This window comes from Rattus norvegicus, chromosome 4 (genome assembly GCF_021556685.1).
Source record: "Rattus norvegicus strain SHRSP/BbbUtx chromosome 4, alternate assembly SHRSP_T2T, whole genome shotgun sequence".
In the NCBI taxonomy this organism is placed as follows: Eukaryota; Metazoa; Chordata; class Mammalia; order Rodentia; family Muridae; genus Rattus; species Rattus norvegicus.
This window is the reverse complement of record NC_141537.1, coordinates 161,821,108-161,893,196: the sequence shown is the minus strand read 5'-3', so window position 1 is coordinate 161,893,196 and position 72,089 is coordinate 161,821,108. Positions and strand designations below refer to the sequence as shown.

The window sequence follows — 72,089 nt, the reverse complement described above, 5'->3', positions numbered from 1 at the left end:
AGCTTGTGTGATGGCAAGTTCGTCGGTCGAAGAGACTGTGGGCTGCAGCAGCAGTCTGGGAAGGGTATGAAGGGTATTAATGATCAGATTGCTTACTCTGTCTACATCGAAAATAGGAATCAAAGAGGTGTCATGAGGCAGTGGAACAATACAATGTTTTGCCCGCATGTCTGTGCACTGTCCCTGGAGCCAGGAGAGAGAAACTGGTAGACATTAGGGAACCATTACAGATGGTTGTGGCCATCTTGTGGCCTCTGTAAAAGCATCAAGTGCTCTTGGCCAACGAGTCAGCTCTCCAGCTTAGCCCCCATGAGTTTCTAGAATGCACGCCGTTGGTGAGAGAATTACAAACAACCGTTTCAAGGAGTGCAGGCAACCAGTTAGGAAGTAACACTCCACCCCTGTGCATAGTAGCAGGACAGACAGGATCAGCAGCAGCACCTCTCACTGATGTTTTTTTTTTCTGCTCTTGTCCCATTCCTTAATTTGCCTGTGGACTGAGTTTGACTTGTGCAAAGCGTAAGTCACTTTAGGTCAAAGAGAAACTTCTTAAGAGAATTTCTTTGCAGGAAAAAAAAAATCGAAAGTATGAACCATGCATTGAACCAGTTCAGCAAAATCCTGGGGCCAGCTAGAGAACCCAGCTTCTCACCACCGAAATCAGTCATAGGAAATCCTGTGCTGCTGTGGGGCAGGCGAACACCAGGCCTGCCCCATCCAGGGGCTCTGTAGCTTCTCTTTCTTACCCGGAGCATGAAAGGTAGGAAGGGATAGTCGATGAAACTCCTTGTCAGGATTTGAGTAGCTTCATGAGCTTCAACAAAGAGACAAGATCTAGAAGCCCAGAGTCTTGCAGTCTCTCTAGATTTCATTGACTCAAGGCATGTATGCATAAAGACCTAGAAAGGAAGGCAGGAAGGGAGGAAGGGAGGCTGGGGGTTGACTTTCTCGAGGCTTAAAATATTTCCTCCTATCTGTCCAGCAGTACCCAGCCCCAGCTGTCCCGTTCATATGGTTACATCAGGAACGAATGCGCATGAAATTCCAAGTGACCCCACTTCTGATAAGCCTTATAAAAGCATTGATGATAACTGGCAAAGATGTCTTAAAAGAGAAGATGGCTTTCTCCTTCCCAGATGACTTGAACCTCATTATCCAAGAAGTTAATATGGATCAATTTTTCTCCCCTTTAGACCCGATCCAAGACTCGTTTCTTCCAAGTTTCCATCCAAAGCTTGAGGATGTCCACATGCTGAACTCCTACCATCTGTTAACTCTTATCTAGCTCTGGCCTTTCCCCCCTCTCTTATCACATGTCCGCCCTGACACTTTCAAGCCAAAGGAGGAAGCCAGAATGATGTGTGTCTTTTGCATTGCCAAACCCCACCCATCCGCAGCTCAGAATCCCTGAGTCCAGATCTGTCTATAGAGGGGTGCATCCACGAATAGAGAGGTATGTTGAAGACAGAGGTATTTGCAACAGATGAGGGGATTGTCTTGCAGGTCAGGGCTCCCAAGGGTAGCTGAGGGTGTCAGGTCATTTTGTGACATATGCTGAAAATATTTGTGCACTGATATGGCTCTCTCTGGTGTCAGATTTAGGAACATTCCAACGCTTCAGGAATCTGCGGGCTCTAGACAGACCGCATTTATAGTCTCTCAGGGAACCACAGTTTAAAATACTCTCAAAGGACAAGAGGCAAGAAGGCATTGTGGAGCAAGGAGCCACTTCAGCTTGGCTGCCTGAATCCCGGGATTATCACACCTCCCCTACTGGAGTGAGGAAGAGGGGCTAGAGGTCACAGCGCCCAATTCTTCTGCATCCAGGTGGCATTGTGTGTGCAAACTTCGGCTGAGTGAGAAGGAAGTAAGGGTATCGGGTGAGAAGTTGGGCGAGTTTCCTGGACATAGTTGGAGAGGGATCACCACGGCGAGTCCAAAGCCTCTGCTCTGGACTTCCTTCATGCCCTAATTTGCACACTGCTCTTCCTTGCCAGGGAGGTTGCCATTATTAGGATCCTTGTCATCTGAGGTTAAAATAAGACCTGGTTCAAAGCGAGGAAACGTTATGGGCAGGCAGCCTGGTGCTGGCCCGTTCTTGGAGCCATACACAGTTTGAAGCCCTTTAGGCAGAATGGCTCTCTACAGAACGTTCAGTCCCTCTGCCTCCACAGATCTCCCCAATGGCCCCCGTCCTGGTCTATTACTTTCTTCCAAGGAGGGGATCCCCTTCTCTCCCAGTCATCCCTAACAACACATCATAATGTCCCCAGAGCCCCAACGGGCATGGAAGCCAGGGTGCAGGTTACCTTTCTTTTTCCTAGTTTACAATTATATTTTATACCCTACCTTCCTCCTAGCACAGAAAAGATAGCTGCTCATCGTGACTCAGACAACTGGATGGATAGATGATCAGGAAAAAGGTAGAATGGGATACATCCCAATCCTTCTGACAAGTGATGCTCTGACAGGCAGATTCCTGCAGTGCCGACGTTGGGAGAAAGAAACTCGGTATTCTAAAATGCCGCTGCTCTGAGAATCTACGCAAAGATGCATGGATCTGCACGGACACACGCACACTCCTGTCTCGGCTTTTTCTTATGCACAGGGCCACACGATTCGAGAGCCGTCCATATTGTCTCTCCTCTGGTGAGGTCGAAGCACAGGATCCACTGCCATCCTGAGATGTGAACCGCAAACCCTCAGCCATGTGGGTTATATACCGTGCGCTCCAGTGGCCGAGGGAGCCAACCCATCTCTTCAGGCACAAGACAAGACAGACTCAGAAGTCACGGGATAGGAGTGGAAGTGTAAAATTCCAACAGAAAAGAGGCAGAGGTCACCCCGTGAGCCTTCATCCATGGGTCCTTATATCCTGGGGAGGAAGTGAGTGACAGTCATGATTGGGGACACCTTGCTGCCCCGCTTTACCCGTCCATATTTGCTCAGTGCAATGTAGGTCCCTCTGTACAGGTCGGACTCGTAGGCGTTGTAGTTGTTTGGAAGGAGGGTTTCTCTGAACTTGCATTCGTCCTGGAAGCTGGGCTGTGAAGATGGACAGACAGCAGAGACTTAAGAAGTGTCCACCCGTGGGATGGGGGAAGTGGGGAGAGCCCTCTCGGAGGCAAAGGGGAGGTGGGATGGGAGAGGGAGAAAGGGGGGAAGGGTCAATAATTGGAATGTAAATAAATAAAATAATTTAAAAATAAAAGAAGTGCCAAAACACCAGCTGAGCCACTCAGAGGAGGTCTTTTGTCAGGCACCCTCCCTTCCCTCCGTGGAAACACTGCCACGGGGTATATGCTGCAAGGACAGGAAAGTGAGAGATTAGAACAGGAGGCCCATCAGAGAGCCCTCACAATTCCTCCTCACCAGGAGGAATCCAAGGCCAGCGACACAGAGGGAAGATGCTTGGGTCCTGTGGGGAGAGCAGAGTGGACCTCCTGACTTCCAGGTGGGGATGCCTTCTACCCTGTCCTCAAGTGAGAACGTGTTCTATTCAGAGAAGGGGTCAGGGTGGGTGGCACCGAGCTATTGCCAGCCTATAGTGAGAGGTTGCCTGGCAGAACGGGATGGAGGTCCCTTGGCTCCACTCAGTGACTTTTCTGTGTTCTCATACTGTGACTTGGATGGTCCCCTCCTCTCAGAGCCTCAGTTCTCCTTCACACAAACTGTGTGGGTGACAGGGAGCTTGTGGGGTAGTGAGTGCAGGGGCAGAGGAACAAATGAGCTCTGAGAAGTCCTTTCAGTATTGTCCCTTTCTGCCTGTAGTTTCTCAGTTCAAAGCCTGCAGCCCCTTAAAAAGAAAAGACTCCTTCTTGGTTTTGACTTTGAGCCCAGAACATTCACTGGGGCACTGTGGGATCTGAGATAGGAGCCATTTTTATAGAAAAGAACCTGGTTCCCAATGAAATTAGGCAGACAGCTAGAGAGGAGGTTGCTTTGTTCCTCTCTGGCTTCCACGAGGACAGACATGTGCACCTGGGCAGGTGCGTGCTTGCACACACACACACACACACACACACACACACACACACACACACACACACACGAAGTCGGTGCTCCTAGGCTCACCAGCAGTGGGGAAGCACAGGTCTCTGTACATTGCTATTATGGATGGTAGAGAGCCTAGCACCCGTACTCTCCAGCCCTTGGAGCAGATGCCTTGAAGAACATGTAAACAGGATCTGAACTCTATGTTTCTTTCCCAGTAGACTCCAAGAAGCCTCCTCTGGGACAAGGACTCCAGGGATCAATGGTCAGACTGGGGAAAGTATCTGATACTATAACTGGGGAGGGTCCAAAGACAAGGGATTCTCAGTGTTCCTTAGTGCATGGTGTTACTCCTTCTACAGAGGTCAATTCTCGGTGCTAACCGATGATCAGCCATTCTCTTAGGAACAGATTTTGACTTTATATTCCCACGCACGTACAATGCTTTTTAAAGACCAAGAATCCCAAACAGTTGGTCTCTATCTAAAGGGGAGTAGTTGTCTCAGTTGTGACCAAGCTACCCTATGGGGTACTGAAAATCATGAAAATAAAATCGTTGGCACATTGACACTGGACTGTCCCAGAGACATATTACCAAGTGGAGACGCTCAGTTTGAACCTGTGTCCTGCAGAGGAGATCAGGGTTTGACTTCCAACACCCACGTGGTAGCTCACAACTGTCCAGGTCCAGCGGATCTAACACCCTCACCTGGCCTCCGAGGGCGTCAGGCACACAGGTAGTGCACAGACACATATACAGACAAAACACTCACTCACTCACCCACTCACTCACTCAGTCACATAAAATTTAGAAACACCTTGAACATCTGAAGTGTGACTTTTCAAAGCTACCTGAACATACACTCATGCATGTGTAAGTTACTCCCAGAATGGTCCACAAGGAACTGGTCACACAGGTGGCCTCCCAGGAGGAACTCACAGGCATCAAGATGATAATAGGAGGAGATTTAAGTCCTGGGGGAATCTTTTGCACTCCCCCCTTTCTTAAACCTTTTTCATGTGTTATCCACCCACATAAGCAATTTATTTAAAAATGGTAAAAGAGCTCAGAATCCAAAATGGGACAGGAAGTGGAGGGAGGAGTCTTATTAGACCAGCAGTCTCTACCCGTGAGGCTGTTCCTCTCCACCTACCTGCTTTCCCTCTGTTCTAACTTTGTATGCCCTGTCCCTGGAGAGGAACTTGCCTCGCCAGTTTCCAGGAGAATTTATTTCGGATGTGGATGGCGGTTAAGGGAGAGGCTTTAGTGTGTTGTTTGCACACTGGTGAGAGTTAAGCACATGGTAAGGTGGAGAGCAGAGTGAGGCAGAGGAGGAGGAGGGGGGAAGGAGTGAGCCCTTGAGTTGAGAACTATGGGCATTGCTCACATCCCATTGTCTCCAAGGAGTACGGCTAAGAAGCAGCGTTTTCAAAAACATCTGCATCTTTGTGGGGTCAAGTACAGATTGCCACGTGTTCCTGAGAGTTCTGTACCCCTAGAGCCAACCAACCATGGACCAAAAGTATTTGAAAAAAGATTGCGTCTGCCTTGAACATGCACAGATACTTTTTGATTCCTTAATTGTTCCCTATAAATGTGGTACACAATGTATTTATGTAGCCTTTGCATTACATATTAAAAATAATCTAATGGTGAGTGCAGATGTCTAAGAGGATGTACACAGGTCATATGAAGATGTTAGATCATCTTTTTATGAGGCACTTCGGCACCTAAAGATTTGGGGTTCCAGTAGTCCATGGGTTACCAGAACCAAGTCCCTGAGGATATCGAGAGGGGACAATTCACTTTGTTCTCTGCCCAGCAGACAGACATTTTTTGTCAGAGGCAGTGCTAGGAATGGAACCCAGAGCTCTGTGCTCTAGACCAGCCCCCCCCCCATACCCTAGTCCTGCTCACCAGATTTGATTATTCAAATCTGTCCCAACATCCCCCCCCCTTCTTTTTTTTAGGTTGACTGCTTTCATTTCTTTTCTGTCCTTTCTCTCCAGCCTATCTCCTATCCCTGGCCTTCACAGAACTTTCTACAAATAGGAAATGGAAACAGAGGCTTCCTATTCTTTAGGTGCCTCCTGCCTGCCCCGCCTCCTGTCTGCCCCGCCCCCTGTCTGCCTCACCTCGCATCAGTCCCGACCCTGCCTGACGTTCAGGTGGTTGGGGGTGGGCGTCCAGTGGGAGCAGTTCTGACAAGACAACATCACAACACAGTCCCCTGAACGCCCTGACTCGTCATCTCCAGGCTTGTAACTGACAGCATTTTTCACAGGACTGCGGCAGTGCTTGGGGGTCCAATTCTGTTGCCTCCATCGCTACCCTCCCACCCCCGGGCTTTGCGTTCTCATGGCTCAGGAACGCTGGAGCATTGGCTTGGTGAGAAAGGCCCCCAGCCAAGCGAACACCGTGTTAATAAAAGCGGCTACCGTATATTATTACTTGAACAAATGAAAATAATTCCACCAGATCACATTTCCCGGGCCTGCCACTCTCCAGCGCCAGGGTGACAACGTCTTGAATTCTACCAAACCCATTTGAGAAGAAACGGCCTTTCAACTCCCTCAAAGCAAAAGCACTGTGGAAAATAGGGCATCCCTGGGTGTTTAGGGGAAAACGCTTTTGCTAGAAATGGTCTCAAAAGTTGGGGGGGGGCAGCTGCCACACCCATCCCCTTGTTCATATGCGGAGCTAAGCCATCTCCGTCTTGAACAAATCTTCATTCTGTATGTGCTCGGAGGAAAGAGGGTAGGAGTGAGGTAGGGGGTTGGAAGTCAGCCTTGAGGCTTGCATGTCTCTGTGTTCCTGTCGATTAGAAGTATGTAAACATGGCGTAAACCCTCTAAAGCGCAGCATGCATTCTTCTCGGTCAATGAATGGCTACACAACCACCGTCAGGAGGGGCTCCGTGATGGCTTTCTGGATTTTAAGGGGGAGCGAGAATGTTGGATTCCCTCATTCTGCTCCAGTCTCTCGGCCAAGATGGCAAAGATTCAGGCTGAGAGAAACACCAGTGACTTGGCCTAAAGCAAGTCTATCGGCTAGAGAGCAGGACTGGGTGGCAATGGGAGATCTGGCCCCAGTCTGTGCAGTCTGTCCAGCAGCCTCCGAGGGCTTTCTGGGCATCATCTGCAGAACCTGGAGATCGCATAGGTGCAGCTGGGCAAAGGGACAGAGCCTGAGACTGTAGACCCCCTGCACCTCGGCCGGCAAAGGGAGGCTGAAGACCAAATGCTTCTTCAGCTCTGCATGGCGGTGCTTCTAACTTACAACCACTCTGCAGGATCCCAGACGGGCTCTGCCAGCTCAGGCTCAGTACAGGAGGGCTGCCCTTGTCGTCTGTAGAGAGAGCCTAAAACCGCCCTTAGGTTCCACACCCCCGAGTCTGAAAGAAGGAAGACCTCTTCTAGGTGCCTTTTCTTTGCCCCGATTCTCTCATCACGGGAGGGCTGCCTTTTCCTCCTCATCTGTCCCCTCCCCCTCCCCCCACTCGAGAAATGCCATTTAGAGGTTACAGCAGCTGATCTACCGAGGGAGGAGGCAGCTCAGGGGGGCTTAAAGGGAAATGGTGTGAATGAAATCACCACCCAGCAGGAGTCTTCCTGGCTCCCGGGATCAGTTGGCAATTGTTTTTTTAGACCGTGGTAACTGCTGCTGGGGGGTGGAGGGTGGGGAGAGCATATTCGGAAGCATCTGGTTCCCGAGCCTCACACAGAGCATCAGGTGCAGTAGCTGGGGTCCAATCAGCCCCTCTCTGGCCCTGGGGTCTAGGGAGGAGAATTTCTCACCAGGAGCACAAGGTCCTGGGCTACTGGATATGGAAACCAGAGGGTCTTCTCTCAGAGCAGTCCCTCTTCGTCACAGCAACTGCTGTCTAGTAGTTACTCCAGGTCCCTTCAGAACCATTTGCCTGGTGCCCCACACTTCTAGGAGGCTTGCTACAGTGAGGGGGGTCTACCCACTGGGAGCATTTTCTCTTGATAGCCAAAATGTTCCCACAGCCTCTCTGAGAACCAGAGATTCCAAGTGGGAAGTGGATGTATTTATCCAATCTGTGTTTGCGATCCCTTGCCACGAATGAGTTCTTTTCTAATTGAGAAAAAATATGTTAATTGCAGGGGCAGAAGTGTTTACATAATTTGGGTTTCTGGCAGATTTGCCTGCTAAAATGCCCATGCAGAATCCTAGAGCCAGCTGTCACAGATCTCCCTGCTGGGCAGGTACCATTCTGGGTACTATGGGGGCTGGTGATAATCTCCTTGGAGGACCTACCTCACAGAAGAAGTGAGCAGCCAATTCCACCAAAGCCTTGGGTGGTCCCATGCTGTTTCCTGTTCTGCCGCCTTCTCAGAGACTGGTACAACTGGCATCTGAGATTTCCCTGTGTAGGCCCTGTCTCCTACTGTTCTGGAGGCTGCATTAACACTAGGTAGAACTGACAAGATTCCTTGTTCCCTGTAGGCCATAGAGCACCTGCCCCTACCTGAGCCTCAAAAAAAAAAAAAAAAAAAACCCCAGAATCTAAAAACAAAACAAAACAAACAAACAAAAAACAACAACAACAACAAAAAAAACCAAAAAAGCCTGAACTGTGAGCTGGACAGATTGAGGGTCTTCATCCCCACCCCCTGAGCCTCTGAAGCAGGTCCTGGAGACCCAAGCATCTAACGGATTACAGAGTGATGGCTGCACCTGAGCATCCACAGATCGATGCTGGAGATGCACTGGTTTTAGCCCACACCATAAGCCAACTTTGAGACACTAGTTCAAGAGGTTGGGAAGCAGACACCCTCTGACCCGTTCACTTTAGTTTTTTCAGACTTCCTTTGCTGGGAGATTTCCCTGGGGAATCTAGCACTTGTCCCAGGTCTGGTGGTCCCTTTCTATCCCCCATCTTCTTCCCCCAAGGGATGGGAGGAACAGACTCTACAGTGTCTTCTGGCGCATCTGAGGCTCCTTCCTCTATAGCCACTGCCCTCTCATTTGTTTGGTGCTAGGGGCTGAACTCTGCTGAGTTCATACATATAGGAGGTACGCACTCTACGGCTTACTAGATCCAGCTTCCTTACTTCTGTCTAAAGGCCTCTTGGCCTTATCAATTTCATCGAATGTTTTTCTAACACATTTTGAAATAGGCTAACTTGCAGGCTGACAGCCCTGGAAGTGGGCAGGTCAGACGAAAGCAGAGGCCTTGGTGAACACAGTTAATGCTTGCCCATGCGCCAGAGTGAGAATTTGCCTCTTGGCATTCGTTCTCCCATAGTGATCTATGATACAGAGTGAGGTGGGGTCCAGTGCCTGCTGGAAAGATATGACAGAGGAAGATACTACCATAGATTGTGGGATCAAAGGCCAGAGGTTGTAAAACTTCAGCCGAAGCATCTCGTCACTAAGGAAGAGGAGAGAGCCTCCTTCTACAGGTCTTCTGTACCACTCAGGAGGAGTGTCTCCTGGAGGGGTGTCATGGGGGCAGTTCGCCCAGGCTGACCCACAGGCCTGCCTTCCCGGGCCTCCCCAGTTCAGCGACTCAGACCTGACCATGAGCCTGAATGACAGCTTTGTGTCAGAATGCAGGCTTCCCTACCCAAGAGCTCTCTGAACCATGGCTTCCTTAAGGGCAAAGGTCTCAGTAGTGGGGTTGGAAAGAACGGCAGGCTTGTGCAGAGGTTTCATGGTGAAACAGAGGCAGCGTGGACTTCAGGCACCTTATCAGCAAAAGCTCCTTTCACAGTTTTTAATCCCCCACAAAACCCCCCTAAAAACCCCCAATTCTCAGTGGGGTGTGTGTGTGTGTGTGTGTGTGTGTGTGTGTGTGTGTGTGTGTGTGTGTGCGCGCGCGTGCGCGCGCGCTGTTTTCAATGGTGTGAACAGGAAGAACCTGGGCGCTTTCCCTCTTCTGAGGAACTCACCGTTGTGTACAGTCTTCCTTTACTGTTCATGGCAATGAAGAGAGCACTTTTCACACCAAAGAGGCTCACCACACCCCGTTCTACCGTGGAGATTTCCAGCAGGCCTGACAAAGAAACAGAGGACACCCACTCATGCTCATGTCTACAGACGCCAGGCCTTCAGAGGCACCCGGCTGTCCAGCTCCTTAGAGGCTCCACCTGTGCATGGCATCTGTCCCTGAGCCACATAGTCCCCCAACATCCCTCCACCACACTAGCTGCATCCAGGCGCATCCTGGTAGCACATTCAGTTCTTACTGGAAAAGCTTTACACCGGAGTTGGGGATGGCAACGGACACTCAAACATCTATTTAAGATTAGCTTTGAGTCCGGGCTTTCGGTGAATCTGTCACCTGAGGTCCTTGGCTTGAAGGACAGGGGTTGGAGATGTAGCTCAGTATTATAGTACTTGCATGGCGTGCCCTGGGTCCCTGGGTTTAACTCTCAGCAAAATGCACACACACACACACACACACACACACACACACACACAAACACACACACAAACACCACACACACATACAAACACACACACACCACACTATCAATTGATCAATTTTGATATTTAAAGTCTGCCCTACATCCTTCAACTCAGTTCACAAACACTGCTGCTACACTGAGCCCAGTGGCTGGTCTGGGAACCTCCAGCCCTTTCTGCCTTGGCCGGAAGATGGTCTATGCAGGCACCTGAAGCTCGGCACCAAGGAGATGCTCTAGATGGGCATTTTTCAGACTACTTGCCCTTCCCTTTCATAAAGGACAGCTGAATAGAAACTCATGGCTTTAACCAGGGTGGAATATCATAACTTAATCTCCCCTACCAGAGTAGTTATAGGTTTTCAGGAAGACCAGAGCTGGGCCACTAAGACTGGAGCAATTAGGACCACCGGTGGAATTACCTGGGATGAGGCTAAGGATACGGAGATGCATAGGTTACTGAGCTCGCGTCTCAGGGCAGGGCAGGGTGAGATCAAGCCATCTAAACATTACACAGCATGTGTTCCCTTTAGAGTACAGCCCCACCCACCAGCACAAGCCCCCTTCATCTTTTGACTCTGCTTGTGCCCAAGCCACCAAGCACCCCAGCTATCTACTAGTGACACTCACTGTAGGGGTTCTCCTCGTGCGTCCCACTGATCCGGCCGTCGGGAGGCACCTGGAGGTGGAAGCCAATGCCCACGTTGCAGTAGAGTCTCCGCTGTCGCTTAATGCCCACCAAATAGCCACTTTCCCAATTCACACCCGAAATCTCTCCAGCTAGCCCAGCTCGAGACCTGGACAAGAGGGTGCCCCAGCCTCTGGAGTCCAGTAGCGTGCCGTTGGCGCGGGCGCCGGCAGGTGAGGGCACCACCATGCCCACTAGGACGCCTAAGAAGACGAGAGCCTGCAGCGTGCCCTGAACACGTCCTGCTCCCCGGGACATAGTGATGAACAGCCTCTGTCCCAGGGCCATCCACCTTGCCTCTCAGGCACGTGGTCAGAATTAATGGCCCTAAAAATACCGCCCTTCTTGTTTTTCTCCCCTCGGCATGGCGGCAGGGGCTTATTTTTGGAAGGCAAATGAAGGCTGCTGACATGAAACCAAAGCCTGCTTCAGGCACTCGGATTGAGAGCAGGACCCAGGCTGAGCTGTGGCCGGTATGGACCATGGCTCGGGGTCGTTCTCTAGCCGGCATAGAGGGCTCCGTCCCAAGGTGATCCGCCTTGATTTGACCTATCATATAGTTCAGTAACCCGGCCCTCCCCTCCACCCATCATCACCCTGACGTCAACCGGCCCAGCTCACTTACCCAGGGCTGTAACATTAACCTGCTCCTGGGCCTGGCTGCCTCCCCAGACCCTCACCACCCTCTCCACTCCCCAGGGATTCTGAGAGCCACTGTCATTCCAACTATGAGGCAGGAATGAAGTTAGCAGAGAGCATCTCTGCGGGAGGGTGGAGCTGGCTGGGGGCCCAGGGAAGAGGGAGGCAGAGGCCACCCAGGACCCAAATTGGGCAGCAGCTCTTGGCCCCACTGCACTGGCTTCCTTAGAGGGCAAAGCGTAAAGAAAGATGGGGAGGGCATGATGGCAGGTGATGGATGGTGGCCTACAAGTGGCTCTCAAGACCTATTCATGGAAAGAGCTCATGGCTGAGGAGGGCCCGTCTTCTAGAACAGTGTATATTCCATACTGGGCATATAGGAGAGAGGTTCTTCGCACGAAGGCTATAGAGACAGGGAGGGATGGGGTCACCTTCTGCTCACCCTTTCAGGCCATTGCTTTCATCCAGAGGTAACAGTGATATCTGGCTATTCTCCTGCTTCAGCTCACCATTGGCCTCTAATTGACACTGTTGCCACTTGATAGTTTGCAGAAGTTGTGTCGCAGAGAAGTTACGTGGCTTGTTTGAATTACCACGGGCGGGCAGTAAAGTGGCAGGACCAGAGCTTGAAGATTCTGCACAGGCCCAAAGGCTGTTCGAGACATTCCTTATAGAGATTCTCAGTGACCACCACTCATTTTACTTATTATGTAACCACTGAGCGTCCATTTCAGCAAGACAGATTCAGTATGTGGTCAAGGGTGACCTTGATCTTCTGAATACCCAATCCCCATCTCCCCTGACCTTGTATTGCAGGACGAGCCTGCTGTGGTGCTGGGGACTGAACTTGGGACTTCGAGAATGTAAGCAAGCAGGCTGTTAACTGAGGCTGTGTCCCCAGTGGTAATATGACTTCTCTGTCTAAGAAGTACTTATTGAATGTCTCAGTGAGTTTCTGTATTTTCAGCCAACTTAAGCTGATTTTAAAATTTTAACTTACATGTACGCGTGTTTGTGTCTGTAGGTAAGCATGTACATAGATGTGTGGATGTCCATGGAGTCTAGAAAAGAGTATCGGATCCCCCAGAGCTTAAATTACAGGTGATTTTGAGTTATGCAGCATGGGTGTTGGGAACCAGACTTCAGTCCTCTGTGAGAGCAGTGCGTGCTTCTAAAGGCTGAGCCATGTCTCCAGCCCTTGCAGTTAACTTTCATTAGTTAACACACACACGCACACTCACACACACACAGACACACAGACACACACACACGCACACTCACACACACACAGACACACAAACACAGACACACTATCTATAAGCAGTGAGATAGAATACTTGCGAATGGTTATAGATGTACGAGAAAGACTCACATATCTGAGAGTGAAATTAGTTAACCTGGGTCACCCAAGGAGACGACTTGAGTTTAACATCTACTCTTCCTGTTCTACAGTTCAGCTTTTAATCTGTTGATGGATCGCCGGTGAAGGGTTTGCAAGGTGTATGTCCTGGGGAGGGAACAGGGTGGAGTAGTGTTAAGGGTGGTTTTGAACTTGGTAGGTAGCAGCTGATCCCAGATCCTGTTCTGTGCAGGTAAGACCACCTCCCTTGCATGCTACCTCACAGGCTACCCCATCTGTACGAGACACTCTCGCTGAAGGCTGCTGGACAAGCTTCCCTCTGCTTGGTCCCGAGTCTTCCACTCAGGTCTCAGGCTAAGTCTCCAGACTGTGGCTTCTATATGTTTTCTATCTTGTTTAGTTGATCGATGCTTTGATTAGCATGTTTTTTTGACTTCTTCCCTTGACACTTGTTCTTAGAGCCCTTGAAGCCTTGTGGGCATAGATGGAGTCTACTACATATTCCCTCACAGAAAAAAAATTAAAGTATGGATTCTGGAAGGATCCTTCTGCAAAATAGGGGGCTTTGAATAACCCAGAGATGGAAATTCACTTTGGACTCCCAGCTTGATCTCATAGATCAAGCTTTGATGTGTGCAAGAACAGAGGCACGTTCTTTCTGACATTCAGCTTGGAGTCCCGAGTTAACCACACTCCTACCACCTCGGGAACCAGCATCCTGGTTGTTTGCCGGATGGCTCAGAGAATGTTATGGTTTGCACACAGAATGGCCTCTAACTCGTGTGGTGCCCCTGGAAGATGGAGAGCTCTTTAAGAGGTCGGGTCTGAGAGGAGGAAGTTAGTTTATTGGAGTTGTGCTCTTGAAGGGGACATTGGGATGAGTCTCTTCCTGCCTCCCCTCCACGAATCCTGCACACCATGAGGTGAATGTCTCCACTGTGTGTTTCCACCATGTGAAGCCACAGAGACCGTGAGATGAAACCAAGTCTTCCTTCTTTGAAGCTGATCGGCCCAGGTATTTTGTCTCAGTAACAGAAAGTTGAGAAATACAGAGAAGTTGCTTTGAAATTAACTTTCTGTAATTAGTGAGGTACTCATCAGTGAGGGCAAATCAGAATCCCCAGGGAAACTAAAGTATGGCAGTGACACGAGAGCCCCTTCTTGGATTTACCCCACTACCCATTCCTGTCTCTTCAGGGGTCTCAGTGGTAACGTCATTTTATAAAGCAGTAGACTTTCCTAGAGGGATCTCTGAATTTAAATTCTAGTGGTACCTGTTGTTGACTGTGTGATCTTGGGTAGGTTTTGGCCATCTCTGAGCCTCATTTCTTCTCATCTAAAAAGTGAGATAATTGCCTCATGTTGTTCTTGTTGTTATTATTATTATTATCATCATCATCATCGTTATTATTATTATTATTATTATTATTATTAGTGTAAGTAGTGCGGCATGTGCAAAGGAGCACTGCTGAGTAGTATGGCTCTCCGCTGACCATTCTCCAAAACACATCGAAAATCTCTCACCCAATTAAGGAAGGACAAACTCGAAGTGAGAAGGGCCATCTTTCATCTCAGGGGCTGGGAGTGACACATGGGTATCCAGTGCTTAACCGCTGCCCCCCACGGCCCGTGCGGTGATGACTGTTAACATATGCAGCGGCTGGCAGTCCAGATTCCTAAAATATTCTGAAAACCAGTAATAGCCTTGGTGTTGTCCCCTGTTAAATATAAAACTTAAGTAACTCATTCTATTAAAAAGCCTCAGTCTTATTTTTATCGGGTGATGTGATGGGGCCCCGCTCTAAATGCACCTCCTGTGCCTGTCTCTATAGCAACCCCACTCTGCTCAGATAGCCACATAATTTTCCTTAAGGCTAATTAACCTGACAACTGCTAGGGCGGCTTGGTTTACCAGATTTGCACTTGACCCTTCACTCAGGGCTTAGGGACCCCTCTGGATATGAAGTGATAAAGAAAAGAGGAACAGGTGGAAGAGGCCTCTCCCGGACCCCTCTTTCACATAGTTGCTCAGCAGCCTTTGGGGGCTGTCAATCACTCTTGCTTGATGAGCCAAGACTTAGTGGCAGTGAGCGGGAAAACGCCCGTGCGTATCTTCTTCTGGGAGCGGGAGCAGGGTAAACTGTGGGTGGCTCAGATTAGCCTATACCAACCTGTCGTACCAGCTGCTTGTGGAGCTACCACTGCTCGGGATGCTGGCTGCCCCTGAGAGTCTACTTTATTACATAATATGGTTCAGGAGCCCCTGCCCCGTGCCAGGAGCGTCCCAAACAAAGCGCAAACAGGTCTTGAGAGCCATGTATGTTGACGGCCGAGGACTCGGCTTCTCTTGCTTCTCATAGTTGGCTCCAGGAAAGGTGGCATTGCTTTTTTCCAATGGAGGATTCAGAAAAATAGCAGGTAGAAAAGAAAACAGCAGGTCATGCTCACTGCATCCATCCCTTCTTTCCCGGACTCTGGGTTTGCTGTTTTGGCCTTGAGCCTCACGCTCCACCCTTCTGCTCCCCATTTCTGCTCATATGCGCACGCACGGACCACCTGCCGTAGCTCGCTCACAGTTCTGGGCGTGTGGAGAGGTGAGGGTTGGGGAAGGATCCCTGTTTTAGGCCTAAGTAGAGGTGGGCACTTGGTGGGGGGCTCATGAAACGTGTGACAAGAGACTTCACGGGAAGGATCTGTTCAATTCCCACTGCGGTTTTTCAGTTTCTTAGCGGAGCTCAACCAGCCTCAGGCCTCCAGTTCCCAGTCTTCACCCAAACTTTCCAACTGCTGTTAGCAACTCATGTGTGACGTCACCCACTGCAGATCACTCCCAGGGGATTTCTGGAGATGCCAAGCATGTCTCACGTGTATACCTGAGCACGTGACCAGTCTCGCTGGAGCTGCCATGGGGCATCTGCCTGGACCACATGCCCAGGATCTGACTTCCGCTCCATCCTTGAAACCCTCGAGGCATTGTGGTCACTTTGTGTCTCCTTTCCAGGAGAGAGGGCACAGATGGGCTGTTCTTCCTGTTGCTCCTAGAAAAGGATGTGTACAGTTGAGTTCGATTTTCTGACCTCCTGCCCATCAAAGGGCCATGTCTCTTGATGGGCCCAACTCATCCGGGTGAGCCCTCTTTCCCTTTAGGATGACTTTTTTCCTCAATCGATTCCCCTCAGTCCCTAAACACAGGGTCTCTGCTGAGCACAATCTATTCTTGTCCTGACTCATGAGGGTATTGATAGACAGTCAACTGGAAACTCTGCTCTACCCTCATTCCCTGAACTTGGGGAATGTGGCAAGAAAGACCTGAGTGTTCCACTTTGTGCTGTAGCTGACCGCATTGTTTCCTCTGCTCCACCTCGGAAACCATCCGCTCGGGTTAGCATGCTGCGGAGTCTCCATCTGGTTGTGTCTCTCAGGGTGATTGACATCCACCTCCCCGGCTCTCGGATCTGATCTCTGCTGCCTTGTGTTTCTCTTGCTCTCTTGGTGCCCCTCTCCTCACCGTGCCCCACTGTAGTTGTGCCAACGTGAAGGAGGGTCATCTGGTGCTGCCCGCGGCAGTGCGTGGGACTGACCGCCATGATTGCACTCCTCAGCTGAATCTGGAAACGGGCAGCAGAGTCAGATAACTTTCTGGAGCTTCGCGACATAAAGGACCTTGGCTCTGCTCAGAGTTTGCGATTTCTCAGGCTGGCCTTTCGTGGTCATCGGCTAATAATACTCCATCCGTGCTGAGGCGGGCATGCCCCCTGCCAGCCGCCTCGAAGAGTTATGTAAAACCCTCATCCCTTAGTGGCAGGCTCCCCAGTGTGGCACAGATGGCTCTCATGCCCTGACCTCCCCTGGCCTCTCTGGCTCTCTCCCCTTCCCCCCTCCCCCTTCCCCCTCCTCCCCTTCCCCCTCCCCCTTTTCCCTTTCCTCTTATCCCCTTTCCTCTTCCCCCCTCTCCCCTTCCTTCCCCCTTCTCCCCTTTTCCCCTTTCCCCTTCTCCCTTCTCCCCTTCCCCCTTCTCCCTTCTCCCCTTCCCCTCCCCCCTCTCCCCTTCCCCTTCTCCCTTCTCCCCTTCCCCCTTCTCCCTTCTCCCCTTCCCCTCCCCCCTCTCCCCTTCCCCTCCCCCTTCTCCCCTTCCCCTCCCCCTTCTCCCCTTCCCCTCCCCCTTCTCCCCTTCCCCTCCCCCTTCTCTCCTTCTCCTCTTCCCTCTTCCCCTTCCCTCTTCTCCTGTTTCCTCTTCCCTCTTCCCCCTTCTCCCTTCTCCCCTTCTCCCCTTCCCCCTTCTCTCCTTCCCTCTCCCCTTCCTTCTCCCCTTCTCCCCTTCCTTCTCCCCTTCGCCCCTTCTCCCCTCTCTTCTCCCCTTCCCTTCTCCCCTTCTCCCCTTCCCTGAGAACCTTTCCTTCACCCACCTCGAATGGCCTTCTCCTCTCAGGCACACTTTGCACTCTTCCTGCCTCATGGCTCTGCTCAAACTCCCCTCTTTTTGCTGGTGGATGGGGTCCCATCCTGAAGGACATCACAAGCACCTTGAGAGGCAGTTCTTGTCTTTCTAACACTTGTCTCTGGCTGTCCTGTGTCCTGCTCCCATTTCCCCTATTCCTATGGTTTGTGTACATCTCTGCCACTGTCCTTACCTGATCGACAGTAGTCAGGTGACATGTTCACTTCGATCATGAACTCTATCAGGGAGACAAGGTACCTGTGCCATCCTGCTGCAAAGTATGGCTCCTGAGCCCTCTGCATAACTAGTAGATAGAAGGCTTAAAGCCACAGATTTCTGGAGGTCAGTGATGTCAAATGTGGGAGAAGTCCTCTATATGAGGGAGATTGGAATTTTAGTGCTGGTGGGACACATTAATTTGAAAAGCACACTTTTAATGATAGAGTTGTTTGCATTCTGTCATTAAATATGATGCTGGGGATGAGAAGGGTTGAGAGAACAAGGGTAGATGATTTCATCTTTTTTTTTCACCAAACGGTGATTAATAACAGAGACCCACAGCTGGTCAACATGTACAGAATAAGGTGGTAGAGTGATCTGCTTTAAATGAGGCATCCGTATCACAGCCTGCCTCCCTCAAGGCTCACTGATCCTTACAGACAAGGATGCTAGAAGGTTATAAGGGCTTGGGGTGTGGACATGTGAAGGGAGGCAGTGTTTTTGGATATGACAGGGCCACTGCCCACACCATTTCATAGCAGCAGTGACTGTAGGTTCAAGACGTGTACTAGAGCACGCCAATCACAATTCTGGTGTGCGTGGGGGATGGGCTCACAAAGTCCCACCCTAGCCGAGGAGCTATTGACAATGAATTACTGGCTTCTAGAGGTGGGAGAATCCATTATCTCCAGAGACGCAGCCCCTGAGGGGCTTCTTCGTGTTTTAGTAGGTAGCCATACACCCATACACTCAGTCAGCAGTAAGTGGGTTCCATGGATTTGTGGGGTATCCAGAGAGTGAGAGCATGAAATCAAGAGAAAAAAGTAGCAGGGTGAATATGGGGAGAATTGGGGGGGAAATAAGGAGTAGATATTATCAAAATACATATCCACATGTGTGAAAATTCCAATAAAATTCTCTCTGGAGAGGTGATTGGAATGGTGGTGTTGGTGGGACACATCGGTTTTAAAAAACTCACTTTCAATAATAGTATCATTTGTAATTAGTCGTTAATAATAGTTATATTAGAATTGAGAAGAGTCAGGAAAATGAAGGACAAGGCATTCTTGAGACAGGAAATGAGGAAGAACATTGGAAACCGTAGGGTGAGCAACAGGACGGCTAGTTGGCAGAGAAACAGAAGGGAGAGCCAGTGAAGGGAAGGGGCATGGAGCTCTAGTCATTTGACTGTGCTGCAGAAGACTTATCCCCAGAATAAGCCAGGTAGCCTGTGTGAAAAAGTCCTATCTACCAGTTAAACCACCAGCTCGTGAAAGTCCAAAACCACTACTAAGTCCTCTGGTGGGAGGGGTGAGCAATGGGGGTAGTTCCCCAGCTCAGGGCTATGGCTAGCAGCAAGATGAAAGAAAGCCTATTGTTTAAAAGTGATTTCATGTCAGAGCCCGAGCAAAGGAAAAGAAAATCCTAAGCCAGGGATCCGGAAGTCAACCCACCACAGCGCCAGGGTGACAGACAGCCACGGGAAGCAGTTAGAGTGAGAAGGATGGGCAAGCCAAAATGTGCAGGTGTCAGGAGACCCAGCCCAGGCAGTGAACTTGACAGAAGAAGGTAGATCTGCCCTCAGAGGCTAAGTCCTGACCTCATTCACTTGAGAATAAACTTGGAATCGGATAGCCTTGAATGTCCGTGGTCAGCAGGCAAACCAACTTCCGGAACCACTTATCTGCCACAAGGCACTCTGAGAACTCAAAACCCTCAGCGGACTTCTTGATACGCATAATGTCAATCCTCCCCGAGGGCACTTTAATGCCCAGTGGGTTGTAAGAATACAAAGACAGTCCCCCTGTGCATGTCTCAGCACTCTGGTTGCTTCCTTGGCTCTCAACATGTTTGAGAGACAATCCCTCGGTCCAGATAGAACATTAGTCACCCTAAGGTGCATATCCTGGGAAATCTCACGAGGGTGGAAAAACCTGCCCAGCCAACAGACTACAAAGCGTGCCAACAGAGGCCTCTGGTACATAGAGCAGGGTTGATACTCAAGTGCAGACAGCTCTGGAGGATGTTTGACATTTGTCCACCTCAGAAAATGCAGGAAGGTCAGAAGCCGGCAGGTTTAACTGACACTTCTCTGCCCTGCCCCCCCAATCCACCTACTAGGCTTCAATTTCAGAGGACTGAGAAACAAAGCCATTCCAACACCCCATCTTTCTCTTTTTAACTACTTATATCTCTCTCTTTTCTTTTTTCTGGTTGGTTGGTTGGTTGGTTGGTTGGTTGGTTGGTTGGTTGGTTTTTTGTTTACTCTTAATAATAGTAACCATTTTTTCTCCTAGGTTCGGGAAGATGGCCTAATGGAAAAGTGCTTGCTGTCCAAGCACTGGGATCTGGTTGAAAAACAAAAGGAAATGAAATAAGCAAACAAACAAAAATCCTAAGTCAACAAACCCAGCAGGCATGGCAGTGTATGGCTGTAACCCCAGTTCCGGGAAGATGGGCAGGCACTGGCAGATCCTAGGGGTTTGCTAGCCAGAAAGTCTAACCAAATAGGTCAGCAAGAGATGCTGTCTCAAAGCATGAGGTGGAGAGTGAGAAAGAAAATGCCTGCAACCTGTGGCTTCTACATGAGCACATGTAGAAGGCATGTATACCTACATACTCATGTACCCACATACACCACACATGTATACATATTTACAGTTTCATATTTTTGCTTCTTATATTCAGCTATTTTTGTTAGATCTATAGTTTTCATTACTGGGTGTGGTGGTTTAAATAAGAATGGCTTTGAAGTTTCAGAAACCTAAGCCAGGCCCAGTCGTTCTCTCTTACTGCTGCCTGTGGATCTACATGCAGAACTCTCAGCCTCCATGTCTGCCTGTGTGCCACCATGCTTCCTGCCATGAGGAAAATTAACTAAACCTAGGAAACCATAAGCAAGCCCCAACTGAATGCTTTCCTTTATAAGAGTTGCTGTGGTCCTGGTGTCTCTTCATAGCCATAGATTTCTGCTAAGACACTGGGAATACGTTTTCTCCTTTTTGGATTTTTTTTTTGCCCTCCCCTCTTATTCTTCGTAGCATTTTCTACTACTATTTTTCTTTCTTCAGCTGGTTCTTTGATAGTTTCACACATGTGTGTAATGCACTGTAATCACTGTCTTCCAACTTTCCTTCATCTCCCTCCCATCCTCATCAACAACTTTTCCTCCTTACCTGTTCCTTTCTCAGAGTCATGACTTCCTTTCTGTCGGGTGACCCATCTGGGTTAACCAGAGCTGTCTCTGTGACCCCTGGATTGGGACTATTGATCAAAGCGTGGTGAGTCATCAATGGGTACACAACTGAAGGCAATGGTTGCCTCTTATCCTGTATCTTTCTATAGGAACTGGTTTATCATTGACAGAGGGGGATTCCTGTGCTCCTTCTCCAACCTAACTTGGCTGCGATGGGCCCATTCATGTACAGACCCCACACAGGGATCCACAACAGCCGTGAGTTCATGATCGAAATGCTGCCCGGAGGATGGCATTTCAGTGTTCCTCCTTGGTTGGTTCCTGCCATGGCTTCCCTTGATGATAGATTGTGATCTGGAAGTGTAAGCTTTAAATTTTCTTCCCCAAGTGGCTTATGGCCAGAGTGTTGTTTCAAAGTAGAATAAAAACCACAACACAATGCTGGCTGGGAAAGCTCAACCTCAAAACCAAGTGTGGGGTAACTCCTTATGCGTTGTTGGCTATGAAGGCCCTGGAGATTCTACAATCCCTTCACAGTGGCCTCCATGAGGGATGCCCCTGCCACACACTAGGCCTCAGGGACTTTCCTTAATTGCAGAGGGAGATTCCATAACCCCTTTCTTCTGTCCTTGACTCTAAAGCCAGAGCAACGTGGCTGGAACTGCCAAGTTCTGCTGTTTGCTGGGGCTGGAACATGACCCCCCCCTTATCCATTTACATCTTCACCAGCTTTCTGTTTTTGATGGTTTCCACCACCACCTAAGTCTGGCTGTTCTGGAACTTTCTCTGTAGACTGACATTGAATCCAGAGATCCGCATGCCTCTGTCTGCTGAGTGCTGGGAATAAAGGTGTGCACCACCACGCCTGGAACTAAGCTTTTCTCTAATTGCTTTTCATAGCATGGAAGCTTAGCTGGTTCTTACCTCGAGGTCATCACTCCCTTAATTCCATTTAATATCTTTAATCAGTTTATCCACTTGAATACAGAATTTAGCTCCATACCACTTCCTGGTGCCCTTCTAATCTTTGAACCATACATTTTGTATTTTTCCTTGCTCAGCTTGCTCTGTTTCATCAAAATGTTCTTCATAAGAGTGAACCACAGACTCTATGTTGACTAGAGTGTTTTGAAATTTCCTTTGGCAATACAATTAATCTATATCTCTTCACCGTAGCCTCCAGCAGACTCTTAGGACAAGGGCAGAAAGCAGCCACATTCTCACAAGATATCACGAGAATGCTCTCTAGGCAATGTTCTAAAATTCTTCTCCCCTGAAACATTTAGAGCCAACTCTCCACAGTTCAAATCACCGTCTGCGCCACTGCCTTCCATGTTCCTGGTAGGAGGGCCCATTAAACCCCACTTAGAGCATTCTACTTCTTTTCTAATCCAAAGTCCACGAAACCGCGTTCCTCCCAACAAAAGAGTGGTCAAGTCTATCAAAGCAATACCCACGTCCCTAGTACCGATTACTATCTTAGTTAGGGCCTTACTCCTGCCTGGAGATACTATAACTATGGCAACTTTTAGAAAACATTTAGTTGGGGCCGAGACTCAAGCTTCAGAGGTTCAGTCCATTATCATCATGGCAGGAAGCATGACAGCTTACAGTCAGACATGGTGCTGGAGAAGGAGTCATGACTTCTACATCTTGATTAGCAGGCAGCTAGGGCACAGCTTGAGTATATGATACCTCAAAGCCTGCCTCTGCAGTGACACATTCTCTCCAAGGCCACACCTCCTAACAGTGCCATTCCCTGTGGCCAAGCATTCAAACACATATGGGTGCTATATCTATTCAAACTACTACAACACCCTAGCCAATTACTTTCCTTGGGGTCCTCCCCACCTCTCAGTGGCCTCTGTCTAGGTTCTTGGCTTCTCTAGGGACTCTAATTTGAACACACAGAATTAGAGAGTCAGAGCTAGGATCCACATATGAAAGACAACATATGACATTTAATTTTTATGCCTGGGTGACTTCAGTATATTTTTTTCCAGTTTCATCCATTTACCTGTACATTTCATAGTTTCCATTTTTCTTTACAGTTGAATGAAATTTCATTGTGTATCTTTTTTTTAAAGATTTATTTATTTATTTTATGTATATGAGCACACTGTAGCTGTCTTCAGACACACCAGAAGAGGGCATCGGATCCCATTACAGATGGTTGTGAGCCACCATGTATGTGGTTGCTGGGAATTGAACTCAGGACCTCTGGAAGAGCAGTCAATGCTCTTAACCATTGAGCCATCTCTCCAGAGTGTATCTTTTTTTTTAAATTAACTTTCATCATTCGATGGGCTTTAAGTTCATTTCCTATCTATTGGGAATAGAGTAGCAATAAACATGAATAAGCAAGAATCTCAGATGTGGGGGTGAAAGATCCTCGCATGCCCAGGAGTGGTACAACTGGACTGTTAGAAAACACTCAGCACTTTCAGGGAAAGCTAGAGGGGCTTTTGCGATTTGATATGACTCCAGCCAGAATGGCTAAGATAAAATTTTAAAAGAATTAAATAATAAAGCAAGTGCTGGTGCCAGTGCTGCAAAAGAGGGACTCTTGGGCCTTGTTTGTGGTGGTGAAAAGTGACGAAGATACTACAGACAGACTTATGAGACTTTCCTTAAAAATCCCCAAGTTAAACGACCTATAGCCCACATGTTCCATTATTGACTTCATAGATGAGCTTGGAAGTGTTCCCTCTGTTTCTACTTTGTAAAATAGTTTGAGGATCATTGGTTGTAGATTTTCTTTAAAGAAGCTCTGTTATGAGTCCATCTGAATTTCTCTCTCTCTCTCTCTCTCTCTCTCTCTCTCTCTCTCTCTCTCTCTCTCTCTGTGTGTGTTATAATTTTTTCTTGTTATTTCTTTAATGTCCTTGCCTGTTATGGATTTATTTAAACGACTTATGCTATCTTGGCTTAACTTTGGTTGCTCAGATGTATCTAGAAACTCAACCATTCAGTTTATTCTTTCAAAGTTAGCACAACATAGGTTTTTAAAAATATGCTCTTATAATTTTCTATATTTCTCTGATATGTGTTGTAATGCCTCCACTTATATCTAACTTAAGAGGCTCTCTCTGTGTCTCTCTGTCTCTCTGTGTGTCTCTCTATGTCTCTGTCTCTGTCTCTCAGATTCTTTGGCTAAAGATCCATAGCTTTTATTTATTTTTTCAAAAAATCTAACTCTTTGGTTCATTGATGCTTCGTATTTTTAAGTGTTTCCATTTTATTTATTTCTGCCCTGGTTTTATTATTTCTTCCTGTCAACTGCTTATTTACTTATTTATTTAATTGGATATATTTCTTTATTTACATTTCAAATGTTATTCCCTTTCCCGGTCTGTCAACTACTTTTGATTTTAGTTTGTTTTTGGTTTCCATACTCTTTTCAGTTTCCAAAGGACATCATTAAATTATTTATTTGAGCTCTTTCTGACTTTTTACTTTTATTTTATGTGTATGAGTATTTTGCCTGAGTAAGTGCACCGTGTGTGTGAAATTCCCAGGGAGGTCTGCAGAGCGTCATTGGATGCCTTAGAACTGGAGTCACAGATGTTTGTGAGCAACCATGGAGGTGTTGGGAGCTGAACCCAGGTTCTCTGAAGAACGGTCAATGCTCTTCACCCCTAAGCCATCTCTCTGGTCCTCTTTCTGTTTTGTTTTATTTTTATTTTATTTTTAATTAATTATTTTACATCCTCATCTCAGTTTCCCCTCCTTCCTCTCCTCCCTGCCCTTCCCCACCCCCTCCACTTTTCCTCTCTCTTCAGAAAACAGTAGGCCTCCTGTGGATAGTAACCAGCCTTGACATATCAAGTTGTAGTAAGACTAGGCACATCTTTTCTTAAGGCAGCCCAGTTGGAGCAAAGTTCCCCAAAGGCAGGCAACAGAACCATAGAAAGTCCCTGTTCCTGCTGTTAGGACTTCCATATGCAGATCAAACTATACAACTGTTACATATGCGCAGAGAGCCTAGCTCAGTCACATGCATGTTCTCTTGTTGGCAGTTTAGTCTCCGTGAGCCCTTATGAACCCAGGTTAGTTGGTTTGGTAGGCTTTCTTGTGGTGTCCTTGACCTACAATCCTTCCTCTCTCTCATCTGCAGGATTCCCAAGCTCAACCTAATGCTTAGCTGTGGGTCTCTTCATCAGTCTCCATCAGTTGGCTGGGTGAAGTCTCTGACTATGGTTATGCTAGGCTCCTGTCTGCAAGTATAGCAGATTATCACTAACAGGGCTGGGTTCCCTTTCACGGCATGGGTCTCAAGCTGGACCAGTTACTACCTGATCATTCCCTCAATTTCTGCTCCAACTTTACCCCTATATATCTTATAAACAGGACAGATTGTAAGTCAAAGTTTTTGTGCCTAGGTTGGTGTTCTGAGGAGATGACCAGTTCAGGCTCCACATCCCCATTGCGAGGAGTCTTAACTAGGGTCACTCTCATAGATTTCTGGGAGTTTCCATTGCCCTAGGTTTCCAAATCATTCCAGAGATGCCCCCTCCCTATTACAGTTGTCTCTTCCAGGACTTCCAGCCTCCATACTCCCCAACTTCATCCCTCCTGCTCCTATCTCTACCCCTTCCCCCTCTAGTCCTCCCTTTTCCCTGTCCACCCACGATGTCTAGTCTACTTCTGCTTCTAAGTGGAAATTGAACCATACCACTTAATTCCTCCCTTAGGTACTCCTTGTTACTTAGCTTTGGGTCTGTGGACAGTAGCATAGTTACTCTTTACCTTATGGTTAATATCCACTTATAGTGAGTACATAGCATATTTGTCTTTCTGGGTCTGGGTCATCTCACTCAGGGTGATCTTTTCTAGTTCCATTTATTTACCTGCAAATTTTATGACGTCATTTATTTATCCATTTTTTTGATTGGGGGTCATCTAGGTTGTTTTCAGTTTCTTGCTATTACAAATAAAGCTGTTATTAACATAGTTGAGCAAGCGTCCTTGTGGTATGATGGCGTATCCTTTAAGTATAGGCCCAGGAGTGGTATAGTTGGGTCTTGAGGTAGAACTGTTCCCAATCTTCTGAGAAACCACCAAACTGATTTCAAAAGTGACTGTACAAGTTTGCATCCACACCAGCAATGGAGAAGTGTTACCCTTGCTTCATATCAAGCTGTTGCTTGAGTTCTTGATCTTACCCATTCTGATGGGTATAAGATTGAATCTCAGACTCGTTTTGATTTGCATTTCTCTGATGGCTAAGGATGTTGAACATTCCTATTATTATTATTATTATTATTATTATTATTATTATTATTAAATTATTTTATTTAGTTACATTCCAAAAGCTGCCCCCATTCTTAGTCCCCCCTTCCTGAGTTCTTCACCCCTCCCCCCACCTCCAGCTCACCCCCAGGGCATCAAGTTCCACAGGATTAAGTGCATCCTCTCCCACTGAGGCCATACAAGTCAGTCCCCTTGCTAGACATGTGCCCGGGGTCATGGCCCAGCCCATGTGTGCCCTTGGTTTTTGGCTTAGTCCCTGGGACCTCTGAGGTATCCTGGTTGACACTGTTGTTCTTCCTATGGGGTTGCAATCCCCTCGGCTCCTTTAGTCCTTCCCTGAATTCTTTCATATTGGTCTTTGACCTCAATCCAATGGTTGGCCATAAGTATCTGCATTTATCTTAGGAAGTTGCTGCTAGAGTCTCTCAGAGGACAGCCATGCTAGGCTCCCGTCTGCACGCACAATGTTGCCTTAGTTAGGGTTTGGTATACGTGCATGGGATGGATCCCAAGTTTGGCCAGTCACTGCATGGCCATCCTTCCATTCTCCGCTCCATTTTTTGTTCCTGCATTTCCTTTAGACAGGAACAATTCTGGGCTTAAAAATTTTGAAGATGGGTGTTCCCTGGCCTCAACTGGGGGCCATGTCTATCTACTGGAGGTGGTCTCTTCAGGATCCATCTCCCCACTGTTGGGCATTTTGGCTAATGTCATCCCCATTGAGTCCTGGTAGCCTCTCATATCCCAGGTCTCTGGGACTTTCTATACATTCCCCTTGCACCCTAACCGCCACTGCTGCACATTTTGATTCATTCTCCTGGCCCTCTGGGTATCGCTCCTCTTTTTCCCCATACCTGATCCTACCCCCTCCTTTTTCCCTTCTCACTCCCACCCAGTTTCTTCCCTTCCTGTGCCTTCCATTTTATTCCCCTTCTTTAAGTGCTTCTTAGCTTTTAGAGATTTCACTGTTAAGAATTTTTTTTAGATCTGTACCCCATTTTTAATTGGATTATGTAGTTGGTAAACATCTAGTTTTTTGAGTTCTTTATATATTTTGGATATCAGTCCACTGTTGGGGTTGGTGAAGATCTTTTCCTGTTCTGTAGGCTGCCATTTTGTCCTTTTATGGTGTCCTTTGCCTTCCATAAGCTTTTCAGTTTCACGAGGTCCCATTTATTAATCGTTGATCTTACTGCCTGAGCTATTGGTGTTCTGTTCAGGAAGTTATCTCCCATGCCAATGTGTTCAAGGTTATTCTCCACTTTCTCTTCCATTAGGTTTAATGTATCTGGTTTTATGTTGAGGTCTCTGATCCACTTGGACTTGAGTTTTGTTCAGGATGATAGATAATGGTCTATTTTCATTCTTAATCATACAGACCACCAGTTAGATCTGTACCATTTGTCAAAGATGCTTTCTATTTTCCAGTGTATAATTTTGGCATCTTTGTCAAAAATCAAGTGTCCAAAGGTATGTGGGGTGTTTGTTTGCTTTTAATATAGACACTTATCCACTTCCCTTTTATGACTGCTTACATTGTATCCCAGAGGTTTTGGTATGTTGCATTCTTGATTTCATTTAATTCTGAGCTGTTTTTGTTTGTTTGTTTTGTTTCATTCGTGATATTTTTTCCAACGGATTTCCAATCATTCAAGAGTGTGTTATTTAATCTCCAGGAGTTTGAGTATTTTCTAGAATTTCTTCTGCTAGTAACCTCAAGTGTTACTCTGGTGTAGTCAGATAGGATACATGGAATTATTACAATGGTTCTAGGTTTGTTCAGATCTGCTTTGTGTCTTAATATGTGGTATATTTTAGAGAAGCTTATGGGTGGCTAAGAAGAATGTGTCCTAGAGTGTTTGAAATGAATCTTCTATAAATTTATGTTAGAGCCACTTGGTCTATGATATTATTTTGTCCTAATGGTTTTTTTAATCCTATATTTCCTTAGCCTGTTTTTACAATGAAACATTTTTCTTTTCCCTTCATTTATGATAAATAATGTAGTGGTGTGATTGGGAAATGCCTCCTGCAGGTTCGTTCACTTGAGCACTAGGTCTCTAGTTGGTAGCACTGTTTGGAGAGGTTATGAGGAGATGCAGCCTTGGTGGAGGAAGTGTGTTACTTGGGGACAGACTCTGGGAGTTTAAAGCCTCATACCACTTCCAGCTGCCTCTCCCTGCTTCTTTCTTGCAATTAAAGTGTGAGCTCTTTACTTCCTGCTCCTGCCAATGCGGTGCTGGTTTACCCTGATGGACTCTTAACTCTCTGGAACCAGTCCCCAAACAACTCTTCTTCTCTACATTGCCTGGGCCATGGAATTTCACCACAGAAACAGAGAGGTAACTAATACAGAGAGTTTTGCCAGGTGATTATCTGGCTTGGCATCTTTCAGTACTTACACATCGCTCCAAGCTCTCCTGGCTTTTTATAGTTTTCATCGGTAACTTTCATCTGTCGTTCCGATGTGTCGGAACCTACACACAACTTGTACCTTTCCTCACACAACTTTAATACATGTCCTTTGCTCTGTATGGTGGCTGTTTTAACTATTGTGTGGCACGGAGAGAGTTATTTCCAGTTCTTGTCTAGATGTCACCTGTGTGCTTCTTGTACTACAATGCATACCTCTTTCCCTAGATTTGGGAAGTTTTCTTCTATGATTTTATTGGAGATACTTTCTACACCTTTGTCTTGGAATTCTTCACTTTCTTTGACGATATGTAATTCATAAATTTGGTCCTTTCGTGATGTCTCCCACATACTGCATAGTCTGTTTTGAGATTTTTTTTTTGTCATTTTCTTTGAATGACATAATTATTTCACTTTGTATTCTGGTCCTGAATTCTGTTTTTTACACGCCCTTTACATTCTGTTGACGAGGTTTTCCACTGAGTGTTTTTAATATGCTTTCTGAATTTTTCATTTCAGTTTACATTTTCTTTGGTATTTTTATCTCTACTTAATTCATTATCTTCAGCACATCTTTCAGATTTTTGTTTTCTAGGATTTCAATCAGTCTATGCCTGTCCTCCCTAAGTTTATTCAAATATTTATTTATGAACTCTTTGAATTCCATGATTGTTACTGTTTTGTTGTTGTTGTTTTAATTCTGTATCTTGATTTTCAAGACACTTTTTTTTTTGGTTCTTTTTTTCGGAGCTGGCGACCGAACCCAGGGCCTTGTGCTTCCTAGGCAAGCGCTCTACCACTGAGCTAAATCCCCAACTGTATCTTGATTTTCATTTAAGTTGTTATTTGACTCTGTCACTATCTGCTTAAGTCGACTTTAAAGTAACATTAGTCAGATGAGATAAGGCCACCACCAAAGGGGCCCTATGATGGTGTGGAATAGCATGGGGTTGGGGAGTTGGGGAGGATCTTGGTGAAGTTGGAGAGAAACCAGAATCAGGATAGATGTGTGAAAAAAATCTATTTTAATAAAAGAAAAATAGAAAAAGAATATTCTGAACAGCAAAACATAGATAACAGAGACTACCCCACATTAATGTAAGAAATATTCCACCAAGAATATATAACAAGTGTGTGTTGTGTGTTAAATAAACAATAGTAGATTCAAAAGGACAAATAGCTCATTATACAATGATAGCTGGTGGCTTCAATACCCTACTTTTATCGATGGACAGGTCATCCAGACTACAGGTCAACAAAGAAACATCAGAGTTAAATATCACCACGGATTATATGAAGTCAACAGGTATCTATAGAATATTCCCTTCGATAGTTGCAGAATACCCAGTCTTCTTTGTGGGACATGAAACTTTTTCTAAAATAAATCACAATTTAGCTCATAAGTTTTAATAAATAAAAGTAGCTGAAACCATTTCTTGTATCCCCTCGGATCATAATAGAATAAACCACAGACAGCGTTGGTGAGATGGCTCAGTTGGTACAGCGCTTACTGCACAAGCACGAGGCCCTGAGTCTGACCCACAGCATCAAAGGCTGAGTGCAGCAGCAGCAGCTGCCTCTAGTCCTTGGAGCCAGGGAAGTGGAGACAAGAAGATCTCTGGGGTAGTCTTGCTGATCGATGAGCTCCTGGATCAGTGAGAGACCCTGCCTCAAAAACAGGATGGGGAGAGATAGAGGAAGCTAGTCAACCGGGAACTCTGGCCCCTGTGCACACATCAACATATGCACAACACACAGAAGAAACAAACCAGGGGAACAATATTCCAATACTAAGAGAAATCACAGAAAACATATGGAAACTTTAAGAGTGAACAGTGCACCCTTGGATGATCAGAAGGTCACTGAAGAAACCAAGGATGAAATGTGAAAACTGGATGATTCAATTAAAACTCACACATTATCTGTCTGTCCATCCATCCATCCATCCATACATACATACATACATCTCTCTCTCTCTCTCTCTCTCTATATATATATATATACACACACACACACACACACACACACACACACACACACACACACACTTACCTACCTATCTACCTATCCACCTATTATCTGTCTGTCTGTCTATCATATCTCTCTATTTCTATCTCTATCTCTATCTCGTCTGTCTCTATCTCTATCCCCATTCTATCTCTGCTTCCAGTGTGTGGTTGAAGATGTGATCAGCAGCTTTCTGTTCCTAATGCCATGTTTTCCCCATCCTGATAGACTCTTACCCCTTTGGGACCATAAACTAAAACAAACTCTTTCTTTCCTAGTTAGTCTTTTCCAGGGATATTTTTTCAAAGCCAAAACCAACCAACCAACCAACCAAACAAACAAACAAACAAAAACCTAAAGTATTTTTTCTGAACACATTGAGGTAATCATAATTCTTAATTTGTTAAATGGTAAATTGCGTCGATTGCTTTTGGAATGTTAAATTAAGATTGTTTTCCCGAGAAAACGCTCGCACAGTCATAGTGTGTTATCCTATGCATGCATTACAACTGTTTCCTACGTTGCTGTTAGGGAATAGATGTGGTGGTCCGATTCACACCGGTAATCCCGGCATTCAGAATACAAAGTGGCTTTGCACACAGCTCCTTCGGTTGCCAGGCTGGTTACAGCAGCACAGAGTAGGAAGACCTGACTCAAAGCAGCAACAGCCATTGTTAGGAATGTCTACCATTACGAGAAACATTGGTCTGCCATTGTGATGATTGTCATAGTATGTTTCCCGGAAGTTCTAAAGTGATTTTCCTGAGGATAGCCATATAGATCAATGGAGTAGTGGTGGAGGTGGAAAAATAAACAATATTTATAGCCAGTAAATGTTAGACAAATCCATCGTTTAATTTCAACACAGAGAGAGTAGTCCCTTGCAAAAAAGTGGCTCTGGGACATTTGCCACATGTAAAAATATGGTTTCAACCCTATCTATTACCACTCATAAAAATTGGGTAAATTTGACTTTACCACAAGCAAGGCTTTTGTGTCTTAGAGGGTATTGTTAGGAAAGGAAAAGATGCGGGCCACAGTGGAACCCACTTGTTACATCATCGTTGGGAAAACTGAGGCAGGAGGGGCTTGGGTTTAATTTAAGGCCAGCCTGGGCAACAAACCAAGATCCCATTTCAGCATATTCCCATTCTTTATTTCTTTACCATTGAAGACTAGAAAAAATACAAAGCACGTATTTGATAAAGTTCACTTAAACAGGATGAGGAGCTCTCACAATTCATGAAAAGTAGCCCAATTGCAAATCGCGCACAGATTTTGTATCCTACCACAATGTTGAGTGTCGACTGTGAGATTGCCTGGGTGTTTACCACAGTGACAAGAAAATAAAGACCCACGTGAAAGAAGAATACACATCCCAAATAAGGAATGGAGAGATGTTCGGTGTCATTGGTCATTAGAGAAATACAGATGAAAACGACAGATACTCATTCCCACCCATTCGGTCAGCTCCAGAGGAAGAGAGCCATTATAAGGTTTGGGAGGTTATGGAAAACCTCCCAGAACTGCAAGGCACTGCTGGCGGGAAGGTCAAATCATGTAAAAATGCTCGAAAAATGCTTTAATATCTTTAGTGAGTTCTTAAAGAGTTAACCTGTCTATTCCTCTCCTACATTTACCAATTAGAAGTGAAATGTATGTCCTTACGGGGATTGCGTATTAATGGGCTTAACAGCATTCATGGTGGGCCAAAAGTGGAGACAAAATGACCATCGACAAGGCAAAGGAACTTGCCTTAGATAAACGAACATGGCACTTGCTGAGGAACTTGCCTTAGATAAACGAACATGGCACTTGCTGAAGACATGACTTTTTGCAATAACTATTATGAAATACTAATGGAAATGAGACAGAGGAAACATCTCAGGAACATGCCAGTTGGAGGAAGCTAGGCCCTGCCTCAGGAAAAACAATCACAATCAATGACCGCATAATTCTGTGTACAAGGACCTTCCTTAAAAGGGGCTGTAATGGGTAGAAAGTAGAGTGTTGAGTGTCAGAGACTAGGATGTGAGGAAGGGACATGAAACGTCTTTGGAGGATAAAAACGATTTGGGAATTGAGTTGTGAGGAAGGTAACATGGCTGCGGGGAAAGTGTTTGCTCATGAGTGTGGCAGCCTGAGTTTGGTTCCTGGAATCCACACAAAGGCAGAAGGAACCCACTCTGCACAGTTGTCTCCTGATCTCAGTACCACTGAATGCAGGTCCACACACATGTATCATATATATGAATCATATTCACACTTCATTATCATCATCATAATAATAAACTTAAAAGCATTAAAATTGAATTATGGGATTGTTGCATAATTATGAGCTCACTAAAACTCTAAATCTTACACTTAAATGAGAAAATCCTATGCCATGAAAATTAGCTTGCATTCAAACCATTTTTTAAAAAAGATAAACTATTTAAAAAAGGGAGAAATCAAAAAATATTGTCAAGACAGCTTTGAAAGAGAAAAAAATTGGAAGGTTGGAGTCTGAGTTCAAGACTTCTATGGAGCTACAGGAATGAAAAGACTGAGGCATCTGCATAAAAATGACAAATGGGGGACTGGAGAGATGGCTCAGCAGCTCAGGATGCTTGCTGCTTTTGCAGAGGATTAGAGTTTAATTCCCAGCACGCACAGGCGCAGCTTACAACTGCCCGTTACTCCAGCGTCAGGGGACCCAATGCCCTCTGCTGGTCTCTGTGGGCATCCTATACAAGTACACACATTGTATGCATACATGTGTATGCGCACGCGCACACACACACACACACACACACACTTAAAAGTCTTATATAGAAATGGGTGAAGCTAGATACAATCTAGACATAGACATACTCAAGTATAGGTGATTGGTTTCAACGACACTCCCGAGTGATTCAGTGAATGATGTTGGGGGAGTACCTGGGTGTGGTAGGCATAATACTACACCGACACCCTTTCCAAAGATGGCCATGTTTATTTAATCCATGAACTGGAAAATCGTTACCTTGCGCTGCACAGAAAGAGGGAGGGGACGCATTAGGACTGATGAGGCCCTGAGTTTGTTTCTTCATCTGCTCGTTTTGATGTATAAGCCAACATCTAAGATTCTAATCAGGATCTCCCCGTGGTTATCCCGTGATTAGTCTCTCCTCCGTGCAGAATTAGTGCTGGGTTTGGTGACAAATAAAGTCTTGTAAAGGTGATGACATGTGACTCCTCAGGGCACTTCACGGAGGGCATTTCAGCTTCTGTCTTCCATTGTTTCTTCAGGGGAGCCTCGTGCTGTAATGACAATCAGGCATCATGGAAGACTCACAAGGACAGGTCCGCAGGCATCTGGTCTACAGTCTGGCTGCTCAGGTGTATGAAGCAGAGCATCTACTGCCTGTGACGTCTTGGGGGCGCAGGCAGCACTGTAGAGTGGCTGACCCGGAACTGTTCTGCACGAGAACCCGGGAGCAGGACCACACGACACAGCTCTTCTTGAATTCCTGACCCTCAAAACCAGTAGAAACAATAGATATTTAAGAATCCAACAATAGAACTTAGCTCGTGAGGTTTGGGGCTAATTCATTGCACAGATATAACTCCTAGAGGGCGTCACCTTCTTTTAGGTTAGGATCCATTTTACTCATCAGCTCGTGATCAGAATTTCTTTCCTTACAAATATCCGCAATTTCTATATTTGGAAGAGTCCTCTCTTTCTAAGCCGGCACTCCGTAAGGACGAAGCCATGTTCAGCTCCAGCGCCGAGATTGTGAAGCCCAATGGCGAGAAGCCAGACGAGTTCGAGTCTGGCATCTCTCAGGCGCTGCTCGAGCTAGAGAGGAACTCGGATCTGAAGGCGCAGCTGTGGGAACTCAACATCACCGCGGCAAAGGAAATCGAAGTCGGTGGTGGTCGGAAAGCCATCATAATTTTTGTACCAGTTCCTCAGTTGAAATCTTTCCAGAAAATCCAAGTCCGGCTAGTTCGTGAATTGGAGAAAAAGTTCAGTGGGAAACACGTAGTCTTCCTTGCTTAGAGGAAGATTCTGCCCAAGCCAACCCGGAAAAGCCGTATGAAAAATAAGCAGAAGCGCCCCAGAAGCCTCACCCTGACGGCAGTGCACGACGCCATCCTTGAGGATTTGGTCTTCCCAAGTGAAATTGTGGGTAAGAGGATCCGTGTGAAACTGGATGGCAGCCGGCCCATAAAAGTTCATTTAGACAAAGCACAGCAAAACAACGTGGAGCTCAAGGTCGAAACTTTTTCTGGTGTGTACAAGAAGCTCACAGGCAAGGATGTTAACTTTGAATTCCCAGAGTTTCAGTTGTAAAGAAAATGAATGAATAAAGTGTCATTCATAATAAAAAAAATGTGGAAGAGTCCCTAAATTTTCCCACAAGTTAAGATGTTTACCCCGTCTACGATGGCCATGGGCCCAAACACCTCACATTGCTCCTTTCTCAGAGGAGCAGTCGTCCGACTCCTTCTCTACCTAGTCTTCCTTTCTTTCTCTGTCTTTTATGATTCTGAACTTATTACAAAACTTTCAAGATTTTCTCAGACTAGATCCTAATAGTACGAACCTAGAAGCAGGATGTAGAGAAAATATGGCCCGCCAGCCAGATCCTCCTGTTTGCCCATTGATTAAATGATGTTTCACTGGGACGTAGCCATCTCTAGTTTATGGAGTCTCCTTCTGCCTTTCGCATATGATGCCAGAGCTGAATCGTTGCTATAGAAACCATATGGCTTATGAAATAGAAATTATTTACCACTTGGTCCTTTACAGAAATAGTTTATTCCCCCAGATTAAGGTTTATAGTATTTTATACTGTGTGCTACTCCACCCGAGACACCTACTACAAAATTCCTAAGAGTGGCCAGGCTGAAATGTCCCCATACAGTGACATTCACCTTCATCATCTAGGGAGGCTGTCACACCAACTTTTAATTTCCTGACCTCTCCTAAGCACCAGTCTATTGTAGCCTTACTCACTTCCATTTTCCTGTTTCCATCATACATGTACTTCCTATCTACATAGGATAGTATGTCAATAGGAGGACGTGATTTTCTGTTTTCCTTCTCTTCCCCATTCTCCCTCCTTCACTTCTCATCAAAGAATAAGTGATATGATAAAACATTATATTTATCCCTTATGAATTGAGAAGCAGTGGAAAGAGAACATTTTGATGCTGAACACTCATACACACATGCACACATACACACACACATACATACACACACATACACACACATACACAGTCACATACACACACATACACACATACACACTCACATACACACTCACATACATACACACACATACACACTCACATACATACACACACATACACACTCACATACACAGTCACATACACACACATACACACATACACACTCACATACATACACACATACACACTCACATACACACTCACATACATACACACACATACACACTCACATACATACACACATACACACATACACACACATTCACACACACACATACACACACATACACATTCACACACACATACACACACACTCACATACATACACACATACACACACATGCGCACACACACATACACACACATACACAGTCACATACACACACATACACACATACACACTCACATACATACACACACATACACACTCACATACACACTCACATACATACACACACATACACACTCACATACATACACACATACACACATACACACACATTCACACACACACATACACACACATACACATACACACACACTCACATACATACACACACATACACACTCACATACATACACACATACACACATACACACACATTCACACACACACATACACACACATACACATACACACACACTCACATACATACACACATACACACACATGCGCACACACACATACACACACATACACAGTCACATACACACACATACACACATACACACTCACATACATACACACACATACACACTCACATACACACTCACATACATACACACACATACACACTCACATACATACACACATACACACATACACACACATTCACACACACATACACACACATACACATACACACACACATACACACACACTCACATACATACACACATACACACACATGCGCACACACACATACACACACATACACACATATACATGCACACACACACACACACACACACACACACACACACACACACGACTACAACGCAATGCCAGAGCCAGGAAAGTTTGGCATGAGGATGCCATCCCTTGACACATAACCACAGAGCACTCCTCAGCTCTGGCCCTGCAAAGGGGAAGAGGAACAAGGGTAATTCCAGCCATTACAGGCTCCTGGACACCAAATGAAACACTGCTGTAAATTATATATAATCAGCACGGAAGGCTTGTTTCCCTGTGGTTCTGAATGGGGCTTTTCCTTCCTCTTGTCTAGGAGGGAAAGAACTGGTTTAGATCTTTCTGGGGGAGTTTCATCTGGCAGAGAGGACGAGAACTTTCTCTGGGTCTTAAGAGGGCACTTGTCCTATAATCAGGATCTGTGTAATGGAAATTCTGTGTCACTTTTCTTATACCCAAATCTCCCTTCCCTGCCCACACAATTTTCAGTCCATAGAATCTGACACATCAATCATGTGAGGACAGGGATTTTCAGAGAGTTGAAAGTGATGTGTATCAAATAGCAACACCTGTTCATTCTCTAACACTTTTACACCTGTGTCCACACAGTCTCTGTCCCCAGAGAGTTCATCACCTTGCAGGGAAGTCCATTTATAGGAAGATGTAGTCACAGGGGTCTAAAGCCCTAAGAAACACGGGCCTGGGGAGATGGATGATTGGGTCCTAAACGCTCCCATCTATATCAAGACAAGACGACAAGTTCCCTTTAAGTTAGACTCCTAGCAATGGCCCTTCTTTCTAGGGGTGACTAGTGATATCCTACAGGATAGTGGCAGTGCTCTTGCTAACCCAACTGACATGGCCCAAGTCTTCAGCAAACCTTGTTAGCTCTGTGGAGATAGGATGCTGAGGGTGGAGTGGGAAACCCACTCTCCCTGTGGACTGCCTTTCAGAATGAAGAAGAGAACTGCATACAGAAAGAAGCAAGAAATTGACAGGCTGAAACAGGTTGACAGACTGTTAAGGACAGTGAGCAGGAAGTTCCTACCTGAGAAAGATGGACCCACGGTCTTCATATCAGACAGAGATAACTGAGGAGCACAGGTAAAATGCTGGCAGGAAGGAAGGCGGGACAAGAATGGCAACCTTTCCTCCCATCCAAGGATAGAAATGACTTAATACATACCTTATGCTATTTTTCTATTAAGTATTTATTTTTATTTCATTCTGAGCACATTATAGATTTGTATTGTTTGATCTATCAATTATATGATTTCATTGGTCACTGTCTTTGTTAGGATTTTACTACTGTGAAGAGACACCATAACCAAGGCAACTCTTACAGGGATAACATTTAATTGGGGCTGGCTTACAGGTTCAGAGGTTTAATCAATTCTTGTTAAGGCAGAAACATGGCAGTGTCCAGGCAGGCATGGTGCAGGAGGAGCAGAGAGTTCTACATCTTCATCTGAAGGCTGCTGAGAGAAAACCAGCTTCCAGGCAGCTAGGACGAGGGTCTTAAAGCCCCCGCCCACAGTGGCACACTTCCTGTAACAAGGCCACACCCATTTCAACAAGGCCACACCTCCTAATAGGCCACTCCTTGGGTCAAGCATGTACAAACCACCACAGTTATTTTTGGCTGTTTTCTATCTCTATAAAGTTCTCATTATGGAATCTATTTACTTCTCAAATTCCCTTCACTCTCTCCCTACCTATTGTCTGTCAGTCATTTACTTTTTTACCCCTATATATCAAAAAATATCTGTGTTTATTTCCAATTTCATACCCTTTAAAGACTTCTTCAATGCCCATCACTCTTCAATCGTCTCTGCCTACATGACTCCTTATACATAAAATCCTGAAGCCTCTACCAAAACCTGCTGGAATTAGTGAGTGAATCCAGCAGATTTGTAGGACATAAAATCCACTAATGATATTAATAACATTCCTATACATAAATAAAGACTATTTTATAAAATAATGCTGTATCGGTAGCCTCAAGGGTTGTAAATTTGTACAACCATATGGAAGGCACTATGCAGAGTCCTCAAAGATTTTAAACCAGAACTACTGGAAGATCTAGTAATCCTACCTCTAGGTAAATGTCAAAGGAGATGAACTAGTGTGTCCAGGAGAGACCATTCTTATTGAAACACTATTCCCAAGAGCCAATTTAATGGACGCACTCTAAGTATTCATCAAGAGATGATTAGAGGGCGGGCTGGGAGCGAGTGGGGGTTCAGTGGCTTCACCTGTCCTCATGCAATGGCATCGAGTGGCAGCGGCAATTGTCTGGCAGAGGGGGCCGCCTGTCATCAGATGTGCAGCAGAATATGGCCGGAGAAACTAATCACAGCCAAGCACCTATGCTGTGCTCCGCTGGCTGCCGATGTTATGGAAACCCTCGTACAAATGTCACGTGTTCAGTATGCTCTAAAGAACATCTTCAAAGGCAATGGCAGCTTCTGTCAGCAGTCTGTCTGCATCCAGTACAGTGTGCAGATAGATGCCAGCGCCCCAGATGCTCAGTCAGCGCTAGATTCTACGTCTTCATCTAGGTAGCCAGGCCATATATCAAATCGGTCACTTCTATCAGAATCTGTAGCACCTTCCCAAGTGGACATCGGAGGACAAAGCCGTATCTGAGACAGGAGACCTGCAAGGACCCAGAGCAGCAGAGGGCCTCGTTCCTCTCGAATGTGATCCTCCATCTTCAGTGTCAGACACGACACAGCAGCCATGTGAGGAGCAAAGCAAGTCTCTTGCAAAACTAAGACAAAACAAGAATCGCTGTTTCATGTGCAGGAAGAAAGTGGGACTTTACCGGGTGTGAACGCCGGTGTGGACATGTTTACTGTGGTGTGCACCGTTCCTCAGATGGTCACAATTGCTCTCACAATTACAAAGTTGATGTTGCTGAGAAAATCAGAAAAGAAAATACAGTAGTTGTCGGTGAAAAGATCCAGAAGCTTTGAGTTCCTGCTGGAATACAAAATCCTTTGAGTATCTGCAAACTAAACACTGACGAGGTTTTTCTCCCCGGTCCTTGAGAAGGTAGAGTGCAGTATCTCGAGTAGACTGTAGAATCATGCATGTCATCGGAATAGATTTTTGTTTTTGCTTTGAAAGTGACTCTGAACATTTATTTCCATTGCAGTTTCTGTGGCTGAAAGGAAGCATTATACTTTTAAGATCACTTTAATTTTAGTTGAGTGCAGAGGGCTTTTATAACAAATGTGGAGAAATTCTGGGGGTGTGACTCTTCCAGTATTAGACACGCATGCACTGATCTTGTGGTTTATTTCTCATCATGTATGTATATATCTCTGCAGCACGATTCCCTCTTGATAAGGCCCTTCCAGGACAACTAGTTATCAGTAACTGAATGTATCTTAATCAGTACGGCTGCTTCTGTTTGTTTTGTTTTGTTTTTTTTTTTCATTTAAAAAGGTTATACCTATCTATGTTAGCATATAGTTTCTTTACACCCACTCTTTATGTCTTAATCATTTGTCACAGCAGAATATGTGCTGATCAGATTCTAAATTTGTGGTTTTTTGGTTTTTTTTTTAATATTTATTTTATTTATATGAGTACACTGTCGCTGTCTTCAGACACACCAGAAGAAGGCACCAGATCTCATTACAGATGGTTGTGAGCCACCATGTGGTTGCTGGGAATTGAACTCAGGACCTCTGGAAGAGCAGTCAGTGCTCTAACCACTGAGCCATCTCACCAGCTCCTCTCTCCTCTTTTTTTTTTTTAAAGCAAGGGAAAGAAATGCTGAGTGCATCTCACTGCTGAGTGCACGTTTCTTAGAGATTGCTGTTCGAGGGTCTGCGCGTGCACACTAGGAAGAATGATCTGTGTGCAGTGTTTATGTTTATTTGCCAGTCTTTGATTAAATAAGAAGGAAAACCAGAAAAAAAAGAGAAAGCCGACTAGATTAAATAGTATGGCATATATCCACAGTGGGATGGTAAACAGCCCGGAAAAGAAAGAGCTTGAGTTACTTTTCTACTACTGTGGAAAAACACTATGACCAGGGCAAGTCATAGAAGGACGGTTTGGGTTTATGGTTCCAGAAGAGAAGAATCCATCACCTTCCTGCAGGGAGACGTGGAGGCAGGCAGCCACCGCAGCTGTCACCACAGCTGGGGCATTGAGCCGAGTTCACATCTTGAATATACATAAAGCAAAGGGAACAATTGGGGAAAGGCAGTCTTTAAACTTTCAAAGCCCCCCTCCAGTGACATTTTCTTCTAACAAGGCCACACCCCCTCGTCCTCCACACATAGTGCCAGCGACCAGGGACCTCCTGTTAAATACTCGAACTTACAAGGGACATTCTCCTCCAAACCATTACAGAAGGACACCGCAAATGAATCCAGAGGACACGATACCGAGTTAAATAAGACGGGGAGGAAAGACGAGCACCACATCATCCCATTTACATCTAGAATGGAGAACATGTTAAGGGATGGTGGTTACCTCAGGCCGGAGGAGAGCGAAGGATCAGGAAGACGTTCAAGAAAGGATGTAAATTTTCAGCTAGCCAAGAGGAGCAAATCCCTCCTTCTGTAATGATATAGTTGCAGTTAACAAAGATTCCTTGACAAGTTGGGAGAGTCTCAGCTGGCATGACGGGGCTATAAAGCCAGGCATTGTAAGACTAGAAACTGCTAAGACTCGTTTTTAAATATTCTCATCCCAGAAGGCAAATAAAAACGCATCGAGGTCAACTTGGTTTTGCCTTTCTACAGTGTATGCATATATTTAAAAAAATCACACTGTACATTGTAAATATATGCCATTTCACCATTAAATTTTTTAAAGGTTTTTATCTATAACATTTCTCCTAGTTGTCTAGTCTTTGTCTTGTCTTTTCCTATCCTGTTTCTCCCTGAGTTCTTTCTTACAGGGTTGAATTCTACCGTCTGTTCTCAGTGATGTATTTCCTTCTTGTTCGTTCTCTCGAGCAAGAGCTTTGTGATGGTTGATTGTGACTGTCAGTTTGATGGAATTTAGAGTCACCTAGGGGACATGCCTTGGGTATGTCTTCATCTCAGGATACCTCGAACATGGGGACGGCAGAATTGGCTTCTTCTCCCTCCCAACATGGCCCCATAAAAGTGGTTCCCCATCCTACCGGGAATTTATCATCCTGACAGTTATCGGGCTTCATTCCTTGTTTGACTTTATAAGGTTTCCCCTCTATCCCCATACCCTACAGTCGCTGAGTATGCAGATGAAGTATCTTCCAATACCCCTTGCCCAAGAGACCCTGGCCACCTCCTCGGGGGCATAAGTACACCTTCCAATAAGCTGAACCAGTTCTCCAAAGTTGTGTTCATTGCTGGTGCACTCGTGGAAACCTGAGATCTTGCACTGCACCCACCCATACCGGTAGGGACTGGACCTCCTGTCCGGTTCAGTTTTAATGGGCCTGGCTACCCTGAGGGGGAAGCTGGCACAGGGCAGCACTCACTTCTGCTGCTGTTTTTGGCAGTCATCCCACGGCACTGACAACGCCAAAACACTTGAGTCTTCTGCTGCCCCCGGGCTAAACTTTCAGCAATAGCCTCTTGTAGGCTCCCTTCATGGTACCAAGCCTCAATTTCTTTGCATGATCCCTTCAGTCTTGAGCCTTCAATGAGGCTGCACCTTCACCAGCGGCTTCTCCTAACCTCTCACAAGCGCCAAACCTCAGTTGCTCTCCATGACGCCCTCACGCCTTCAAAACCAATACCACCTGGGTAACTCTTACTCTACCAAGTTCAGCTGCCAGTGTTAAGTAATGCCTTGGCCTATTCTGGAACACGGTTTCAGTGTCCCCTCAAAAAACACTTTCCAGATTTCATCTCGGCAATGCTGATCTCTTCTTTACCACTGCTAATTTCTTACCTCCAGCCAACTGCATCGAGTAAGTCAAAGGTTTCACTTTAGTATCCTGTTAATCATAGCTGATTCTTCAGCCCCAGTGAACCAGAACCACAGCATTTCAGTGCAAACTATCAAATGGCCCAGTTAAGCATCTGTAAACTTCACTCTGAAACCTCACAAAGCAGGCCTCCCTCTTCTGCATGGCCTTCAACATTCTTATCATCCAAGATCCTACAGAACAGCTCACCAAGCATTGGATACTCAATGACTTTACTTGGACAAAGTTCCAAAGTCCTTCCACAACCCTCACCAAAACAACATGGTCAGGTCTGTCACAGCCATACCCTTTTATCCAAATATGAACTTGTAAAGGCTTCTTTTGGCTGTAATAAAAACACCAACAGCAACTTTAGAAGGAAAACTTTTACTTTGCTCATAGCTCCATGTAACAGTTCACCACTGAAAGCAGTGAGGGCAGGAATTTATACAGAGAAGGATCCTGGAGGCAGGAGCCGCTGCAGCAGCCATGGAGGGGTGCTGCTTACTTGCCTGCTCACCATGGCTTGCTCAGCTTGCTTTAAAAGAGAACCCAGGAGCATGGTTCACCACCTACAATGGGCTGGGCCCTCCCCCCACCCCAATCACTAATTAAGAAAATGCCTTCTAGGCTTGCCTACAACTTGATCTTATGGAGGCATTTTCTTCCCCTCAGTTTCTTCCCCTCAGTTCACTTTAGCTTGTGTCAGTATGACATAAAACTGTCCGGCACATATACTGAAATCAAACCTTTATACCAAGCGGCGTTATAAACATAGCAACGTATTTATTTAATCATTAGAACAACACCATGAGATAGTTGATTTTCATTCCCATTTGGAGGAAACCCAGTGTGTTGGTTACCATTTGTACCTGGGACCAAAACCACCCGAGAGCACAGATCAAAGGATGGTGTATTTGTCTCAGGAATTTGAAGGGTTCGGACGGCAGTTGTTGATCCTCACACATTTGGGCAGAACATGTAGTGAAGGAGAAAGAGTGAGAGACCGGGATGTAGGCAAATGGCCTCCAAATGCACACCCACGTGCTATGACCTACTCTTTCCACCTAGGACCCACCTCCTAAGGTTTCTGGAACCTTCCTTCCCAAATAGTGGCGTGTCAAACTGAAGAGCACACTTCACATTCAGTCACAACGCACAGATCCACAGGGGTCAACACCCTGGAGGTTCTACATTGAGCAAGTCAAGTTTGCAGGGCTTGTTTGTGGGCCTCAGAAAGTGTGCCACGAGTCACAGTATGTGACGTCTCAGGAAAGCACATTTCCTGCCCAGGTGATAGCTTGCTCACTATGGCAATAGGCTTCCCACCCACTAGAAACAGGGACAATGAAAACCTAGGTGTCTACTGCGAATCTGAAGGGAGTCTTTCTCTTCCACTTAAGATTGCTGTGCTCACTCTCCACGGCCTGTGATCTCGGCGGCCACAGTCAAGCTTGTCTGCCTCCCTTGGACAATGCAGGAGGGGTCTTTGTTTGTTTGTTTGGTGTTTATCATTTGATTTTTGTTTTTTTGTAACAGGGTCTCCTTATGTAGTGATGGCTGTCCTGAAACTTGTTATGTAGACCTGGCTGGCCTTTATACGTTGTCACCATACATACAAGATGATGCAGGAAAAAATTTTCATTTATTATTTATTTATTTATTTATTTATTTAATTTTGGTCTTTGAGGTTCGGGGCTCTGGTTGGGCTCAGTCTACTAGAATTAGTATGCCATCACTCCTTTTTAATTCCCTACTCCCCCTATAACCAGAAAACATCTTCTCTCCAAAGTGTAGGGGAATATCCCTCTGAACTTTGTTATCTTATAGCCTCAACTACTACCTCACAATAGTCCTTCTCTGTCCTCTCAAATATAATCCAAACATGAGGTCTGGATTCCTCAAACAAATGGTGCTTGGCCACAGCATCTTGCTTTTCCAGAATTGTTACAAAACATGAAAATCAGGCTATATTTTTTTAACAGGGTGGGGGAAATACAGCAAGAAGAAACCCAACATAGCCTATCACATATTACCCCACCATGGGTCCTGTTGGACATGGCTGAGTTGAGAAGATTGCATAGGAAGCAAATGTCATACGAATTCTTCTATTCCAGGTTTCTAAGCTTCCAGCCTTTTTTACTTATCGTCTATGTCTTCCTTGGTCACCCCAACTCTGTTGATAAGGTGATCTGTTTGAAATACAATCTTATCTTATTCTTTGTTCAGAAGTCATCAAAAAAAAAAAAAAAGATGATACCGGCTCGGTTATTAAATGTGTTGATGGTTAACTCCATGAATATAGTAAAAAGGCCTATATGTTACACCTGAGGGGGAGAGATGGGAAAGAAGTTAAGAGCACTTGCTGCTTTTGCAGAAGATACAAGTTCAGTTCCCAGTACCCACATAATCCCTCTTAATTATCTATAACTCCAGTTCAAGAGAATCTGACACCCTCTACTGGCCTCACTCTCAAGGCCCATCTATGCATTGTGATGCACATAAAGGCACACATAAAAGTAATAAATATTTTAATATAACATTATATACCTCTTCAATTGTTGTGGTAACAATTGAAAACGTTTTCTATCAGTTCCTGTGAGCAAATCCACTAGTTCTGGCTACTATTCTCTGTGCAGTCTCCTAGGCGGTAGTTACCACGCCACACACACACACACACACACACACACACACACACACACACACACACACACACCTTGTTCTGCGGACTCTGAGTAATGGGTCACAGCCCAACTTTGGCGATCAAGATGGAGTCCACGGAGCAGGATGGTTCAGAGTTAGGTGAACTAGATCGATTTTTTTCTTGTCTAGGTGGGCGGTTTTTATCTTTATCAATTGGCAGTGAATTTATTGTGTGGGTGAATTGTGGACTGAGAATTTGACATGTAAATTTTAATTGCTAAATTACAAATTTCTGGAACTTTGATTTTACCAGGCTAAAGAGGACAGAGTGTGAAAGAAATGGCTGAGAGGCAGTTGGGGCGTGCGGATCTGGTTCTGTTGCCCACTCGGAGTGGGAACTCACAGGGCCTGCAGAACGAGGGGTGTGTGTGTGTGTGTGTGTGTGTGTGTGTGTGTGTGTGTGTCTCATGGTAACTACCGCCTAGGGGACCATACAGAGAGTAGCAGCTGGAGTGAGCGGCTTCATTTGTGGGAACTGATAGAAAATGTTCTTTTTAAATTTTTACTGCAACAAGTTATAGCTCCCCTTGGTAAAAAAAAAAAAGAAAGAAAGAAAGAAAGAAAGAAAGAAAGAAAGAAAGAAAGAAAGAAAGAAAAAGAAAAACAATCGTCATGTCTCTCCTTCGGAATTCAGTTATCCCTACCCTCATCTCCCACTCTAGGGTGCTGCTCCCCACCCTGAGCGCTCAATCCCCTGCTTCTCTGGACATTGATCCATTGTTCTTCTTACCCGTCCCCATTCCACACTCACCTTGAGATCAGTTCAAGTCCCACCCCTTGGGAAACTCCACCCCTGACTGATCTCGCCCCGCTCTAAACCTGCTTTGCATTTAGTGTCAGTTTTTATACCATCCCTTAGAAGAGGAGACCAATGTCTTCTCATCTCTGTAACCCAGTGTCCTGCATGGCAGTGTGTAGACAACTTTAAAAAACAAAGGAGTAAGTTAATCAATTGCATTTTTTGTTAAACTTTCAGGGGATCAGGTTTGTGGAGAAGGTTGGCCGCAGCGTCTTGCTTTTCCTGTGTTGTTACAAAACACAGACATCAGGCTACATTTGGGGAAGACAAGGAAATATAAGAAGAAAATGACACTATTTTTTTTTTTTTTTGGTTCTTTTTTTTTCGGAGCTGGGGACCGAACCCAGGGCCTTGCGCTTCCTAGGTAAGCGCTCTACCACTGAGCTAAATCCCCAGCCCCGAAAATGACACTATTAATCCATGTTATCCCATCCTAAGTCTTGTTGGTCATGGATGGGTTGAGAGGACAGCATAGGAAGCAAATGGCACGTGACTTATATTCCAGGTTTCTAAGCTTCTCAGCCTGTTAGCCATTCAGTCATTCCTTGTCTTGTCTTGAGGGGTTTTTCTTTCAAGTAGACAGTAAAATCCTCAGTCTACATCTCTGTCTATTCAAGGCAGGGTATGGTGGCTTGGCTGAAAAAGTGGATCCTTTTACACATCGTCAGTGATGATCTGGAAAGGGCAGATCCTGAGCAGGCTGCACCCAGTCCCAGGATGCCTGACTGAATGGCGGTTGGTCCACCCTTAACCACAGATGGTTCACTGTTCACCACTTTTGGCATTCATGAGAGCATTTGGAAAGAGATGTAACAATTTCCCCTGAGGGCTTATTTTTAAAGCCAGTATAAGAGAGTGCTTGCCGGAAGTGGGGTCAAACAGATTTGAGAACATTCAGTGGCCCGGTGAATGGGATGGGAACTGCTCAAGAAAAGATAACAGTGTCTGGTTCTTAATTTGGGACCTCTGATTCCCTGGGGCAAGTCAGGCCAAGGGGAAGGGATGACTTCCCACCAAACAGAGCCTTTCCATCGAGATAAGGAACTAGTCAGGCATGGTTTTCTCAGCTCCGGTCTTAAGATTAGAGATGAAAAGCCAGAGAGCTACTTAGTGACTTTCTCTTCACTCAGTGAAAACCATAATGGTTTTATTGAGGGGCTACATGTGCCTAGAGCTCTGCCAGGCATAATGAATCAAAGTAGAACAAGAGATTTTTATTTAAATATTTTTATTAATTTATTCTTTCATATGTTACACTCTGACCACAGTTTCCACCCTCCTTCCCCCATACTTCTTCCCTCCCCATCCAATCTTCCTCTATGTCGCTTCAGAAAAAGGCAGACCTCCAGGGTTATCAATGAAAGACGGCACAGCAAGTTGCACTAAGATTAGTCACCTCCCTCATATTAAGGCCGGGCCAGGCAACACAGTAGGACAGGGGCTCCAAAGCAGGCAAAATCCTCAGAAACAGCACCACCACCACCACTTCCTGTTAGGAGTCCCTCAAAAACACCAAGCTGTACAACTAGAACATGTAAGCAGAGGACCTAGGCTAGACTCATGCTCACTTCCTGATTGTCAGTTCAGTCTCAGTGAGCCCCTGTGAGGGACCTGAGATTTTTGACCCTTCAAAAACACCTAGAAAAGAGTAGGAAGGCAAGCAAACATGTAAATATTCTACTGTGGAAAATACAACCATGATAAAGAAAAGCGATAGGGAATCCAGGGGGCGAGGGGTCTCAAGAGGCAGTGTCTTAGAGGAAACGTGGGGATAAGTCGGACAACCAGACAATTGGAGGGAGGCGTTATCAAGAGAAGATTGTGCTGTGCTCAGGGCAAGGAGGAAGGGATTTGTATATAAATATGTAGGCCGTTCAGTCACCTTCAACAATGGCAACTATAATAATGGCCCAAAGGCCAGAGCCAGCCAGTCACCTGTTTTATTTGAACACAGTCCCATTCACTCCCTTGCACACTATCTGTGGCTGCCTTTTTACTGCAGGAAACCATGTATTACCATTGCTCCCCTGGCCAGATCTTGACACAACTGTCATTATTGTAACTCATGGGATCACAGCTGGGTAAGAATGTTGATGACTTTTGACTCTCAGCAGCCTACAAGGCACATCGAGTACTAGTCATGTGCGAGGAAGCTTCCTGGCTAGTACCAGATTGATGTTTCCATTTCCTGTGGTAAAACTGTGTTGTCTTCAGCCAACCAGGAGGAGTGGCGAGAGCCTTTATTGTCCCATGAATTTCTATGGTAGCCTTGACTAACAACTTGAGGGGAGGTGTTCCACACCCAGCACTGCGGTTTTTAATTTGACAACCTTTGGCTTCTGGGAAGAACATTATTCCCTCTGTGGTAACTCTAGCAAAACTCCTCTATATAACAAAACATGTGAAGGTTATAAAATAGAAGATTTCCACGTGGCTTTTCCCAAACATCCTTAGTATTGTTCATCTCTCCTCATAGCTCCTCCTCTGCCTTACCCTCCCATCCCTCACCCAACTTAAACCCTCCACCCCATTGTTTCCACGTCCCCCTTCATGTTCCCTGTGCTCTACCTTCCATCTTCCCTTACGTTCTGTCTCCCCTCTCCTCCAATGGTCCTTTTCTAGTTTTGGGGGTTTTACAGACACTGTAAATTAAATACACAAGTATAAAGATCTGGCAGCAAGATCCACTTATGGGTGAGAACATGTAACATTAGTATTTCTGGGGCTGAGGTACCTTGCTATGTTTTCCAGATCCGTCCATTTACCTGAAATGTTCAGTGTTTTTGTTATAGTTGAATAACATTCAGGTGTGTACAGGTTCTGCATTTTCACTACCCATTCTTCAGTGGATGGGCATCTAGGGCTGTCACCATGTCACAGCTGCTTTCTTCCACCCTTCTCCACCCTTTTATTCCGCCCTTTTAGCCCCTAACACTAGACAGGAGAGAGAAAAGGATGAAGGGAAAGGGGGCAGCATTATTGATGGACTACTTCCATTGATGGACTAGGAACATCTAGTTCCTTGGGGCAAGTTTAATCTTCACCATCAGGATATCTAAATTTCTTCTTCCTGTTTCTTCTTTGTGCCCAACAACATAACAAACAACAAACAACCAACAGCCCACCTCACTGGGCCCTGGCCTCTCCCTACCCTCTGAAGAGTCCCCAGGATTCCAAAGGTCTCACAATCGCAGACACTATCTGCAGCTGACAAAATCACACCCCCGCTGGAGCATGAGGCAAATCATAGTCAGCTGCTGTGGACAGTCTGAAGCAGCCCTACATTCCCACACCTGGTACTGAAAGCATATTCCTATAATGTTTCTGTGCTTTTCAAAGAAACTAAAGTTCTCACTACAATAGCTATTGTGAACTAAGCAGCTATCAACACAGTTGAGCATGTTTCTGTAACATGAAATAGAGTCCTTTGGCTATGTTCCCAGGAACAGTATAGCAGCCTTACACGATTGATTCATCTCCAGTTTGCTGAGGGCCCCTACATTGATTTTCACAGTGATGCGCCAGTTTGCACCCCCAGAAACAGTGCACAGAAGTGTTCCCTGTTCCTCCCTCACCTCACCAGCACTTGCTACACGCCAGTCTTGTTGTCTTATATCTTAATCATTCTGGTGGAGATAAAATGAGATTCAAAATAATTTTAATTTACATTTCCCTGATGGCTGAGGATGGTGAGCAGGTTTTCTTAGGCATTTGTTATTTCTTCAGAGAACTTCCTGTTCAGTTCTGTAGCACAGTTTCCCTGGTTATTCAGTCCTTCCAGTCGTTTGTATATTGAAGACATCGTTCCTTTGTCTGAGGTACATCTGGCAAAGACTTTGTTCCCGCCCTGTAGGCTGCCTCTCCTGTCAATTAAGTTTCCTTTGCAGTGCAGATGCTTTTTAATGTCACAAGGTTCCACTTGTCTTATTACGTAGGCAATCGGAGTCCTAGTCAGGAAGTCCTATACACAAACCTATCCTAAAGTGTATGTTTCAACATTTCATCTCTCACATTTCATGTTTTTGATCTACTTGGAATTGATTTGTATAATGCATATATCCAGTTTTCCCAATACCGTTTCTTAAAGACGACTGGTCCAGAGCTTTATTAACATTTTATAAGACTGTAGGCTTTGATTAAGTCTACAGGAGAATGGCAGCCTTATCTCCCAATCAACCTAGTTTGTTTCAAGTCATGCATTCAGACCACCATATGTAGTTATTTTTTTTTTTTTTGGTTCTTTTTTTCGGAGCTGGGGACCGAACCCAGGGCCTTGCGCTTCCTAGGTAAGCGCTCTACCACTGAGCTAAATCCCCAGCCCCAGTAGTTATTAATATGTCTCTTCTACTAGAGGTAAAACTGAAGACAAGGAATGGATCCCCGTCACCAAGCTGGGCTGCCTGGTTAAGGACATGAAGATCAAGTCCTTGGAGGAGATCTACCTGTTCTCCCTGCCCATTAAGGAGTCTGAGATTATTGACTGTTTCCTGGGCATCTCTAAAGGATGAGGTTCTGAAAATCATGCCAGTGCAGCAGACTTGGGCTGGGCAGCAGACCAGGTTCAAGGCTTTCGTCACTATTGGGGACTACAATGGTCATGTTAGTCTAAGTGCTCCAAGGAGGTTGCCTCTGCCATCCAAGGGACCATCATCTTGGCCAAGCTTTCCATCATCCCTGTGTGGAGAGGCTACTAGGGAAACATGACTGTCAAGCCTCACACTGTGCCATGCAAGGTGGCAGGCTGCTGTGGCTCTGTGCTGGTGCATCTCATCCCTGTCCCCCGAGGCACTGGCATTGTCTCTGCTCATGTGCCCAAAAAACTACTGATGATGAGCAGTATAGATGACTGCTACATGTCAGTCAGAGGCTGTACTACCACCCTGGGCAATTTTGCCAAGGCCACCTTTGATGCCATCTCTGAGACCTACAGCTCCCTGACCCCTGACCCCTGGAAAGAGACTGTGTTCACCAAGTCTCCTTATCAGGGATTCACTGATCATCTTGTGAAAACACACAGCGGAGTCTCTGTTCAGAGGACCCAGGCTCCAGCTGTGGCTACTACATAGGGGTTTTTATATAAGAAAAATGAATTAAGTTTGCCCTGAAGAATTCAATCAATCATTTTGTATTTGTACTTCATATTTGTAAATAATTCTTTTATCTATTTTATCCTTTTGTGATTCTAGGAAACAGACAACAGGAAAAATATTAATTATACCTTGTAGATTTGTCAACTGAGATTCAAAGAGAAAGTATAATTTGTCCAAGGTCATAGCTAGCTAGGAAGAGAGCTGGTGGGGAAGGACAGAATGGCTGCCTAGCTGAGTAAAAACGTAAGCTGTTGGCTCTCTGAAAACTGGTTGTTTTCTGGTGTCTATTTGAGAAAAGGCCATTGTTGTTCAGAAATCTATTACACAGGAACCACCAGGCTTTATTTAATTTAACAAAACTTTTAGAGACAGTTCTTTAAGTTTTATCATAAAGGATCTACTTGCAGATTTAGTTTTTATTTTCTGTTCAGGTTTCTGCCTTTTTTTTTTTTAACCTAACGACTTATATTCATCACTTTTAGAAAACATTTAGCCGGGGTTGGGGATTTAGCTCAGTGGTAGAGCGCTTGCCTAGCAAGCGCAAGGCCCTGGGTTTAGTCCCCAGCTCCAAAAAAAAAAAAAAAAAAAAAAAAAAGAAAAGAAAACATTTAGCCATACCAGCTTGTCTAAGTCTTCTTCCTGGACCCAAATATAGTGGGACTCATAATAGTAATGTAGAATATCACACAGATTAAAGGCCTATACAATAAAAACAAAGGAAAACATATGAGAACCTGCCTATGATCCTTGGTATAATAAAGGATATCTCAACTAAGACACAGAATTTAAACTGTAAGGAAATGATAAAATATATCCCACTTAAGTCCTCTGTGAAACTTAATTGGAAAGACAACACAGAACATATGAAGGGGGATTTGCAAGGATGACTTGCAAAGGCTTAACCTTCCAGATATAGACAAGTGACGCTAAAGGCAATTTGAATAACATCATCCAAGAGAAAGTACTAAAGACTCATTGATCCTCAGAAATAAAGGCATCCAAGCGCCACCCAACAGGCATATCCAGTGCTACTGGGGTCCCCAGGACGCAGGGAAATGAAAAGCAGGGCACCAGGGGATGTTGTTTTGTTTAGTATTGTCAGAAAAGTAAGGCTCAAACCCCTACCTAGTTCACACAAGGATTTGTGAAAGGGGAATGTACATCCTTTTAGGAGAGTGATTTGGTGCAACCCCTTGAGTTGATTTTAAAACATATCTACTCTATTTGAAGATGCTGATACTCCCCAATCCAGAAAAAGCTACTTCTAAGCCCCAGAGAGACTCTAACATGTCTCTACACAGCAGTTGTAGCACAGGGCAAGTGACACAAAGGTGGAAACAAGCTCATGATCAAAGACTAGAATAAATGAACAAGTCAAAAATAATGTGTCAGGCAGAGGGCGTACCTTGGCGAAAGAGCGCTTGCTTGCCTCGCATGTATGAGGCCCTCGGATTTGTCACCAGTGCCCTCTTGGTTCAAAATAGCTGCAAGCAAGATTAATAAAGCTGCTAACCCTAATTACACAGGGGACCTTCCTAAAGCAAGCTGAGTAATGTGTACAAAACGAAGCTCTCGACTGCCCTCCTCACGGTTTCATTGACAGTGCCCCATTTCTACGATCCACCCAGGAATATGAAGAACCAAGCTGAGAGAGTGCCGGATGCTGAGGAGACAGAGGCTATGACCCAATGACATAAAACCACCCGATTCCTCTCTCTAGTCCATGTCCTTGTCATGTGATTATCCAAATGTGGTGTCTGTTTGTCTACCTCTCAAACCTGCTTTAATCAGCACAGTGTGGTCAAAGCAAGCATGTGTCTGTTCTCTCTCTCTTTCATCCCCAACTTCCACTCTGTGATCAAACTGGAGGATGAGACATAGTGAAGGAAGGAAAGCAACGCCATCTACACCAGAAAGTAAGCCATCCATTCCCGCCAGCCAAGGCCAAATGCCAAGCCCAGGGCATCAGTTGTCCACCAAATCTATGGCTGACTGGAGACTCATCAATAAGCTAAGGAGAGCCAAGAAAAGAGCTAATGTGACTCACAGAACTATGAAACACAAATGCTTATCAATATCTGATACAAGAGGAAAAAGGGAAGTGGGTCAGCCTGGATCTATGGTGCTTAGTGTGTTCCAAAAAGGAGCCCAAAGTCAAGTGCTGGAGTGCACAGCTATAATTCTAGCACTTGTAAGGTTCAGGCAGGAGGATTATGGGTTCCAGGCAAGCATAGACTATATTGTGAGACCCTTATTAAACAAACAGCAAACAAACACAGCACATTATAGTTAAACAAACATAGGGACTAGGTGTACAAGAATGTACATGGGTAGGATATGGTAGGCTGAATAATTTCGTTGAACTTTTTATACATTTTGGAGGCGTTTTATAAGAAAGAAAATTCAGTTAGAAAATGTTACACCAGCCAAAATGATTCTTAGAAAGAACAAAGGGTATTTATCCACTTCTCCTCTCAGCTCGCCACCACATAACATGCAGCCAGGGACTGGTCCCCTGCTCTACCCCACGACTACCCTTCTCCCTGCCTTCCTAGCACTGAATCTTCTTGTTTCAGCTTCTCATCTGGGGGGCAGGAAACAACTCATCAGCTCGCCAACAAAAGAACTGCAAGAGATAGCCAGTGACGCATGGCTGGGCAGATCCTGCACTGTAAGTTATGTGGGTAGACTTGACATGCCCTAACTACTTCATCCTATTGTTATGTTTAAAACTTAGGCTCACCTGACAAAAATACAGCACTTCTTCCTGCTCCACTCAAATACAAAGTTAGTCACCTACCCTGTGACTTCCTCCCGAGATTCTAACCTTCCAGACCCTTTGTATCCGAAACTTTCCACCACTGACACAGGTGGTGCTGTCTGCCTGCCAAGAGGATTTGGGCTTGACCCACTGAGAATAACAAGGGCTTTCAGAGGATACCCACTCAGAGCCAGAGAAAGGCAGGGCTAAGCCCACTTCTCTCAATGGATTTGACATCTCTTTTGGATCAAGCATTGCTAATGTTTCTATTTTGACTCCCACAGCACTCTTGCGTTTTGTTCTGCATTAGTTGTCTGTCCTGGTCATGGGTTGGCTGGTACTTTGAGTTACCCTGTGTTCTTTCACCAACTCCTCGAGGACATAGTGTTTTAAGTGACTTAGTATCTCTACTATCTAATGAGAGGAAGGAAGGAAAGGAGAAAGGTCAGACAGGAAGGAAGATAGGAAGAGGAGGAGGGCAGTCAGGAAGGAAGGATAATAGCAAACATTTATAGAATGACTATATGCCAGGTAGTCTGCTCATATTTGATCCTTCCAACTACTCAATGAGGTAGATACTATTATTAATTTCCATCCAGCTTACCAATGAAAAAGCATGCTTAAGAAGGGTAGGTAATACGCCTAATGTGACAAGCCACAGTACATAAATTGGAGCCAGCCTTTGAACCATGTTTGTGTAAACTTCTCAGGCAATGCTCCCGATTTCTGATGCCATATACTCTTGCTTGGATTAGACACTTTTGAATATGGGGAGCTAACAGGAAAATGAGATTTGATATAAAGGGGAAAAATGAAAAAAATCTAGAAAGGATGGAAAAAAGACAGATACCCGTCAATCTGTTTTCCTCCTGGGTCATACCTATCTATGACAACACCGTTCCTGCTGGATACCTAAACATCTCCAGAGAGGAGCTGTTGGCTGTCTTTGTGATGAGTTCTAAGTTTCAGTTTCTGTATGATGCATCTGAATAAGAATGACCTTCATAGGTTCATATATTTGAATGCTTAGGGATTTGTATTTGAAAGGATTAGAAGGTTTGGCTTTGTTGGAGGAAGTGTGTCACTTTGGGGTTTCCAAAGCCCAAGCCAAGCTCACTGGCTTTCTCTTGCTGCCTGTGGATCCAGATGTAGAACTCTCAGCTTCTTAGCCAGCGCCATGTCTGCCTGCATGCTGATGACAGACTAAACCTCTGAAATGATAAGCAAGCCCCAATTTCGAGTGTTACTTTCGTAAGAGTTGCTGTGGTCATGGTGTGTATTCATAGAGGACATTGGCTAGGACAATAAAGATCCACAGATGGTTCTATGTGTCCCCTGCCTCTGAGATCCTCATTCTTCATAGTAATTCTCTTCACTTTCCACAGTAGCTAAACACACTGGATTAGTGAATGCCCATCACTACTTTTTGAAAAAATATCAAATTATGTTTCTCTAAGCCTCTGTCCACATTTCTGTTAGCTGATGAACACACCTCCATTGGTGTTTCTGTTTAAAGTCACGTTATTTGATACTTATTGTTGATTCATTCACATTGAACTCCTGGCCGACAGCATTCGAACCCATGCCACATTTGACATGTTCTCCATAAAGCACACCATGACACCTTTCTTAGGCTTATGAGCATCGGATGGCACTTCAGCACAGTGCTTTTGGATCATTTAAAATAGCAAACTAATTAAAAGCACAAAAATAAAAAAACCCACAGCACTAAACAGATCAAATGAAGCATTTCTTCTGTTATGAACTCAAAGCAAGGCAGTAAGGCATCACCCTGCCCACAGGAACCAGGCATGTGTGTGTGAACAACTCAGTTTGTTAGGTGTTCCATGAGTGCTCAGGAAGAACTGAAAGTCCTCCACCAGGAACGTATCACACATGTGTTAGTTACTTTCCTATTGCTGTGATAAAACACCATGACCAAAAGCAACTTGGTCACTGTCCACCATGAAGGGAAGTCAAGACAGGAACCTGGAGGCAGGAACTGAAGACACCATGGAGGAGTGCTGCTTACTGACTCTGTTTGCTGTGGCTTGCTCAGCTTGCTTTGTTATACAACACAGGACCACATACTCAGGGCCGGCACCACCCACAGTGGGCTGAGCCCTCCCACATCAATGACTAATCTACAAAATGCCCTAAAGCCCAATCATATGGAGGCAGTTTCTTAATTGAAGCTCATTCTTCTCAATTCTGTGTCAATTTGACAAAAAACAAAAGCAAGCCCCAAACCCAAAAACCTAACCAGCAGAATGTATGATATAGATTTGATGAAACTACTGCTTTTGTTGCCCACCCCCACCTGTGTGTGTGTGTGTGTGTGTGTGTGTGTCTGTGTGTCTGTGTGTGTGTCTGTGTGTACCTGTCCATGCCATGGACACCAGTGAGCTGGATTCAAGGCTTTGCCATTATTCCATTGAGACAAGATCTCTCACTGAACTTGGATTTAGGGAGGTAGCCTGCAAATCCCAGAAATCCTCTCGTCTCTACTCTCCACAGGAGTGGGTTACAGGTCCATGCACAGCCACACCAAGCTTCAAACTCAGGTACTTCTGCCTGCGTGGCAAGTGCTCCCACCCACTGAGCCACTCCCAGTCACCACAGTTAGTGACCTTTGCAGGCACACTGCACTCAAGTGAGCAGGTAGGTCCACGCAAGTGGGATCTGTGATTAGCAAGAATGGACTGTATGTGGCATCAAGTTCAGCCAACTCTTAGACAGTTTCCTATGGGAGAACGGAAAGCACAGCAAGAGAAATGCCAAGCGTTCAGTGCTAACCTGAGCTGTGTGTCTTTGGACATGATGCCACACACACTGGGTCTGTAGGGAACCTTAAAAGAGAGGACACGCGTCTATTCCCCGATCCCTCTGTTTCCAGCTGTGGTACCCCATTTGGGGTTCTGTGTATTCTCTGTGCTTTAGGACAAGAATCAGAGCTTACACCAAATGCCAAAGTTCTGTTTTTGATTTTGGGTTTTGACTTCCTGGAATTATATAATGACAAGTCTACTGTAGAGCATGTGTCAGCTGCTACACGGAACTGCGCCTCACAGACTGCTCGAGTAATTTCAACTGTGTGCTGAGCGTTCACATTCCAGCCGTGTGGGGACACTAGGGTCCCGGGTGGTTAGAGGACAGAAGATCAGTTATTTAAAGGGTTCTGAAGATAATGGCATACTTTTGGAGTCTGGTGTGAAATAACCCTTTTATCGGTTCACATTTATGATAATGATTTTTACACTGCTTCGGGTGCTCTTGGTCTTTCTATCCAGCTCTGTGGCTTCTCCCCAGGACTCAGGAATGTTGCTGCGCTGAAGAGTTTTCTTCGTGTGGGACATGAGATGCAACTGAAGTGACATACATGACGGTGTGTGCTGTGTCAACAACAGGGCTGCCAACTCCTGGGCCAGCGGGATTCTTGGGCTGAAATTCCTTTTCCATGTGTTTCTTCCATTTTGGTCCCAGTGTCGTGCTGAGACCCAGCTGGCGCCAGGCCTCTAGATCAATGGAAAGGGTATGGCCTCCCTTGCTGCACTTGGGAACAGGTGTGGGCTGGGAGGAGCAGTGAAGAATGGAGGTCTCGGGCTCAGCGTTCTGGTCTCAGTTCCATACCAGGTTGAAGGCCTTGAGGCCCTCACAGTCATCTATCTTAGGGACAGTCAACTGTTGACACAGACAGAAGACTGTTCACCAGGACATTCTTTACCCGTGCTGGGTTAAGGACACCACCACCACTTCTCTCAACATACTGGCTGTTCCTTACCGTACCATTTGCAGTTCCACCTAGAAAGTTTGCTATCCTTCCTGTTATCAGAACTGAGGATCTACTCATCTATTATGACTTAAGCTGTACTGTGGCCCAACTGAGTGGAATGACCCTTGGGAGGTGTGGCCTACTCAGAGCAGCTAGGGGCTGGCGGGGCACCTTTGAGAATATTTGCCTTGTCTTTTGCTTCCTTTGCTCCTTATCCACCAAGAAGTGAGCAGACACACTCCCACCAGAATGCATTGTGCTCCACAGGCCCAAAGCAACAAGGCCAAGTAACCATGGGCTGGATGCTTATTAAGCTGACTTCTCATATATTCTGTCACAGTGACACAGCTCTCACAAAGTGCTCTCCTCCAAGAAGCTGATCAGAAGACTTGGTTCTTGACTCAAATACAAAATTCTAGGCTCCTGTAATTACAGAATGATTAAAATCCTCACCATATAACTATATGCAACCATGTTTTAATTACAATTGTGATGCAAGTTTTGGGTGTGTTTTCATCAGTGACATCTAACATTGTAGGAATGTTTTCTCCAATCTTATCACTGATGTATACTGTATAATACAGCACTAACTGAAAACTGGATACTCAATACATTTGCCTTGATTTTACAGGTCAAGTTTTACTTTATATTGTCATTCAGTGAAGGCCCCATTTATAAGTGACTTGGTAAAGCAGCCTTGGGGTGACAACGAAAACTGGTCAGCAGCATTCATCAACCCCCCTGGACTCTGACAGCCCCAGCACTCTGACAGCTGGATGCAGCTGTTGAGATGTGGTTCCCCACAACCCTGTTCCCAGAAATAAAGACTCTGAGTTACAATTATGTTCACAAACACCTTGGCCACAAGCCTTGGTTGGGTCCCTAGATTCTAACTTAATAACCCATTTATTCTAATCTAAGTCTGCCATGTGGCTGCTTACCTCTGCTCAGCTCCCAGGCTTCCGCTGTCCTCCATGTTCCCAGGAGAATCCCACCCACCCTCTGGCCCAGAGTCCTTACTGCTTACCAGAATTCCCTGCCTCAGCTACCAGCCAATCGGCTTTATTTGACAGGTGAAGCTTCCAAACAGACATAAGAGATTCCCTCTACACACCACAGTTCAATCTGCTGGTGTGCCCCTAAAATGTTTCAGCCCCACAGCATCTGTAGAAAGATCCTAAGGCCTCCTTTTGAATCCTCCCACTCCTGGTACGCCCCTGGCTCAGAGTGCCTTTTATTGATCCCACTGTATTCACACCCCAGCTAAGCCTACCAGTTTAATAGAAACGGTCTAATCCTGACCTGTCCATCTCTGGTTTCTAGCCATCTGCCCTGCACCAGAATTAATTCTAATGAGAGCAATGGTGCTTGAAAGACCATTTCTTCCAGGAAATGTGGAATCTCCAAAAGCAGTACCAAGCCCTTGGCAGAGAACTTGGAAAAATTCATATTTAATGGTCAGTGTGGACTGGGTTCCATCTCTTCCTTGAGTAGAAAATCAGGAGATCCCTCCATGGGAAAGTATTCTGTCCACCATCAGAGAGTCTACCACAGTTCTGACACTCTGCCATACTAAGAGATTACTGTGCTTGTTTTCTTCACATCAAGAAATACCACTTTATTATGACACCAAAGACTTCATATTTCATCCTACTGTGCAATACCAACACCGAATTACCTGGATGTGAAGAGACCTCAGCTTTTATGGATGTCTGTGCGCTGCTGTAGTAGTCACTGCTCTTAGCAATACACATGGGTTCCATGATGAGCAGCCCATGAGGAGAGAGTGCCCCAAAACCAAGTTGGACAAAGGAGAACAAACATCGGAGATCAGAGTCAGAGACCTGAAAGCCGTTTCTGTCATGGAGATGAGGGGAGGAATGGGGACAGGGACTCCAGGGGATGGAGAAATAAAATCGAGCCGTTGGTCAGTGTTGCAGACACCAGAACGCTACCAGGCGTGGGTTTACACTAACTTACATCAGGCCGACAAAAAAGAACACTATTTTCCCGGCCCATGAAATGTTATTAATAGACATGGGCAAGGTCACAGAGGGAAGGTGAAACAGGGGTAAAGAATTCAAAGCCTTCTCTGACTCTAACTTATACAACCTTAGAAAGAGATGATTAAAAGCCAGGCTTTGAAACAGGAGAATTTAAAACAACATGCACATTTGTCTGGTATATTTACCAACTACAAAAACATTTTCATAAGAAACTTACACTGAAATGTATATTTAAATTTTGATTTGACAGATAAAGTAGAAGGAAGATTGTACTCGTATGCCCGATTATGCCTGTTCCTAATACAGAACTCATGCCTTGGAAAAACCAGAAGTCTCCATGGAAACGCAATGGCATACAAGTGTCCGTGTTTGAGAAACACTTTAAGTGTTAGCATCATCATCCCCTGATAGGACATATAGGTAGAAAGAAGAGCTATTATTCCACAAAGGACTGAGTAAGAGCTCACTGGGAGCTGCTTCTGGTCTGTGAAGCAGACACATTTTGGAATGTTAGATACGTACATCATCATTAACAGGGGGCTCAGGGCCCACCAGGCACCTTCCGCTCAACAGGATTCCAGGAGTTCAGAAATCCTCTTCTGTCAGTCAGTGTGTCAGTGTATGGTTTAGTGCTTGGATGTCAGAGTGAGTGTTGAGGAGACCCGGAAGATCTGTGGGAGCATGTTACTCAGCTGATAAAACATTTCTTCAGAAATGCTCTGTAAGAGGGAGACAAGGGCAAATGTGCACTTGTTAGATCCTCACTGACACTTTCGGTCTTTCAAAGTATTTTAAAACATGGCTGTCACTCTAGATAGGGAGAATAATATGTGAAAATTATCTTTCATGATGAATTCAATTTTGTACGTATAGATTGGAACTGCTTTTCTGATTCCAACCCTCTGGAAACTTACATTGTTTTTATCAAGTAAAGCTTTTGGTCACTAGAGAAACCCCTAGTCAGCAGCAGCAGCATGAGTGGAAAACTAGTTTTGCTAAGTTCTAAGCAGAATTCAGAGCTGTTGAGGGTAGCGGCACATGCCCCAGACCAGCCCCAGCCCCAGGCAGGGGTAAGCAAATCTGAGTTCAAGTCCAGATCCACAGAGCGGTAGGTGCTCAGATCTTTGACAGTACACTGAATGCCTGCACAGCACTCAAATATTCTTCTCCCCTTAAAGTTAGGAAGCTATACCTTACATTACGTAGAAGAGTTCATGGTGGCATGCTTGGCTGTGCCTCTGAGGAATCTTAAAAGGCCTTAGTTTGGAGTGGGATCTACTCAGATAACACAGCTGTGGGCTGGGGCAGGATCTGCTCAGAAAACATACCTGTGGTACCAGAAATTGCACTGTCCGAGAAATTCCTCCATCCCATGAAGCCATCTCCATCATGAAACCTAAAACAGAACAACAAGCTGCTATGTTATGAGCTTCCATAGCAAGATGAGAGGGAATTTCATGTGGAGCCTCTTGTCTTGACCTCTTAGCCACTTGTCTAGAGGAAAGGCTACATTTCTGGGAGAGATAAAGACCCACACTTCCCAATTCTCTATGCTAGAAAGGTTTAACAGTCTTGTCAACATGCACAAAGGCCTACAAGAGCTTTGTAGGCTGAAGATAAAACAGATAATGAAAGGTTAACTTAGCATGTGACTGAAATTAAAGTCAATCAAGGGCAGCAGAAACACCAAAGTGTAAGGAGCACTGGTGGGGGTTTGTATTAACCATCAATTTGACCAAGATCTCGAATCATGGAGACTTTGCATGTCTGTGGGGTTGAGGTGGGATGATGCACCCTCAGTGCCCTCAGTGTGGGTGGCATCGTTCCATTGGCTGGGGTCCTAGATTTTGTAAACAGGAGACAGCTACCGGAACACCAACATTCACCTCATTCACCTCTTGGTTTCTTGACTGTAGATGCATAGTGACCAGACTGTATCCTGCTGCTAAGTCTTCCCTATTGCCAGACTGTAACCTCAAAGTCTGAGCAAAAATAAAGCCTTTCTCCCTTCCTTTGATTTTGTCAGGCCTTTTGTTTCAGTACCATGTAAAGTAACTAATACACTACCCAAATATCCTTATATCTCAAGATGGCTAGAGATATGTTTACTTTGTAACTGGTAAAAGATAAAATAAAGTCTATTATGAAATATTTGGCCAGTTAAGTATTTGACCAAAGCACAGGGACAGAGGCAAGTTGGTCTTTCCTTTAGGAAGCTATTCTTTCAATAGCTGGGAAAGCCTTACCTTTGACACACTTAAACACCAGTTCAGCTCTCCTTAAGCACCAAGGTATAGTCATTTCCTAAAAACAAACACACACACAAATATGTGTTCAGTCTAATTTCATAAAAAAACTATATCATCAAAATGAAATGTTATAGTATAATCAAATCTTCATTTATATGTAATTCTGAGTGTCCCTATTTCAGATGAATCCAGGATAACATGCTAATCATCCCAAATGGATTTTCTTGGCTTTTAGACATACGACTTCTGGCCAATAGACTATCCTTATGGAATACAGGTTGATTTAATGAGCCTAGCAACCCAGACTTAAAAATGAACGTATCTGTGAAATTTTAAAGTTGGCTAGTGACATAGGAACTTCACCAAACAAACACTGAATATTAGCATAGATAATGCAATCGAACTGCACAATAACTTCAAGTATAACAAAATGCTTAATTTGCCATAGAACGCATTATCACAAAAGTGACAGAATAAATGAGCAGTCCCCAGCCGACAGCTGATGAGTCCGATGCACTCATTGTCTTCATTCATTCTGGAATAACTGAGGGTGGAGGAGATCTCAGGCAGGGAGGGAGCTGGAGGAGAGAGACTCCTCAGAAGATCAGTTTCAGGGAGCAGCTCCTTTAATTGGAGGTTGTGGGGAGAAGACATTCCAAACCTTTGGGGTGTGAAGGGGCTATCAGGGTGGTGTACAGCATTGGTCAGGGCTGGGGTGCTAGGGCTGCCTCATTTGCATAAGGAAGAATTCCGGGTGATTGCTGGACTGGCCCTGTAAGAAGAGGGGGAGTTTGGGGTTGGGGATTTAGCTCAGTGGTAGAGCGCTTGCCTAGGAAGCGCAAGGCCCTGGGTTCGGTCCCCAGCTCCGAAAAAAAGAACCAAAAAAAAAAAAAAAAAAAGAAGAGGGGGAGTTTAACCTAACTGTTCCCATACTGACCTACTCTGATGCTGGCCCAAGGCAGAGGGAGCTCCCACTCCTGCTCTTGAGAGGAGATTTCCAGGGTTGAACATGACTGGATCTCATCTCTGGACCAGCTCCTCCCAGTTCTGTGGTTCCCTGATCCCACAAAAAGCAAGCAAATCTTTTCACTGCTCCTCTCAGAGAGCACCACATTTTACCCACTAACGCCACGTTCCCTTGTTTTGTGTGACTAATATATGGCCTACAACAAATATCTGTGAGACAAATTAAGAACTTCACACTGTTCAGAATGCTGTGATCTGACAGTCATTGATGTTACTTAGAAGATAGACTAAATGCCAATTCACGATCCCAGCACAGACACAAGAGTGAGCTAGAGTCTACGAGAGTCTAAGGTGCATGCACTGTCATATCAACTTCATTTTATTGCTCGGCAGTGGGAGTCTCAGAAGACACGCCAGACAGCTACCCGTTCTCCGTCCAGCAATCCATCTCCTGAGTACGTTAGATGTGTGCCAGCTTTCTTACTCTGTCACTCATGCTTTCCTGATTAAACCAGTACCTCAGGGGGTGGAGAGATGACTCAGCACTTAGGAGCACTTGCTGTTCTTACAGAGGACCCAGGCTCAACTCCCAGCACCTAGCGGTGGCTCACAACTATCTGTCACTCCAGTTCCTGGTGATCTGACACCCTCTTCTGACCTCCTCAGGTACAACCATGAACATGGTGCATAGACACATGCAGGCGAAACACTCACACACAAAAAATAAAATTAAAAAAAATGAAATACTCCCTCAAACCCTTTACCTAAAGGAGTAGTAGCTCTTAGAAGTTCAGAAGGCCATGAGAAGACATGATTTGTTACTCATTTTCACGGCCTGTGGCCAGCAGTTACACAAGAAGCTCACTCGCAGAGGCAAACTTCAGAATAAATTGTTGTAGTGAGATACAGACCGAGTGGGCAGGCAGCAGTAACAGAATTCACAGAGTAAGTCCCATGTAGTGGCAAAGCTGTTGTCTGGGCAACATGATTCAGTGAATGAATGCACTATACAGGGGGTACCTCAGAAGCTAAATGGATCAAACTCTGAAACTTGGAATCAAGACAGAAAACGGAGTCATGTTATCACACTATATATCATAAATGGACATTGCACTAGGAATAGATTCTAAAAATCTAAAACTGAAATTAAGTCTTAATTTAGATTTTAATGAGAAAAATGCCTTCTATCTAAGCAATGCCCACACGTGGATGCGTGAATCTTTGGATCAGGGTTAAGGGTGAACTACTGGAATTTTTACTTGCTTATTTTCTTTTCTGATTTTTTGAGACAGTATCTTGCTGCATGGTCCAGGCTGCAAAACTCTTGGCAATCCTCCTGTCTCAGCCAACTGAAGGTTAAGATTACAGATGTGTGGAACCAAGCCTAAAGCCTCAATATGTCATGTTAGGTTTCCACTCTAGGTCTTCCTAGTTTATGTTCCAGTGGAAAAGATTACATGATTATTCTTTACTTCTCATGTATGTGCCTCTGAGATACTCAAAACATTTTTATAAATAAATTTTACAGCAATTATAGACAGCAAGCACATGGATTTGTTTGTTTGTTTGTTTGTTTGTTTGTTTCGGTGGCAGAGGCAAGATCTCACTATGTAGGCCCAGCAGGTCTAACATCACAGAGATCCTCTGCCTCCTGATTGCTGGGATTAAAGGTCTTGAGCCATCAGCTTGTTTCCTACTTTTAACATTAAATATTCTGAAGACAGTTACAGTGTACTTATATATAATAATAAAGAAATAAATCTTTAAAAAACACTAAAGTAACACAAGGCTATTATAACTAGTTTGGAAAATGATTTGGCCATATCTGTCAAAGCTAATCAACAACATACCCCCATAACCAATTGCTTAATCTTTAAGTTCATTTATAATAGAACAGTCACAAAGATATATAAACGTGTTCATAGCACGTTATTGGTGGTAACCAGAGTTTCCGGACCCTGCACAACTCACACCTCTATATCCTGGGCTACGCCATCTGAGTTTGTAGAATAAACTTCCTGACCTTGAATGGATGTTTAAAATTTAACAAAAAGAAAATCTAGAAACCACCCAAATGTCCCCAAATGGTAAAATGGCTAACTAACTGTAGTTGAGCCATATCACATTATATATAAAAAACGAGAAAGAAGAGTCCACAACCACAACGCAAAGCCAAAGGTGTGCTCACAAACCTTATACGGAGTGGAAGCTCAAGAGCCAAGACTCTACGGAAATGAACTCGACTAGCCCACATTTCAAACATTTTTTCACGTTTCTCTCCCAGCACCCATCTCATCTGTTTATTAAGAATCAGTTCTTCTGTCCACTCTGTGGATCTTGGAGGTCAGACTCAAGTTGTCAGTGAGCTCTCTCCAGCCCTTAGCCTACACTTCCAAGTGAAAATCAGGGATACCCTTGGACGGAGAGAGGTTAAAGTAGCTCAGAGTACCCCAGCAGCTTCTAGGGTACAGGAAACGCTCTGTTCTGTGTATGGTTTGGGTATGATTTACAGGGGTTCAGTCTGACAATCTGACTGGACTGCTTGTGTGTACTAGGTACATGTACTCAAAGCCTCTTCATTTCTTTTCTTTTTTTTTTTTTTTGGTTCTTTTTTTTTTTTTTTTCCGGAGCTGGGGACCGAACCCAGGGCCTTGCGCTTCCTAGGTAAGCGCTCTACCACTGAGCTAAATCCCCAGCCCCCTAGCCTCTTCATTTCTAATCGCAATTGCAAAAGCCACAGCCCCCAAAGCATTCCAGGAGTTATAAGAGAGCACAAAGACAAGTGGGGACTCAGGCCCGGGCTTGAGTCGGGCTGACTCCAATAGGACAGTGTCTTTGGGTCACAGACAGATAAAAGCCAGATGCTCCCCTCCCCCACTGCCCAAGGCTGGTTTTCCTTTTCATTTACTCTTTCTTTCAGGCTGCAAACAATTCCGTAGCTTTCTTGTCTGTCAGGGTATCCGGGATTATTTTGACACCTTAAAGTGTGGCAGCCACATCCAGAGATCCTGTTTGCTTGAGGGGGAGAAACAGCGTCTGAAAACATATCTGCACAAACTTACAGCACACACCTCTGTATCCTGGGTGTGTGTCGCATAAACTTCTCGACCTTGAGGATGTTTAAATACAGCAGATGGGAGGCCTGTGGCTCAATCTACTTTTGTGAATTAAATTGGACACTTCCGAAACAAACTTAATGTTCTGCAGCTGGCTGTCCCAGTTTGAAGGGCAGCTTTTGTAACATCGTGGGAGAGGGAACGCTGTAGTATCAGATGTCTGGAAGTCAATCTGAACTGAGTGACTTTTGGAAACAGTGTTTTTGAGGTTGTTTCCCACCTACGTTATAACCATTTTTATAAGCTGGTTAACCAAGAACCCAGCTGCAGGAATGTCTGGATGTTTCCTTGTGGCAGAAATTCATCACAGTTGTCACTCCCTAAAGACCCTTTTATAGATGACTAGTTAGTTAGTAAGTAACTAGTAAGTTAGTAAGCTTAGTTAGTAAGGATCACGAAAACATTCTCCACAGAGCTGAGATTCTACAAAGCTTTATCCATTTCTCCTGATTCCACCCTGGGGAATGCAGGAGAGGCTCCAGGAGAGGACTGGGAAGCAGGGAAGGGTGGGGCGGCCACCACAAAATGGTAACACAACCCTCTTGACTAAAACAGCAGTAATGTGCTCACTGAGCAAAGACCCTGGCCTTGAGTGCAGGCTGAAGGTCACCTAGCATCCTCACTGAAGTGAACTGATTATGAAGTGTTTATACAGGTTGTAAGTTTACAATAAGGCCTTTTATTTTGTTTTGTTTTGTTTTTTCTTTTTTCTTTTTTTTTTTTTTCCGGAGCTGAGGACCGAACCCAGGGCCTTGTGCTTGCTAGGCAAGCGCTCTACCACTGAGCTAAATCCCCAACCCCAATAAGGCCTTTTAAATACCACCAGTTTATACAGGTTGTACGGTCACAATAAGGCCTTTTAAATACCGCCAGTTTGGGGTAGGGAGCAGTTCTTCACATCCCCTGCTATAATACAGCACTTGTACAGATTTTTATTTTGGTAATAACTTTTGGTCATTGTGTTGGATGGTTTTATGTCAAGCTGACACAAGCTAATGTCATTTGAGTGGAGGGAACCTCAATTAAGAAAATGCCTCCATAAGATTGGGCTGTACTCAAACCTGAAGGGCATTTTCTTACTTTGTGATTAACGGGGGAGGGCCCAGCTCATTGTAGATGGTGCCATCCCTGGGCTGCTGGGTCTGGGTTCTATAAATATAGACTGAGTAAGCCAGGAGGAGCAAGCCACTGAGCCGCAAGCCCTCCACAGCCTCTGCATCAGCTCTGCCTCAGGTTCCTGCCCTGCTTGAGTTCCTGTCCTGACTTCCTTGGATGATGAGCAGTACTGTGGAAGTGTAAGGCAAATAGACAACTTTCTTCCCCAAGATGCACTGGTAATGGTGTTTCCTCTCCAAGAAGCATTGGTAATGGTGTTTCATCACAGCCACAGTAACCCTGATAAGGACAGTCATCAGTAATCAAGCTTCCAACCCGGCATTAAACCTGCAGGGCAGACAAGTTTATAAAGACCTTTGCTTCGTGTAGTGGTACATGTGTATAATATTGGTACTCTGGAGACAGAGGCAGGTTTGAGGCCTAATCATGAGTTTGAGGCCAGCCTGTGCTATACTGAGTACCAGGCCAGCCAAGGCTTAACTTGTCTCAAATAAATAAAGGAAAATATATAAATAAATATCCACACTTCCCTTACCCCTTCCTCAAATAAAACAAGTGTCCAGTGAGAGACCTGCTTGGCAACTCTGTATCTGCTTGTTCTGAGAAAAGGTTAACTTCTTTCTGAGGGGACTCTCTGGAAAGGACTCACCTGCACACACAGGGTTGCAGCTCATTTGTTCCTTTGTTCATTTGAAGTTGAAGTTTAGACTTTGTTTAATTTATACAACATATTCCCTGTACTTAGCTTTCTCATGAGGGAAGACAGCAGAAAGGAAGCAACCACAGAAGCTGTCTGGAACTAACAGCGACAAGTAAGTCACAGCAGCTAATGAAACGGCAGACGATGGTATAAACCACTGTCTGCACCATCACACACATCCTGGAGAAGACACTGAACTGAATCTGGCTTCTTCTTGCTGCCTACTTATATGCATTCAGAAGGTGAAACTAATCCTAGCATTGGCCAGAGTAAGTGAAGGTAAATCCATTGCTCCTTAAAGTAAAACGGAGAAGGAAGAAGAAGCAGAGGTGAATCGTGGAAGAGAGGCAGGGAGGCACATTTCCTATCAAAGTAAAGGATCCTCTGGAGTCCCCGTTTACACTGTAATTTCCTGAGCATGATTCACTGTTTTCTATGTCACTCATTTAACTGACCCAACAGGAGATACAAAGGCCCAGCAGTTACAAGAACAGGACCCCTTTAAGATGTAGGCTGTTAACGGGATTGCTACGTACCACGTTTAGTAAAGGTCAGTGTTTCCTGCTTACCTCTGACATATCATGCACCAGCAAGAGAGGGATGCTTATCGTTGTGATATCGTGGGTACAGCAAACCTTGAGTATATTTCGGAGTCCCATAATAGCGGGATCCCGAGCAGTGATGTTTCCTGACTTCACGTTGTCATCCACACAGAGATGGAAAGCAACGTGGATTTCCGAGAGATTAGAATGACGTGTAATATAAAATTCTCCTGTGAACAACAAATGCAGCCATGATTCTCAAGCGCATGAGTCACTCTCATCCACAGCTTTATAAATAACCACAGGGGGAGGGGGGTAATGTGTTGACATTGTATCAGGAAGCCAGTGCGAGCACTGCTCCTTACTCTCAGAGAAAAGCAATTAAAGTAAGAGATAACGGCTAGTTTGTCAAGAGGATCACAAAGTGGTTTGAGGTGACCCCTGGATTATAGGTAAATGAGTTTATGATCTCCATTCAACACAAACACTTAAATGTCAACCTAAGATCTAGAACTGTGACCTGGCTCCTGCCTTCCTGTGTCTTGATTGCTCTCTCACATCTCAGGTGACTGGCCAATCTCTGCTCATCAGTTTCTCTTGTCAGAAGTGGAAACTGCACTTAAACTCCCTCCTACACGTCTGTCCCCATTCACTCCTTCACTGGTCCAAAGCGGTTAACACACACTGGGTATCAAATAAGCCCACATGGGGCCTTCCCTGAGTGCTAGAGAAGGAAAAGCAACACCAGTGGCCGTGAGAATCCAGGGTCCCTTGAGCAGATAAGGGATCTTAACCTACAACTTGAAGACAGTCTGTCTTGTGATACATAACCTCACTTTGGAATATCCTACTGAGTGGCAAACACCATTGCTTTATAACTGTCCTGACACTCAAGCAGAGGAGAAATGCTGGGCTGGCTCTGTTGCATCCACACATCAGGCAGCATACATCCTGTATCGTCATTACCGAGAACAGGCTACATAGTGACTCCCATTAGAAGTTACCCACCTTTATGAAAGCGTGGTTTAAAATACTCTAAGGTAAGTATAGTCTGGAGCATAGACTAGTACACGAATCGACGAGCAGCCATTATTAACTAGTAAAGTTGCTAGAATGTTTTAAGTATAAACTTTTATCTGAACGTTTTATTTGCTTTTCATTGAAATTTTTCAGGGCTGTAAAAATTCAACTATCGAAAACAGTTGAGAGCCAGTTGTAAATTGCCTTGTTTGTATAGATGAAATTTGTCTCCATAAAAGTTACAAGTCAGTGGCTTAATTACAAAATAGGTTCATCTACCTGCTACTTACAACCTCATCATGTTTTAAAATTTATTCTCCTTTAATAAAACAGGGTATTTTGTTTATTAAAACCAGTGGCCTGGACTGCCACTCCACTGGTGGGGGTGGGAACGCGAGTGTGGAAGGACTCAGCTTTCTTTAAGGGCTGGCCACTGGAGTTTGATCATGCTACAGTGAGTGTACAGGCAACACAAATTAGGCTTGGTATCTTTTTCCTCTTTTCCTCCTCTTCTTTTATTTTTGGGGAGGTCATAAAGGCAGGGGGTGGACCTGGGAGGACTGGGATGTGTGACTGAGGTGCATTGTGTGAAATTCCCAAATAATAAAAATATTTTGTAAAAAAACCCAAAAAAACAAACAAACAAAAAACAAACCTAAAACAAAATAATTTCAGGAATACAGAAAGAGCAGACATGTACTTGTTTTCCATATTTATATGAGATAGTGTGTTTGGGGAAAATATCTTATAGAAGCACTTTGGGTAGGAGAGAGGGCTCAGCAGATTAAGGCGTTTGCTGCCAAGACTGATAGTATGAATTTGATCCCTAAGATCCACAATGGGAAGAAGAGAACTAACACCCATGACTTACCCTCTGGTGTGAACATGGACACACATGTAAACAAGTGTAATAAATGTATAAAGTGCTCTTGTATAACAGCCACGACTTATCCTCTGTGTGAACATGGACACACATGTAACAAGTGTAATAAATGTATAAAGTGCTCTTGCACCGCATCACCTTTAGTTTCCAGTGTGCACAAGCTGGACTTAAAGATGCCTCTCACAGAATCCAAGCAAAAGCTTTTCTTTAAAAACAAACAGGCAAACAAACTAGAAGAAGAACACAGATGGGGCTAGAGGTATAACATAAGCCGTCCAAGGAGAAGTAAAGAGGAGATCATGCGGCCGGGTGGGGCTGGTCAGAATGGTACAGACTCATCTATGGGCCCCGAGACAAGTCTGCCTCCTGAATGCCTGCAGAAATCTCAGTGGAGGGGCTCCCAGCACTGGGATGGGCTGTGGGCCAGCAGTGAGGGAAGACAACTTAGTGAGCCAGTCAGGTGCTCCTAATCCCCAATCTGGCACTGCTTTGTCCGTCCTTAAATGACTCGCCTCCTGGTCTCATTTTACCCATTAATAAAATGGGGGCCAGTGCAGACGCTGGCAGTAGTAATGAATTACTAAGATACCGTAGAGAAGGGTCTAGGTTGGAAGGGGAGCAGACCTGCTGTTCTCCAGCATTCTTTGGCTAGGTGAGACGTGGACTCACTTCAACTTTCTCACCGGCACTTTGCGCAGAAATGTGGGAATCAGGCTGACTGCTCGTTTTATGAGGCTGCTGTGAGAACTGATGGCATAAGCTGTTAAGTATGAAGATCATAATAAAGAAACAACTATTCCTGGGTTATGGGGAAAAGATATAGGATAAAAACATATTGTATAAAAAATTTTAAAGGTAAAAATTAAAAAAAATTAAAAAAATATGTAATATACCTTTTTTTCTTCATGATTTAAAATAAGTTCTGATGGAGATATTTTTATCTCCTGTTAATATGTTGGGTATGGAAATTCAGATGCTGTCAGTATATGTGGTAGGCAATTTAACACTCCTTTCTTACCTCAGACTTAAGGCACACCATTCCCTGTTTAGTGTAACAATGATACTAACTCATAGGCTTTTTTTAAAGGAAGGAAGGAAAGGAACTGAACAATGAGAGATACAGGCCCTTCCACATAGCAACAGCCACCACACTCCTAGAAAGCCAGTGTGATGACTCAGATCATGGGTCTACAAAGAGTAAGAGACAAACAGCCTCCTGTTCCACAGAGGGGAGGAAACGGCTGTGGTGAGTCTAACATTATCCATGAAGGCAGGAGATGCGAAGGTGGGAGGAAACTTGGAGGCTGATGACCGCAACCCAGTGGGCTATGCCTTCTAAGGTAAATGCAGAAACAGGAATGACTTTCCCCTAAATTAGTGACGTGGCCTTCGTGTTCAAGGTCTGAGGAAGGAAGTGTGAGAAAGCACCTAAAAGAGAACTGCAAACTATCAAGGAAGGGCTATTTTTGAAACTATAAAACCTACCACTGTTTAAGAATTCATATTTACAAAGCACACAGGGCTTCTATTTGGTGCCTAAGTACCAGTAAGTGAATTTAACCGCAAGGAAAATAGAGCTTGAGTTCACATTAAATGTGTCCAATAACAGTAGGGGGAAGACACAGGCAGGAGGATGCAAAGGGGGACTTGAGCCTGCATCAAAAGGCAAT

General features: G+C 45.1%; 2 protein-coding genes and 3 pseudogenes across 4 annotated transcripts in view; 3 read left to right on the top strand and 2 right to left on the bottom strand.

Annotated features, from left to right (window-relative positions):
• Positions 1-2,868: 2,868 nt before the first annotated feature.
• Fgf6 (fibroblast growth factor 6) lies at positions 2,869-11,404 on the bottom strand. Its single transcript, NM_131908.1, has 3 exons — positions 11,059-11,404; positions 9,913-10,016; positions 2,869-3,045 (listed from the first exon to the last, which is right to left on the bottom strand). Exons 1-3 carry the CDS (start codon positions 11,402-11,404, stop codon positions 2,869-2,871), a joined length of 627 nt encoding a protein of 208 aa, NP_571983.1.
• Positions 11,405-34,338: 22,934 nt separating this feature from the next.
• On the top strand, positions 34,339-34,958 carry Rps7-ps22 (ribosomal protein S7, pseudogene 22; annotated as a pseudogene).
• Positions 34,959-39,006: 4,048 nt separating this feature from the next.
• Zfand6-ps1 (zinc finger AN1-type containing 6, pseudogene 1) lies at positions 39,007-39,751 on the top strand (annotated as a pseudogene).
• Positions 39,752-50,596: 10,845 nt separating this feature from the next.
• Rps2-ps33 (ribosomal protein S2, pseudogene 33) lies at positions 50,597-51,264 on the top strand (annotated as a pseudogene).
• Positions 51,265-59,413: 8,149 nt separating this feature from the next.
• Positions 59,414-72,089, bottom strand: part of Ferry3 (FERRY endosomal RAB5 effector complex subunit 3) — a 34,145-nt gene continuing 21,469 nt past the window's right edge. Inside the window, exons 11-14 of one of the 3 annotated variants that reach the window (XM_087657024.1) lie at positions 68,544-68,746; positions 62,074-62,131; positions 61,156-61,223; positions 59,414-60,546 (exon numbers count right to left, since the gene is read on the bottom strand). In XM_087657024.1, coding sequence (XP_087513150.1) covers positions 60,454-60,546; positions 61,156-61,223; positions 62,074-62,131; positions 68,544-68,746 — 422 coding nt within the window. In that variant the 3' untranslated portion in view covers positions 59,414-60,453. The remainder of the gene's footprint in view (positions 60,547-61,155; positions 61,224-62,073; positions 62,132-68,543; positions 68,747-72,089) is intronic. The other 2 variants (NM_001106623.1, XM_087657025.1) reach the window with 2 other exon arrangements.

Excerpts from the sequence above, each read along its gene's own strand:
- Fgf6 (NM_131908.1), bottom strand. The coding sequence starts at position 11,404 with ATGGCCCTGGGACAGAGGCTGTTCATCACTATGTCCCGGGGAGCAGGA. Across the intron at positions 10,017-11,058 it reads GCACGAGGAGAACCCCTACA|GCCTGCTGGAAATCTCCACG; the intron begins GTGAGTGTCACT and ends TTTCTTTGTCAG. Across the intron at positions 3,046-9,912 it reads AAGGAAGACTGTACACAACG|CCCAGCTTCCAGGACGAATG; the intron begins GTGAGTTCCTCA and ends CCATCTTCACAG.